The sequence below is a fragment of the Dioscorea cayenensis genome, chromosome 18, assembly GCF_009730915.1.
Source record: "Dioscorea cayenensis subsp. rotundata cultivar TDr96_F1 chromosome 18, TDr96_F1_v2_PseudoChromosome.rev07_lg8_w22 25.fasta, whole genome shotgun sequence".
Classification (NCBI taxonomy): domain Eukaryota; kingdom Viridiplantae; phylum Streptophyta; class Magnoliopsida; order Dioscoreales; family Dioscoreaceae; genus Dioscorea; species Dioscorea cayenensis.
Genome location: NC_052488.1, coordinates 13,622,392 through 13,694,480, shown reverse-complemented (window position 1 = coordinate 13,694,480; position 72,089 = coordinate 13,622,392). Strand labels below are relative to the sequence as shown.

Genomic DNA, 72,089 nt, shown 5'->3' with positions numbered 1-72,089 from the left:
ACAAGTATTGTTATATCAAAACATATACAAACACATATAAGAAGGAACTAAAAAGCAACTTATGCTATTATTATTACTTTCAGGAATTTCATAAAATATATTACCATAATTTATTTACTACGATTTTCAATTTCATCAAACTCATCATCTTCATCATTACGTTCTGATTCAAATATAGTATCATCTTCAATCATGGTGTCTTCATCATCAATTTCAATCAATTCCCCACTTGGATCATTTATAGATTGTTCTTTATCGTCAACATTGATTTGTATAGATGAAATTTCCATTTCATCTCGCTGAAAAGGTTCTTCAAATGATGTCCATGTCTTTAGTTGAACTTGTTTAGGAAGCTCTACAACATATCTAGCTTTTACTTTGAACACTGCCCACTAATCGGCCTTGCCATGTTTTAAACTAGGATATGTTGCATAATTAACTTGAATTTCTTGGGAGGCAAGAACAAAGGGTTGATATTTGTTGTAGAACTGCTTATGATTGGCATCCATGAGTTTATCTTGTTGATGACATTTTGTACCCACCTTTGGTGTTGGATCAAACCAATCACATTTAAACAAGATAATTTGCTTAATTGGTAATCCCAGGTACTCCAAACATAAAACCTCAACTAATTGTCCATAATAGTCATTTTTATCTGTAGTATAATTTGTGCCCTTGACACATACACCACTATTCATTGTTGCACTATTTGAGCAATGAGTTTTTGTGTGAAATTTGTAGCCATTTACTATGCACCCATTATAAGACTTATAGCTTCTTAATGGACCTTTTAATAAGTCCTTCAAGAATTGGTTGGAAATTCTTTTGGAAGGATCATGAGCAAACTGGTGAAACCATGCTAGAAATTCATGTGCTATTTTTTCATCAATATGTTTGTCATCAATGTGCTGATTCTCCGCAATTAACTCATCAACGTAGATCCTAATACATTGAAATAGAATCTTATATTAGTATATAGTCAGAGGTGAACTACGTAATCTTCTTAATAATTAATAAGTAGCGATACTTGGTGAATGGTTGCACTTCTGGACAATTTAATAAGATGGCCATTTGTGCTGCAAAATATACATCTTCATTAAGATATTTAATTTTCTCCTTTTCCCAATGGTCTACCGGGACTTGTGAAAATTGATAAGTTGCCAAAATGTTCTTCTGCATCTTCTCCACCATCATCATTATGGGGTGCCTTTCGATGACTTTTCCTTACATGTGGTTGAAAATAATGTGAGCAAAATGATGTTGCTTCATCAACTAAGTAAGCATTGCATATGGAGCCTTCAACTCTTGCTTTATTTATCATATTCTTTTTCAGTTTATGAGATATCTACAAATATACATATCTAATGAGTCAATTTATATGATTTAATTAAAGAGTGCACAACAAAAACTTATAGGTTTTACGTCTCAAATGGATACGTTCATTGATATTGTACTAGACCCGCAATCTATGCTTCATAAACCAAATGCACCGGAAGATGCTCTATTAAATCAAAAAATCTTGGGGGAAATATACGCTCTAGTGTACAGATAGTTAGAGGAATTTCTTCATTAAGCCTTAACATGTTTTCTTTTTGGAGTACAGTTAATGTGAGCTCTCTAAAAAAATTACTCATTTCTGTTAATGCCTGCCAAACACTTGGTGGAAGCAATTCCTGGAATTCTATTGGGAGTAATTACTGCATGAAGACGTGACAATCATGGTTTTTCATACCAAAACACTTTAGCTTTCGTATATCAACACATCGGCCTATGTTCGACACATATCCATCTAGGAATTTAAGATTGTGAAACCATTCACAATGCACAATTTTTTATTGCCTATCAAGAGTGTAGCAGGTTTTTGGATATTTTCCGATAGCATCATCTTTTGCGAAGGCATGCCGACAATAGAATTCCTTCAAATCTTCCCTAGATTTAGTATTATCTTTACTCCTCCCTTCCACATTCACAAAAGTGTTGAATATATTATCAAATACATTTTTTCAATGTGCATAATATCAAGATTATGTCAAATAAGATTTGTCAGCCAATAAGCTAACTCCCAAAAATTGCTCTGTTATCTCCAATCACTGATCCTAGCAATGCGACTATTAATCTCACGTGCACTAAAATCTACAACACTTCTTAGGCCCAAATCTTCCATTTCTTTCAAGATCTCATCACCAAAAGGAATAGTAGGAGCTATCTTTGTTACTGTTCTATTTTTCCGAAAAGCTATTTTGCTTCTTCTGAACGGATGATTATGAGGTAAGAAGGGACATCCCCTCGTATTGGCGCACTCTTTGTCGGTCCTTATATTACCCGTTTAGTCCACCATCTGGACAATCTTCAGGGGGCAAACCGGATGAGAGTGGTAGGAAGTGTGGCTACTATGTCCCTCGAGACGCCGTGTTCGATGAGGATGGTTCACAGAGTTCAAACCGTCCGAGGGACCGAGTACCGAGTCAAGGCAACTGATGATCCGCATGCTGCTAACACCGTTACCCCAGCCCCTCCATCACTGCCCATCTATTCTTGCCAGCGATCACAATCACCACCCCACGCTCCTTTCCACCATCACGAACAGATCTTTTTTCCATCATTCAAAACTGAAAAATAGGACACATTCCAATAAAACAGACTATTAGTGTTTCAATTGAAAAATATGAGAAATTTTGAAAATAAAATATATGATTATTGTTTGTGGAAATTGCCAAAAACACACTCTAAATTTGCAATATGTACAAATTGTCCCTCTAAATTTGATTATCCATAAAAAAACCCCTCCTTTTGAATGCAATGAATTTGAAACCCCTAAAGCATTCAATGGAGTTAGTTTTGAATTTTTTGGACGAAATTATCCCTTGCATGGGAAGTTGTGGCAAGTGAGGCCTGGTTTGACCATAAAGCCTTTTGCTGTAATAATTTTTCCTCTTTAAGAGGAAGTAGTTTTTTTTCTTGGTTAATCCCCAAAGAACACCATTATTGACACTGCTTTCCTTTTTCTCTCTTCATTTCTTCAGCTTTTCCTTTTCAAAAGTTGTCGTTGCCTGGACATCTTCTATAGGATTGGACCATTGCCTCGAAGGAAAACTCCAGCTCAACTCTTCGACATTTCATTAGTTTGCGCTCCAAGGTATTGAGGCGAGGTGGACGCCGTTGAAGATGTTGTATTGTTTACCTTTGGTTTTGATATTCTGTGGGTTTATTTCTGATTTAATTTGTAAAGTATTCTTTGCAAGATCAACCATTATGTCCGCACTCGTGGTAGTGAACTGAGTTTTTTAAATGGTTAGCGGCTACAAAACATTGTCCGACATTCAATGATAAAACTTTAAATTGATCTAACGAGTAAGGAAGGCCTACTAAACCTTCAGATGGCCTTGAGGTGGAACGGATACGCTCGTAGAATCCGAATATCTACTAAAACCATTTCTGTTTAAACAGAAACTGGATAAATTTAAACAGAGACATAACATTTTAAATAGTAACTTGATAAATTTAAACGGAAACATTTCTGTTTAAACAAAAAAATGTATAATTTTAAAAGAAAACATGGACATGATAAGGATAGCTGAGAAAAAACATAAGTTTTAAATGGAATTTGGGATAATTAATCAATAATTAACTTGTACAACTATGTTTCTATTTAAATATCATCGTTTCATTTAAATTTGTGTTTATTTATGGAAACGATTTTCACAAATAACGAGCAAAATGTACAATAATATGCGATAGTTTGTGGCAAACGTATGTAACGAATATAAGTTATCCTCTATGCTTAGTTGGCAACAATTTCTTTGCAAGATCTACTATTATGTCCGCACTCGTGGTAGTGAAGTGAGTTATTTAAATAGTTAACGCTTACAAAACGTTGTCCGACATGTAATGATAAAACTTTAAATTGATCTAACGAGTAAGGAAGGCCTACTAAACCTTCAGGTGGCCTTGAGGTGGAACGGATACGCTCGTAGAATCTGAATATCTACTAAATTCATTTCTGTTTAAACAGAAACTGGATAAATTTAAATAGAAACTTGATAAATTTAAACGGAAACATTTCTGTTTAAACAAAAACTGTATAATTTTAAAAGAAAACATGGACATGATAAGGATAGCTGAGAAAAAAACATAAGTTTTAAGCGGAATTTGGGATAATTAATCAATAATTAACTTGTACAACTATGTTTCTATTTAAATATCATCGTTTCATTTAAATTTGTGTTTATTTATGGAAACGATTTTCACGAATAACAAGCAAAATGTACAATAATATGCGATAGTTTGTGGCAAACATATGTAACGAATATAAATTGTCCTCTATGCTTAGTTGGCGACAATTTCTTTGCAAGATCTACTATTATGTCCGCACTCGTGGTAGTGAAGTGAGTTTTTTAAATGGTTAACGCCTACAAAACGTTGTCCGACATTCAATGATAAAACTTTAAATTGATCTAACAAGTAAGGAAGGCCTACTAAACCTTCAGGTGGCCTTGAGGTGGAACGGATACGCTCGTAGAATCCGAATATCTACTAAATTCATTTCTGTTTAAACAGAAACTAGATAAATTTAAACAGAGACATAACATTTTAAACAGAAACTTGATAAATTTAAACGGAAACATTTCTGTTTAAACAAAAAACTGTATAATTTTAAAAGAAAACGTGGACATGATAAGGATAGCTGAGAAAAAACATAAGTTTTAAGCGTAATTTGGTATAATTAATCAATAATTAACTTGTACAACTATGTTTCTATTTAAATATCATCGTTTCATTTAAATTTGCATTTATTTATGGAAACGATTTTCACGAATAACGAGCTAAATGTATAATAATATGCGATAGTTTGTGGCGAACGTATATAACGAATATAAGTTGTCCTCTATGCTTAGTTGGCGACAATTTCTTTGCAAGATCTACTATTATGTCCGCACTCGTGGTAATGAAGTGAGTTTTTTAAATGGTTAACGCCTACAAAACGTTGTCCGACATGCAATGATAAAATTTTAAATTGGTCTAACGAGTAAGGAAGGCCTACAAAACCTTCAGGTGGCCTTGAGGTGGAACGGATACGCTCGTAGAATCCGAATATCTACTAAAATCATTTCTATTTAAACAGAAACTGGATAAATTTAAACAGAGACATAACATTTTAAATAGAAACTTGATAAATTTAAACGGAAACATTTCTGTTTAAACAAAAAACTGTATAATTTTAAAAGAAAACATGGACATGATAAGGATAGCTGAAAAAAAACATAAGTTTTAAGCGGAATTTGGGATAATTAATCAATAATTAACTTGTACAACTATGTTTCTATTTAAATATCATCGTTTTATTTAAATTTGTGTTAATTATGGAAACGATTTTCACAAATAACGAGCAAAATGTACAATAATATGCGATAATTTGTGGCAAACGTATGTAACGAATATAAGTTATCCTCTATGCTTAGTTGGCGATAATTTCTTTGCAAGATCTACTATTATGTCCGCACTCATAGTAGTGAAGTTAGTTTTTTAAATGGTTAGCGGCTACAAAACATTGTCCGACATTCAATAATAAAACTTTAAATTGATCTAACAAGTAAGGAAGGCCTACTAAACATTCAGGTGGCCTTGAGATGGAACGGATACGCTCGTACAATCCGAATATCTACTAAAAAATCATTTTACGTTTTAAAATGTAAACTGGATAAATTTAAAGCAGAGACATAACATTTTAAACGAAACTTGATAAATTTAAACGAAACATTTTCATTTAAACAAAAAAGCATGATAATTTTAAAAGAAAACGTGGACATGATAAGGATAGGTGAGAAAAAAACATAAGTTTTAAAAGCGAAATTTGGTATAATTAATCAATAATTAACTTGTACAACTATGTTTCTATTTAAATATCATCGTTTCATTTAAATTTGCGTTTATTTATGGAAACGATTTTCACGAATAACGAGCTAAATGTACAATAATATGCGATAGTTCGTGGCAAACGTATGTAACGAATATAAGTTGTCCTCTATGCTTAGTTGGCGACAATTTTTTTGCAAGATCTACTATTATGTCCGCACTCGTGGTAATAAAGTGAGTTTTTTAAATGGTTAACGCCTACAAAACGTTGTCCGACATGCAATGATAAAACTTTAAATTGGTCTAACGAGTAAGAAAGGCCTCCTAAACCTTCAGGTGGCCTTGAGGTGGAACGGATACGCTCGTAGAATCCGAATATCTACTAAAACCATTTCTGTTTAAACAGAAACTGGATAAATTTAAACAGAGACATAACATTTTAAACAGTAACTTGATAAATTTAAACGGAAACATTTCTGTTTAAATAAAAAACTGTATAATTTTAAACGGAAACATGGACATGACATGGTGAAAAATCTTCCAAAGTTTGTTTTAAAAAAAATGTATAAATGTTAGACTTGATGTGATTGGACGGTTTTTTTCCCACCATTTTTCAGGGCAATGATGGAATTTCACAACATGGACCCAGTCCAAATGACCTACAAGGGGTAAAAAGGAAGTGAAATGATAAAGGAATGGTTGTCTGGTGTATTCAAAACTTATAAGGGTTGTTTGGGTAGTTTTAAACAGTGTATGGGGTAAATAGTAATTTTCCCTTATTGTTTTGATTCAAAAATAGTAGATATTGCAAAAAGAAAACATAAGATTAGGATTTTGATTAAAAAATAGGAGGCATTCCAAAAAAACCATTAAAAATTGTGGATTCCAACAAAAGCATAGGATTAGAGTTTAATGAAAAAATATAAGACATACCGCAAAGATAACATCCAATAAGGGTTTTGAATAAAAACAGGAGGCATTCCCAAAATAAAACATAGGATTAGGGTTTTGATACAAAAAAAGAAGACATTTTGATAAAGAAAACAGAGGATTAGGGTTTTGGTTCAAACACAAAAAATAGGAGGCATTCCAAAAAAAAAACATAGGATTCATGTTTTTATTGAAAAATAGGAGACATTCTTAAAGAAAACATTAGATTAAGTTTTTTATTAAAACTCAAAAAATAGGAGACATTCCGAAAAGAAAACAGATGATTAGGGTTTTCATTAATTAAATTTGAGACATTACAGAAAAAACAACATTTTACTAGGGTTTTGATTGAAAAATAGAAGACATTCCAAAAAGAAAACATAGGATTAGAGTTTTGATTCAAAACACGAAAGTAGGAGACATTCCGAAAAGAAAAAACATAGGATATGGGTTTTGATTCAAAAATAGCGGTAATTCCAAAAAGAAAATCTAGGATTAGGGTTTTTATTGAAAAATATGAACATTCCGAAAGGAAAATATAGTATTTGGGTATTCATTAAAAAATAGAAGGCATTGTGAAAAGAAAACATAGGATTAGGGTTTTGACTCAAAACTAAAAAATAAGAGACATTATGAAAAGAAAACATATTATTATGGTTTTGATTCAAAACCATAAATTTAAGATATTCCGAAAAAAAAACATAGGATTAGTGTTTTGATTGAAAAATACAAGACGTTCTGAAAAGAAAACATAGTATTAATGTTTTAATCGAAAAATAGAAGACATTCTAAAAAGAAAACATAGAATTGTAGTTTTCATTGAAAAATAAGAGACATTCCAAAAAAATCATAGGATTAGAGTTTTGATTTAAAACTGAAAAATTGTAGACATTTCTAAATGAAAACAATGGATTAGTTGTTTGATTGAAATAAATGAGAAATTTTGAAAGAAAAAAGTATGATTATGGTTTTGATTCAAAAATAAAAGACATTCTGAAAAGAAAATATAAAATTAGGTTTTTGATTCAAAACCGAAAAATAGGAGACATTCCAAAATGTCAACATAGGATTAGGGTTTTGATTCAAAAATAGAATAAATTCCAAAAAGAAAACATACTATTGGGGTATTCATTCGAACATACAAGGCATTTTGAAAATAAAACACATGATTAGGTTTTTTATTGTAAACTAAATAATCAGAGACATTAGGAAAAAAACATAGGAGTAGGGTTTTATTGAAAAATAGGAGACAATCCCAAAAGAAAACATAGCATTAGTGTTTTTATTGTGAAATTGGAGACATTCTGAAAGAAAACATAGAACTAGGTTTTTAATTGAAAGCCAAAAAATATGAGACATTCCAAAAACAAATCATGAGATTTGGCTTTTGATTTAAAAAAGAAAAAGAAACTTTCTGAAAAAAACATAGGATTATGGTTTTGATTAAAAAATAGCATACATTACGAGAAGAAAATATAGGATTAGGGTTTTGATGTAAAAAAAGAAGACATTGCGAAAAAAAAAGATAGGAATAGGGTTTTTGACTGAAAACCGAAAAATAGAAGCCATTACGACAAGAAAACATAGGATTAGGGTTTTGATTAAAAAATTAGAGACATTCTAAATAGAAAACACACTATTACGGTTTTGATTGAAAATTTTGAGACATTATGAAAACAAAACATTGGATTAGGGTTTTGATTCAAAATAGATGAATAGGAGATATTTCGTAAAGAAAACATAGGATTAGATTTTTGTTTAAAAAATGTTGGACATTCCAAAAAGAAACCATAGGATTAGAATTTTGATTCAAAACCAATAAAAAGGAGACATTCCAAAAAGGAGACATTACGAAAAGAAAACATAAGATTAGGGTTGTCATTCAAAAATACTTCACATTCTAAAAATAACACATAGGGTTAAGGTTTTGATTCTACTGCGAAAAATATGAGACGTTCCAAAAAGAAAACATAGGATTAGGGCTTTGATTAAAAAATAAGAGACATTCCGAAAAAAAAACACTTAGGATTAGGATTTTAATTAAAAAATAGGAGGCATTCCGGAAAGAAACTATTCTATTAGGATTTTGATTAAAAAATTGAAAAATAGGAGGCATTCCAAAGAAAACATAGTATTAGAGTTTTGATTTGAAAATAGGAGGCATTACCAAAGGAAGACATTGGATTAGGGTTTTGATTCGAAACTGAAAAATAGAAGAAGTTCCAAAAAGAAACAATAGGATTAGGGTTTTAATTGAAAAATTGGATACATTCCAAAAAGCAAACATAGGTTCAAAACATAAAAAAATAGAATACATCAGAAAAGAAAACATAGGATTAGTGTTTTGATTCAAAACCGAAAAATAGGAGACATTATGAAAAGAAAACATAGGATTAAGGTTTTGATTAAAAAAAAAATAGGAGATATTTCAAAAAAAAACATAGCATTTTGGTTTTGATTCAAAAACATAAAATATTAGATATTCTGAAAGGAAGACATAGGATTAGGGTTTTGATTCAAAACCGATAAATAGTAGACGTTCCGAAAAGAAAACATAGGATTATATTTTTAATTCAAAACCAAAAAATAGGACATTTTGAAATAAAAATACAAGCTCTAAACCGAAAATAAGAGACATTATAAAAATAAAACATAGCATTTGGGTTTTAATTCAAAACTGAAAAATAGGAGACATTCCGAAAAGATAATATATGATTAGGGTTTCAATTCAAAATTTGAAGACACTCTGAAAAGAAAACTTAGGACTATGCTTTTGATTGAAAAGCGAAAATTAGTAGAAATTGCGAAAACAAAATATAAGATTATGGTTTTGATAAAAAAAAATAGACATTCAAAAAAGAAAACATAGGGATTATGGTTATGATTTAAAACCAAAAAAAAAGGAGACATTCTGAAAAGAAAACATAGGATTAGGGTTTGATTCAAAAATATAAGATATTCCAAAAAGAAAAAATAGGATTTGGAAGATTCAAAAATAGGAGACGTTCTGAAAAGAAAACATTGGACTAAAATATTAAGTCCTTAAAGAAAGCATAGAATTAGAGTTTTGTTTGAAAAATCAGAAAATAGGAGACATTCCAAAAAAACATAGGATTAGGGTTTTGATTGAAAAATAGAGACATTCTGAAAGGAAGACATAGCATTATATTTTTTATTCAAATATATGAGACATTCAGAAACTAAAAAACATTGAATTAGAATTTTGATTCAAAAATAGGAGACATTCCGAAAAAATACATTGGATTAGCATTTTGATTCAAAATCAAAACATATGAGACATTCTGAAAATAAAACAAAGTATTAGGGTTTTGATTCGAAAATGAAAAATAGGAGACATTCCACAAAGAAAACATAGCATTTGGGTTTTGATTCAAAGCCAAAAAAAAGAGACATTCCTGACTGAAAACAGAGCATTTGGGATTTGATTCAAAACCGAAAAATAGGAGATATTCCAAAAAGAAAACTTAGGATTACAGTTTTTATTCAAAAATAGAAGACATTCTGAAAATAAAACTTACGATTATGTTTTTGATTATAAAGAGAAAATTAAGAGACATTCTAAAAATAAAACATAGGATTAGGGTCTTGATTGAAAAATAGTAGACATTGCGAAAAAAAACAATAGGATTAGGATTTTGATTAAAAAAAAATAAAAAACATTCTAAAAAAAACTTAGGATTATGTTTTTTATTGAAAAGTGAAAATTAGGAGACATTATGAAAAGAAAACATAGGATTAGGGTTTTGATTGAAAAATATTAGACATCCCGAAAAAAAAACATAGGATAAGGTTTTTGATTAAAAAATAGGAGATATTCTAAAAAAAACATAGAATTTGGGTTTTGATTCAAAACCAAAAAATAGGAGACATTCCAAAAAGAAAACAAAGTATTAGGCTTTTGATTAAAAAGTAGGAGACATTTCAAAGAGAAACATAAGATTAGGGTTTTGATTTAAAAATGGAAGTCATTCTGAAAAGAAAACTTAGCATTAGGTTTTTTATTGAAACCCGAAAATTAGGAGGCATTCCAAAAAACATATAGGATTAGGGTTTTAATTTAAAAATATGAGACATTCTGAAAAAAACCTACGATTAATATTTTGACTAAAAAATAGGAGACATTCTGAAAAAAAAAATCATATGATTAGGGTTTTGATCCAAAAATAGGAGACATTTTATTTATTGGTTTTGAATCAAAACCCTAATCCTATGTCTTCCTTTAGAAATGTCTCCAATTTTTCGGTTTTGAATCAAACCCCAAAAGCTATATTTTCTTTTCAGAATGTCTAATATTTTTCTTTTTTGAATTAGAACACTAATCCTATGTTTATTTTAAGTGTATCATATTTTTGAATCAAATCCCTAATCCTATGTTTTCTTTTCGGAATATCTCCTATTTTTTCTGTTTTCAACCAAATCCCTAATCCTATGTTTTCTTTTCGGAATCTCTCCTCTTTTTTTAATCAAAACTCTAATCCTATGTTTTCTTTTTATAATGTCTCCTAATTTTCACTATTCAATCAAAAACATAATCCTAAGTTTCCTTTTCAGAATATCATCTATTTTTGAATCAAAACCCCAATCCTATGTTTTCTTTTAGGAATGACTTCTATTTTTTCAGTTTTGAATCAAAACCCAAATGCTATGTTTGCTTTTCATAATATCTCCTATATTCGATTTTAAACCTATGTTTTCTTTTCTGTATGTCTCTTATTTTTCAATGAAAAGCTTAATCCTATATTTTCTTTTCGGAACGTCTTCTATTTTTCAGTTTTGAATCAAAACCCTAATCCTATGTCTTCCTTTCGTAATGTCTTCAATTTTTAAATCAAAACCCTAATCCTATATTTTCTTTTTTGAATGCCTCCTATTTTTTAATTTTTTAATCTAAACCCTAATTGAATCGTATCTTTTTAGAATGTCTCCTATTTTTTAATAAAAACTCTAATCCTATGTTTTCTTTTTGAAATGTCTTCAGTTTTTTTAAATTAGAATCAAAACCCTAATCCTATGTTTTTTTTCAGAATGTCTCATATTTTTTAATGAAACCCTTAATACTATGTTTTCTTCTCGTAATGTCTCCTATTTTCTAATCAAAACCCTAATCCTATATTTTCTATTCAATATGTCACCTATTTATTGGTTTTGAATCAAAATTCTAATCCTATTGTTTCTTTTTGGAATATTTTCTATTTTTGAATCAAAGCCCTTATCATATGTTTTCTTTTCGGAATATTTCCTATTCATTGGTTTTGAATCAAAACCCTAATTTAATGTTTTCTTTTAATAATATCTCAAAATTTTCAATTAAAACCCTAATGATATGTTTTATTTACAGAATATCTCCTATTTTTGGATCAAAACCCTAATACTATGTTTTCTTTTTAGAATATCTCATATTTTATAATGAAAATAGTAATCCTATATTTTTTTCAGAATGTCTACTATTTTTCAATCAAAACTCCAATCCTATGTTTTCTTTTTGGATTTCTCATCTCCAATCCCTGAGATGAGAAAAGAGGCACCCAAGTGAAGCTCAACATACACAACAAAATACAAGAAGCAAAACTAAAAATATGGAAAGTAAATGCATAAAAGAATCAAATCAAAATGTCAGTTTAGCAGGGGACTGCCCTTGCTAACTAAATCAAATACAAGTCTAACAATAAAGGAAAGAAAGTACAAATCCTGAATATAAAAACATAAACATTGAAAGCTGCACAAATCAAGATGGAGCAAGGCCATTTGGTGAATCTGGTGTGGCTACTCAAACAACAAATTGGGTTCCGATGTCCCCCTATCCAGAGGGTGAAAGGCAAGGTCAAGAAGATGATGCTGCACAATGGTCTGCAATACGCTGCAAACTCCATCCTAGCCACTAAATAGAAAGGGTTTCGTGCAGGAATGAAAGATCATCTCACTAAGAATGCTCGATAAATGTGGATGATGGTACGTGCTCTAGCGTGGATGATGATGGCATGGGGAGGCCCAATTTTTTTGCAAATTGCGGAAAATGATAGGGTTATATCCACCCACAACAGTCAATCTATCCACATTCCCTAACATACCCATCCCTCGAAAGAGTCAGGTAATGTAAGTATCGGTGAAAATAGTGCTTGCTCTGGGGTCAGTTTCCTGATCGTGAAACACCGTGGTGAGGACAAACCCCATGTGATAGGGGACATTGTCGGCCATGCATAGGAGGTAGTGGAATTTGTGTTAATTAATGACCCCTATACTATCACTCCTTCTAGTAACTGTACCACTAACTAATGCATAAATAACTCTGAGCGTAGGTGACCCGAGAGATGATGCCTTGGAAATGATAGGCGTGAAGCAAGAGCAGGCTATGCTTAATCTCTTCCAACGATGCTCTTGTGGCTCACCAAGAGGTGGATATGAGTAGAGCCGGCGATATTCAACAGTGGTGATGTACTCTTCATCCTTGAGACCCATGGAAAGAGTGAACTCCGTGTAACTCAAATGATACTCGTTCCAATGGAGTTGGAAGTTGACATCATTTTGTTCTTCCTAAACATCATGACCTGTTATTCAGTCAAACATAGCGAGAACCTCCAAGGTTAGCTCATAGTAACTAGCTAATGAATAATGAGAACATTTCTCCAGAATCCCACATCCAACCATCGCTCCACATCCCCAACCAAATGGAAAGCTCGCAAGGCATCCCAATAATGGTTCATAACTTTCTGGATCGATGTGTAGATAATCTGATAAATCCCTTGTGCTGATTAGATGAACCAAATCTTAGGTCCAAAGCTAGTACAGTGGCCATCCACTTAGACATTCTCTATAAAAGGTACAAACCTTGAATTAGATAGACTTTCAGAAACCAAAGACAAGCATGAACTATGTAAAGGGTAAGGTTATCGAACCACAGGGATTGGACTTCTAGTACTAATTTCTCTTCTAATGTCTAGTAGATCAAGAATTGGTTGGTAGAACGAATCACTAAGCAAGAGAAAAAAAGATAAGGATGAAACTATCATACAGACTTGGATCGAGTTTTTAATAACAAGAGAGCAATGCCTTGGGATGATTCGTATGTGCTATAGTGTACTTACTTGCTTCTAATGTCTACCAGGTACATCCTAAGATCCTTGCAGGTGCTCTAAAACATTGTTGCATCTACGGCTATCAAATACTCCAAGTTCTACAAGTGTAACTTATGTGTTTCATAAACACCAAGTTTTGCAATTATGCATGACAATTACAACTACAGTAATCCATACACGCCAAGTTTTACATAAACATCTGCGCAAATCAAGCATGCCAAGTTACATAAACACATGAATAAACACAGGAACATATCAGAACTCCATAGACCTTAAAAACAAGTAGTTAAAGTAAAGTAAGCAACGTAGGTCAACATCCCGGGGTTCTATGCTCATGAATTCATACAACTGAGAAGAATGAAGGAATGCATTAAGGAGAGAAATCATGACTTCCCCCTTTTACAAGATCTTCTTAATTGAGCTTCTCAAGCTTCATGGATGAGATAACTCCACTTCTCTTATGCCTCTAACTCGACATTGATCAAGTTAGATGGTGTCGTGAAGCTTGATCATCATCCTCATCAGTCCCCTGCGAGTGGAGAAGAAAACCTTCGAACCAAAGATGATATAAAACACTTGATCTGGGAGTTAAAAAAGGAACTGTTGGGTTCAACATGATCTAAAAATAGTCGTGCTCAGACTGTGCCTTTAGTGGGACTTCTAAGTGAATCAGCTAAGTGTTAGCCAAAGAAAATAACAGGGAGAGCACAACCATACTCTGCCCATGCTTCGCTTGAGTAGGACCTTGCAAGGATCAAGCTGGTCATGCTTCACCTATGAGTAAAGGATGCTTTAATTTAGAGAAAATCACAAGGAGGAAGCATGACCGTGCTTGGCTTGGAAGCACACCCATGCTTGATCAGCTACTCAGGCATATTTAGACAGTGATAATCACGGGGTAAGAGCACGACTGTTTTACCCATGCTTAGCTTGGACACTTAGAAAAACTCTGCATTATGTGCTTGTTTTGTCCTCGATTTCACTAGTAATTGCTTTGAATCCTAAATTCCTACACCATGAACAAATATAGCCAGAATAGCATCGAATATATCCAAAACGTGATAAAAACAAGCAAAAGAAAGAATTGGGAGTAAGTAAAACACGATATGAATTGCACTCATCACTTATCCTTGTGCATTTTATTAGAAATCTCATGAGAATATTTTACATTGACCTATAATAGTAAAAATGTAATTTTTTTTCTCATAATTTGTTTTTATGAAAATAACATTGGCCTCTGTGCTTTAATCGAATGGCTCTATCTCTTACTACCTCTTTCTCCTCTTGGACTCCACATCTCAGTTCTTACTGATCTCGGCTATCAAATTATGTAATTAAATAGTAACTACAAGGTTATCAAGCCCAAAAGCTGAAAGATTTTTTTTTAACAATGAAATTTGTGAAAAATCACTTGTGTAAGCAAATGGAAAATTTTTTTTGTTTACATGTAGAAAAAGATATAGTTTATAATATTAGTAATAAAAAGATCCTATTACGTCTTTAAATTATGAAAAAATGTTTAGAACCATGATAGTATATTAGTTTTACTAGAAAAAAAAAAACTTTTGATTCATTTGCGTCCATTATATATTGTTTATATGTAATATTAGTTTGCCCCCATTGAATAAAATTCCTAGATCCATTTCTAATTATTATAAATAAACTTCTTACTAATTAACTTAATGAATGAGAATTATCTAATATGATAATTATTACACAAACTTATATGCTTACTAATTAATGCCTTACAAAAGTGTAAGCTATTTAAAGATTATGAGAAATCCAAATGACCATAATGCCTCTAGTGCTGAAGTTAGTGAACTAAATTAATGAGGGGTAATTTTAAAAAACTTTTAAATGAAGGCAAGCAATCTAAGCCCACCTAATTAATCTCCAGAATAACTTTGCTAAGAGGTATGGCATCACATATTTAGCATTGACTCACCCAAAATTACAGTAAAAGAATCATGATTTGACAAAATGTACCTAAGATCGAAGTTCTTTGCTGTGTAATTCATAAATTGGCTAGGAGATTCAAGCTCTTTCAATATGAAATTCTGAAAAAAAAAATCCTGGACTTTTTAATATGAATGTTTTTTTTTCCTTTGTTGCCAAAAGTATCTTATCCTACAATGTTTCTTTTGTTGTACACATAGTGTAATCCCAAGTTTTTAAACTTCTAGATAAGTTTATTGCACCAAATGTATGTATCTATGTTTTATATTAAATGAAATTTCATATATAATATCACTTGATAATGTTAAGATTTTATTGTTATGATATTGCCTCCAGCCTTGTTTAATGACTATGTTTTGATGGTGATGGGGTTCTAACCCGCCTACTACATTAGGGTGTCCTCATGGTCCCGCCTTTAGAGGCAACGTGGTGGACCCGGATCATGTTTTCCTTTTGGATGTGTGGACAATTTCCCGAATGGGCGTTAATGCATTGAGATACGAGGTCACCACACGAGTCACAGTGGGCTAATGTCAAGGTGATGAGAGCCTTGGTTGCTTTGGACACCATCGTGGACATGACAAGGGTCATAGAGTTTTTAGGCTATTACAAATCAATAATGAATGTTTTTCTCCTTTTTCAGTATTTTAAAAAAAAATATTTTCGAGATATGGTTGGATTTCCGAAGTGTTCGAAAAGCCTCTTCCGTTGAGATATTCATAAGTATACTTTATTATATGATTTTAAAAAATAATAATTATTATTATTATTATTATTATTATTGTTATTATCATTATTATTTCAAATTTGCAGATTCATGTGAGTACTCTTTTGGTGCTACGTCTTTCCCATTCAATGAGTAACCTTACTCACCCATTCACCATTTTTCCAGGCTTTAGCAGGTAGTGAAGACATGATCGGACTAGAGCTTGGCAATCCTTTGCTTCTCCCTTGAATCTTTGATGTATGTTTTCTCACTTGATCATGATACATTCTATAAGACTGTCGATCCACTAGTGAATTATGTTTTGATGTATGTTCTATTTTTGAAAGTTATGTTTAGCCTTTGACCATTTTTTTATAACCCTATATCTTTCTTTGTTGAACTATGTCATATACTCTATTATTGATATCTTTGGTTCTTAGCCTCTAGTGATATACTTCATTACCATGTCATTGATAATAGGTAGAATACCCTATTTAGTCCCTCTAATATAGTCAGTATGCCCCTTTAGTCCCTCTAATATGATTTGTCCATAGGAGGTCCCTCTATTTTAATTTTTGAGAAATGTAAGTCCTCATAAGGATCTCCTAGGGACAAATTATATTAGCAAGAGGGACTTATATTTCTCAAAAATTAAAATACGGGGACCTCGCAGGGACAAATCATATTAGAGGGACCAAATGGCTAGACTGACTATATAAGAGGGACCAAATGGCCAGACTGACTATATTAGAGGGACTAAATAGGGTATTCTACCTTGATAATATGTAATTGTAAGCTTTGAGACAGTCTAAGATGTGGTGGTGTGTATCCCTTCTTGGGTTGTCACCACATTTGTTGCGAACCCAGCCTGCTGGTCGAAGAGTGACATCAAAGTCTCCACCAATGTTATTCTCACCACTAGCTTCATCCACATCTTGCCAAACACCTTTGCTAACCTAACTTCTCCTTGTTTGAAGGACATCCCTTGGCACAACTTCCCCTTCAATGGCTTCACCCCCATGGTCTCTGCCATTGGGACTCTAATGTTGGGCATCGTCTTTTCTAGGCACTACACTAGTCTAGTGTTAAGAGTGCGGTGTTCGTGAGGGATGAGATGAAGACAATAAAGGAAGACACTGTGGCTGGAGATGTGCACACTCCCATCCACACCACTTACAGTCATTCCCATAATCTCGCCTTCTCCGATCACCTCTCCTCTGACCTTATTCACTGCCCAATTATCTCTCAAGTTTCTTTTTGTTTTTAATCATAATTGACTAAAACCAGCATCATTTTTAAGCTGATTAATTAAGTCTTAATTTATAGCAATCATTAATGGTTGTGGCTTCACCCCCATGGTCTCTGCCATTGGGACTCTAATGTTGGGCATCGTTTTTTTCTAGTCACTGCACTAGTCTAGTGTTAAGAGTGCGGTGTTCGTGAGGGATGAGATGAAGACAATAAAGGAAGACACCATGGCTGGAGATGTGCACACTCCCATGCACGCCACTTAAGGTCATTCCCATAATCTTGCCTTCTCCGATCACCTCTCCTTTGACCTTATTCACTGCCCAATTATCTCTCAAGTTTCTTTTTATTTTTAATCATAATTGACTAAAACCAACATCATTTTTAAGCTGATTAATTAAGTCTTAATTTATAGCAATCATTAATGGTGGTTGATCAAGTGTTTCACTAGGTGTTGGAGATGGGCATTGTTGTGCTAAATGAGATGAAGGTTGACGTAATTTTTATATTTGTTATTATTTTTTGTTTTTAAAATAATACTTTTATTTTATTAAAAGCAAATTCAATGTAAGTAAACAGGAAATCTAATTCTCGTTAGACATAGGGACTCAATGTGCCCAAATTTAAAAATAGGGGGAGAAAAAACTTAAATTATATTTTGCAACTAAAAAGGATAATTCAAAAATATAGAGGGGTATTTTAATGATCCTACCTATTTTAAATATGAAATGAGACTTGTTTCAAGTAATATATTTTGTGGATTTTATTTAAAATTTAACTTATTATTTAATATATATATATATATATTATAATTTATATTTTTATTAATAAAATCATGTATGACTTAATTCAATAACTATCAAATCTATACACCCTTGAACTTAAGCCTCCACTAGTTCATAAGCCTTGAACTTTAGCCTTCACTGGTTCTTATCAGGGCTTACGAACCAGTGAAGGCTAAAGTTCAAGGGTGTATAGATTTGACAGTCATTGAATTAAGTCATACTGGACTTTATTGGAGATAAATAAGGTTTTTTTCTAATTTATTTTCCTTATTTTTTAAAGATTTTCTTCACCATCCTAAGAAAATCTAAGGGGCGTTTTGTATGTGTGAATTTGATTTTGTAGGGCAGTGGTGAAGTTATATAAATTAGAAAAAAAAAATTATTTATCTCCAATAAAATCTTTAAAAAAATAATGAAAATAATTTAAAAAAAAAGATAAACTTAATTATTCCTAATAAGAATCTAAATAAAATAATTAAATAATTTTAAAATAAAACATGTATTGATTATCCATATGTCATTTGGATGGTTGATTTTTGCTATAGAATTTACCTAAAACCTAATGGCCATTGAATCGTTTGGCCATCCCAAACCTTTTGCTTGTGGATAATTTTTTTTTATTTGTTCAAATACAAGAAATTATTTTATCATGTAAGTTTTTTATTCTTTAATTTGTGTTGGTAATTGAAAGCATGTGATTTTCTTATATGTATTATTAATTTTTTTTATTTTTTATTCACAAATTATAATAGGTCTAAGAGATCAACCATTGATGCATATTTCACAAAAAAGAAGGCCGATCATCATCCATCCCTAAAGTTGAAACTCCTTCTTTCCCTAATCTTGAAACCCCATCACCTATATATTCCTAACTTCAAAATTCCAAGTTTGGAAGTTTATCATAGAAAGATTCAAAAAACTAACTCTAGAGAGATTGATAATACATTGCTAGAAAGAGATCCAGGATTACATCCTCCTATTTGCGAATATCCCGTTAATCAACAAGATAAGATTCATCGCTCTTATCTTCACCTTGAAGCTTTCAATATCCCCTTGAAAACTACCCCTCTCTTGTTCAGATAAGCATGCTCGACGTTTTTGCTCTTCTTGGTTGGATAAGTTTGGACCATGGTTAGAATATTCTCCAACCAAAGATGCTACTTTTTGCTTGCATTGTTATCTTTTTTTAGAGGTGATCATCCGAACAAGTTTGTTGTGGGAGGTTTTCGAAATTGAAAAAAGTTTAATTATGGAGAGAATTGTTCTTTCTTGCGTCATATGGGGAAATATCCTAATTCATCACATAATGTTGCAGTTTAATCGTGTGATGATTTAATGAATCAATTTCATCATATTGAAAAGCTTATTGAAAAACATATTGTTGAATAGATTATACCTAATCGGTTGAGATTAAAGGTCTCAATTGATGTTATATGATGGCTTACATTTCAGGGATGTGCTTTTAGAGGTCATGATGAAATTGTGGATTCAATTTATCATGGTAATTTTATTGAGATGATAAAATTTTTAGTAACTTATAATCAAGAAATTGCAACAGTTGTATTAGAAAAAGCTCCTCAAAATGCTTGATATACCTCACCACAAATTCAGAAAGAAATTCTTCATGTTTTTTTTCTCTAAAAGTAAAACATGCAATACATGAAGAAATTAGGGATGCAAAATTTTGTCTCATTATAGATGAAGCATGTGATGAATCAAGAAAAGAACAAATGGCTATTATTTTTAGATTTGTGGATAAAAATGGTTTCATACATGAACATTTTTTTGTGATGTTCATGTACAAGATACTACTGCTCATTCTTTGAAAGATGCAATATTTGGTGTGCTTTCTCATCATGACTTAAATATTCAAAATATTCGAGGACAAGGATATGATGGAGCTAATAACATAAGGGGTGAATGGAACAGTTTGCAAGCTTTGATTTGTAATGAAAGCTGGTGTCAATCCCGCAAGCGTACAAGGTCGCAAGTAATACCTTGTGTAAAACACAAGGATAGTATTCCTCCGGGTTAAGGATCTACTATTACTCCTTCGCTGTCTACTTCCTAACCTAACTCTTAAGTAAAGGTTTCTACTTAACTAGTTATGGAAAAACAAATAAAGTGCCACTACAGAGTGAAGGCTAAAGCAAGAGATTACAAACACAACAATGATAAGCAAAAGGCCACGGATATAGATCCCCTTAGGGGGTCATCATGAAACAAGGATAAGAAACAAAAGAATAAAGGTTGTCTGGACCTAGGGATTTCTAAATTAGGTCAATTCCAATCTCTTGGTGATTGAACACTAATCCCATACGAGTGTTGATTGGAATTTCTTCCCGATCAACCATCCTATGATTTCATTAAGAATGAGGAAATCCCAAAATAAGAGTAAACACAACCTATGTTTACTCTTAAAGGTCGGAGGGGTACCGGCACCTGATCTCTCAGTGTGTTAGCACAAACAGCCCCTTCTAATCCATTCAAGATCTAGTCTACATGAACAAGTTACATCAACATAAACAACTCATAAAAGAACTATGGATCTCTCCACATGTAATTTTAGCATGAAAGCACAATGGATTAAATTACAAATCAAACCAAAGCAATAGAATTAAATACCAATCATCCAAAATACATGATGAACCCCCTCCCCCAAGGTTCACCGACATCCGGTAGCCTTGGGGCTCTAGTGTGCCATCAAACAAGTATAAACAACAATGTAAACCAAAACACAAGAAGAAGTCATAAGTGATACTCCCTAGATGAAATGATGATGAAGATGGAGTAGATCAGGCCAAATAACGCTTCCCCTAATCGAAGACGGCTTCCTAGTCCTAAGAACTCCTCTATTTCCAAGGTGGTGGATCTCCCCTTCGAAATGTAGTGCTTTGGAACCTCAAAAGCCCTTGAAATTGCATCAAAAAATCATTGTCGTTTCTAGGTTTCCTTCTTTCTTCCGGTAGCCAAGAGCACCTCTTTAAGCACTAGAAGACATCTTAAATACTCCCCCCAGGCCATACGGGCCTGTATGGAGGCCGTATGGAGACTGTACATAGCTAAAATGATCAAATCCTAATATATACCGGGGTCTATGCTGGGGGTATATGGGTCTAATAAGGACCCATATGGAGGTCATATGACTTAGGCCAAAGTTTTTGTCTCGAAAAATCTCCATCTGATACAGTAGACTGCTACCATGAATCTGCTACAAAAAATTCTACTACAGCGCTGCATCCCCAGGGTTTTCTACTTACTTTGCTCTAATCGTGTCCTCTATGGCTTCTTTATGCCCTACAAAGCAAACAATAAGCGATTAAGCAAAAAATGGACATCAAATATAATAAAATACATGCTAACTGTATAAAATACATATAAAAATAAATACATTTAGACACTTATCGAATACCCATATGCTTATTATATCCAATGCTTTGCACATCTTCTCCAACTTGCTCTTGTTGCATCATGTCGTGAAGCAAATCTTGTTCATCAATTTTTTGAGAAGTTGGGGTTCATTATTAATGGTGTCACTTCTTCTAGTAAGCATAATGATGAACTAAGGGATGCTCAAGATGTTGAAATTGTAGAAATGCTTGCCATGAATGAGTTAAAGTCTAGAAAAGGCCTTAACCAAACTTGCACACTGCAGCGAGCTGGAGATACTCATTGAAGTTCATACTTTAAATCCATCTCCAATTTGATTAAAATATTTAATGCAACTTGCCATGCACTTGATAATATTTCTAGTAAAGGCAGAACTTCTTGTCAACGTGGTGATGCTGATTATGCAGATATATCAATGAAGTCTTTTGATTTTGTTTTTGTGTTGCATCTTATGAAGAAACTTATGGGAATCGCAGAATTCTTTGTCAAGCTTTGTTGTATGAATCTCAAGATATCTTGAACACATTACACCTGTCTCAAATACAAAAGAGTTAATTCAAAACCTAAGAGAAACTGGATGGGAAGCTTTCCTATTAGATGTAAAATCTTTTTTGTGTTGAGCATGATATTGACATTCCTGATATGGATGCTACTTTTGCTGCACGGAAAGGTCGAGCATGAAATCAACCATATGATTTTTCAATAGGACAGTATTACTGAGTTGGGTTGTTTTATGCTACAATTGGTTGTCAATTACAAGAGCTTAACAGCAGGTTTAATGAACATACTCTAGAGTTGCTTTCTCTTAGTTTAGCTCTTGACCCAAGAGATTGCTATAAGTCATTTAATATTGACAATATTTATAAGCTTGCAAAGAAGTTCTATTCTCAAGATTCTAGTGAGCAAGAGATAATTCTATTAATGGGCCGTTTGGATTGCTGAATAGGAATGAGAAGAGGGGGAATGAAAAGAAAGGAGGAATGAGAATAAGAATAAGGGGAAAGGGGAGGATAATGAAGAAGGTGTTTGGTTGGAAAGAATGAGAGTTGGGAGTAGGAAAAAGTAAGAGAGAAATATGATGAAAATTACATTTATACCCTTTCTTGTAAATAAAATCATTTGTATAAAATAATGAATTATGTTTAATAATAAATATTTAACATTATTTATTATTAAATATTTAGAATATAATTATTTACTTTAATTTATTATAATTAAATAATAAAACTTACTATAATTATTTCACATATTTAATTAATTATTTTAATTAAAATAATTAAAATAATAGTTAAAAAATAATAATGATGTTTAAATTATTTTATTCTGTTAATCAATATGTAAATATATTATTATAATTAAATTTTTAAAGTAATAATTTTTTATTAACATATAATTAATTAACAAAAATAAAAAAAATTACTTATAAAATAATTTAAATATCATTATTTTTTAATTATTATTTATTTGAAATTAATATAATTAAATCAATTAATTGATTATATTAATTTCAAATATTAATTAAATGTAAAGAGAGGGGTAATATGGGTATTACACACTATTACCCCTCTCATGAATCCCATTACCCCCAAGGGAATCCCCTTGATGTGATGATCCAACCATCCCATCAAAGCAACGGGACTCCCATTACCCTGACCCAAACATGGGAGTGGGATGCATGGGTGCCTGTGATTCCCACTCCCAATGATCCAATCCAGAATCCCAACGCCTTAAGACTTGAGTTGCACTATTTCGAAGTTGATGTTTTGAAAAATGCAGAATTAAAAAATTTATCTACTATTTTTGAAATATGTTAGGGGTTAACAAGAACTAGAAAATCACGCATTTATCCTTTGATTAATATATTAATTAGACTTGTTCTTACCTTACCTGTTTCTACAACAACCACAGAGAGAGCATTCTCAGCCATAAAGATTATCAAGACTAGACTTTGGAACAAAATGGAAGAGTAATTTTTAAATGATTGCTTGATTGTTTACATTGAAAAAGAACTTGCTACTAAATTTAGTTATGATTCAATTTTAAATTATTTCAATAGCATGAAAGCAACTTCAATGAATTAAATTAGTTTGTGTGAAAATTGAATACTATTTTTTTAATTATTCAGCCCCCCTAAAAAATTTTTTTGCCTCCGCACTGTTGTAGGGAAAGTAAAATGTGTGAAACACTTTCACTAATTTGGTATCTATATTAACCATGCAAAGTTAGCGGTTCCCTTGTAATCAGTTTCCCTTTAACCACGAAAGGGAAAGGTGTGAAACATATTGCAAGATGAACTATGAAAGTTCTAGAAATTCAAATTTCCAAGCCTTTTTTTTTCTCCGCCTCCTTTCCTACTTTCATTTTTCATGTCTCCTTTTTTTCTTTCATCTTTCTTCTCTTTGTCTGACTTTAAAATTTATTTGTCTAGGCTTTGTTTTGCTTTTGAATTTGAATTATGATTTTCTACCCATACATCAAACTATTTAAGATGTGACTATTTTTTATTGTTATTACAAGCTTTATTAGGCTATAAGCACTTGAAATTGTTTTACTTGTTGAGTTTTTTTTTTTTTAATTAAGGTTCATATTGATTTACTCAGATTATTAAACTTTAATTACTCGAGAGGAAGTTGTGCTAACATCACAAGAACATGACATATTGAAAATTGACAAGACAGAGCATCAAGAACTAATGAAATTAAACAATAAATAATGAAAGAAAACAAAAGCCATGTAATTTAAAAACTTGGATCAAGGGCAAATTTCAAAATTAAATCTTTGCAGGGAATATGTGTTCATGCCAAATGGTAAACTTAACTTTGCATGTATTTTAATTATAACTTTGAATTTAAGCATAACAAACATTATAAAATCTTTACAAGAAAAATTTTAAGTATCACTTCCATCTCCAATAGAGGACCCAAATCCAAAATTTGGGGTCAAATTTAAGTGTAGGTTACTCCAAGCCACACCCAAATTTGACCCCAAATTTGGAGTTTGATATAGGATGACCCAAATTTAGGGTCACACTATTGTGACCCCAAATTTGGAATCCCACATAAATATTAATTACACCATCCCAAATCAATGTAAGTCAAATTTGACTTGTAACACCTAATTACACCGGCCCACAACAGGCCCTTAAGAAAGGCTAGATAGATAAGCCTCCCATGACCCAGGCTTGCTATTTATATTTTGCCCTTTACTTTTATATGCAATCGTTAAAATTATAACCGACAGTGACAACAGTTGCCATCAAATCAAATTACCAAGGAACAAACTTAAGCTGGGGCTTAATAAAAAGATCGATTAATAAAAAGAAAATTTACAATACAGCAGCGGTTGATGACAATGACAAAATATGATACAAGGGACACATTTCATTTTAGATGATAGATAAATTCTTTCGGTGACCTATGATGGCCAAATTTAGCCTCAAACAACAGCAGTGTTTTACCTCCAGCAGTCTCTGTTCACATTTCTATATTTTGACATTTGACCATTCCACTCTTTACCCCATGTTTTTTGCTGTTCAAGAAACAGCAAGTATATTGATGCTAGCAGGTTGTGATGCTCTTCGCTTGAAGATGTCATTTTGATCCAAGCTTGAGCAACAGAATGGGCAAAAAGTATTTACAGACAGACAAATTGGTATGACACGGACAATGCAGAAAAGCCGCGTATTTTACAATTTCCTGTTGGATTTAAACTGAGCACTGAACTTACACTTGATGGAAACTTCTATGACCAGATTGACATGGGACACTTCCATTGTACTATACATCCAGAATCTCCTGCTCTCTGTTGCCCTATGATCTCTCTTTCTCTGTGCTTCCTGCTGCAGGTGCCCTATGCCTAGATGTTTGGCCACTTGACAGAGACTTCTGCAATGGCTTCAGAGCAGCCATGATGTCTGAAAATGAGGGCCGCAACTTTGGATTTCTATAGCATGTTCAGAATAGCAGGAGATTAGGGGATGATACTCTTAGCATTTTGAGGCGCCCAAACATGCATAGGACTTATGTTTCATGTTTTATATGTATGCTAGAGAAAAGAAATTTATAATATAGGCAGTATTTTTCCATAAAACTCATAACTAATGACAAAATTTACCAATGACAAAAGAAAGCTTCTTAAAACTAAATAATAGTTTGTCATTTGCATCCCGCTGCACCTTATATGGGTGATCTTTTACTTCAGGAATTACCGATATGGCAGCACAACAGTGTTTGTAGCTGCAACATCAATGGCGGCAGGAAAGGTGTTGAAACAGTGGCTGAGCCCAGTAGAGAGCAGAAATAATTGTCTTAAAATTGGTTTGCCTACCCTAGATTGTAACTAACGCTGTCAAAACATTTAGATGTGAGTTCAAAAATTTGTATACCCTATCCAGATGAAATTCAGGTTTCTACATTGCAATAATGGACTCAATTCATTTGAGACTTCATTACATTAACTTGCATTTCTCAGGCAACTTGTTAATTTGATTAATACCTAAGTCATGCATAATGTTTCAGGTCAATATAAACTTATGAATAATGAAAACATGCCACATATTAACAGAGCCGGATAGCACAATACCCATATTTAAGCAATGGAAACAAAAGCAGAATGATGTTAATAGGTATTACATCCAAAGGCTAATACATCGCGCACTATAAAATCAAAAGGAATTAAGAAATTACAATATAAACCATATCATTATCAACTACAATGCATGATGGTTCAAAATAGATTGGATGAAGAAAGAAATGGCTTTGAATGCTACCATATGAGGGTTTAGACAAGTGAATACAGTCAATCTTAAGGAATATAGCAATGATGAAACATAGCACCGGCATGTTAGGTATAATGAAACATCTAAAAGGTTCATGAAGAATACGTACGTTTGCCAGCACTTAATTATTATATCTGCTATGGCAGGATCCATGTCATCTGGAATATCAAGATGACGGTATTGAAATCCGACAGCACCAACAACTTGCATTGGATTCATTCCCCCCCACGGCTGTTGTAACGTACACAGCTCCCATAATATGACTCCAAAGCTGAAGACATCACACCTAATTGCAAGAAATGCAAGAATATAAGCAGGGAGATTAGAAAAATTTAATGAACAATTTGTAAATTCTATTTCCAACAAATAGATTTTATGACATGCTTTTCATCCGAAGGCTCATTTCTTAGAACTTCAGGTGCCATCCACTCAGCCTGAAAGGAAAAGCAGCATGTAAGCTGTCATGATAATTCACAAGTAACGGACTCAAACAAGTAAAAGGTATAGCTTACATAATGCATAATCAAAATCAGTCAAAAGGGGTCAAGAAGAAAAAGTAAATGAAGAAAAAAGCAAACGAGGAAATTATCGCCATAATTTGAGCTAACTTCAAATAGTCAATTGATAGAAAGAAATGAGCAAGGAAATTTAATAGCCAAAATTGTCAAGGCAGCTAGGGACAATTAGGGGAAGAACCTATCTCCCCATGAACTTAACTGAACTGCTTAATGATCTTGGTAAGAGTAAAACATACAGAAAAATATTAATACATTATTTCTATGATCCTTCAGCAATGTTGCATACGAATATTTATCAAACAAAATCAAGAAAACACAAAACCCACTACAAAAACTAAAATTAGTCAATAATCTACAAATGCATGCAAAGCTAAACGCTTTATTAATCTTGACATTTTGTTCATGATACCAAGGTCAAAAAGAATAATCAAAATTTTACGATGTGCCAATTTTATTTGACAAGAAAATATTGATCCAAAATTCTCTATGTTTCTCATCCAATTTCCATTACCCACATCATCAGCAAGATTACCAAAGTCCCCCAAGGCTAATCTTTCAAATTTTATTTACAGGTAGGTGTTGTTGTGTAAGTTATACAACCGTTTTAGCTTGAGTTTGGATTAGTTCCAGGATTTCAGTTTGGCGCCATTGAGCTAAGATACACTAGATTGTTACACTCTCGATGGACAAGTTTATAGCTATCCTTTTTTTCTTTTTCTGGTCCTTCATCTCTAGTATGTTATGAGACTCTATAATCTCTACATGGACATTTTTAGCTTTGATTAGCCCACTTGTATTTCTCATGATTCTCTTCATCTTAAAATTTGTTAAATTCTTGGTCCGCATTTGTCACTGAATTGCAGTGTGAAATTTTTTTCATTCCACCATAACATTTCTTTGAATGGTCCACATGCTATATATTCACATATGTTAATGCAATCTAAACAAACAAACAAACTATTGAAAGAAAAAGGTTTTTAGATATGAGAGCCAGAAGAATAGTTTCTCTGAGAACAACTGAGGCACAACCCTCTTTAAATAAGAGAAGATCTAGAGTTTTATAGGCTTAGCACAAGAGACATTATTACTCTTACATTCTGAACATATATTATTACTCTAACACCAAAAGGAACTCTTAACAGCTATCATCATACAATGGGACAGATCATCCCAAATGCGGGTTGAATCATCTTCCGTTCTCCAATAGCATTATCTACCAATACATCTTTAATTTGTTTGAACTTTTCTTTTCATCTGCCATTCCATCAATAGTTGTCATGCTTTTTCTCCATGCAATATCTCTTTCATATCCTAGAATAGACATCTAGCACCAATCATTGGTGAGCAGCTACACTCTCACACTCTCACACTCAAATGTAAAATACTTTCATACCATATATACTTGCAAGAAGGAAAAAGAAGTCCACTTGACACCATTTTGCTAAAACTAGATATAGTTAAAAGTTGAAACCAAATCAAACACTAATATAAAATTTAAAACTGTCTCATGCATCAATTTTTTTCTCCAATTGTCCTAATATAATACATTGGAATATTCTAATATCAAAAGTACCTCACATGAAACGAGGGCATTCATCTGATGTCATATATGCCAGTTTACCCAAGAATCATCAGTGATTCTACAGATAGACTATCACGTTGCTAAGGGATTTCTAGAGCTCAACTTTTTTCCTTCTAACAGCTAAAAACCAAGTGTTAGAGTTATGTTATAGTTTAGATTGGTTAATGGGTCATATTGGGCCCATACCACAAAACCCTAATATTTCTCTATATATACCCTTGTACTTTTTTTCCTAACTCTAATATACAAGGTATTGTTCTATTTTCACATAGTACCAGAGCACTGGGTTAAACCCTAGCCGCTGCCACTGCCGCCACTCCAAACTCTAGCCTCCCACCCACCGCCGCTACCGCCCTCCGCCACCCATCTCTCGTCATTCCCGTTGTTTTACGGGAACTTGGTGATGATCCTCAGCTCTCACCAGTGATGCCCTTGTCTTGTTGTTGAAGGACTTATCTCTTCGTCGTCATATCTTCGTCTCATGCTTCTTTAGTTAAGAATCTCCCTTGTACCTCCGCAAAAGTTAAATGGGAGAAACTATGTTTTTTGGGCACAGAGTTTTGAGCAGTTCCTTATAGCTCATAAGAAATCATGATACCTCATGGCATATCTATTGAACTCTAAGGATACCAAGTATGTTGATTGGCTTGCTGAGGATGCTGCAGTTCGCTCATAGTTGGCCAGTAGTATGGAGCCGGACATTGCCCTAAGTGTGGTGATGTTGACCACTGCAAAGACAATTTGGGAGATGTGCAAATTGATATATGTAAATGAAAACATCTCCCGCATTTTTGAGTTATATTTTACAACTTGTCAAGGTGATCGTACCGCCTCTCAATTCTTCACTCACATCCGCAGCCTATTGGATGAGCTAGATATTTACCAGCCGTTAATTCTTGATCTGGCATGAAGTTGCGATCATCACATATCTTTTCGGACTCTCTTGAGGTGCAAAACCAGGTGAAGTATTCTAAGTTCTAATAGAATGCCTGATCTTGCTGTTGTTTATGCTCAAGTGCTTCGCCTGCCTTCCAAATCCACATCTTCATCTCCCGTTGTGTCCTCTAATCAGTCCATCTTCTTATCTTCTCATGGGCGTGGCAAAAGCTCCTCTCTTGGCGGTCGAGGAACCAACTGTGGTGATTCTCAAGATAGGTTTGTGTGTACTTTCTGTCGATGGACGGGTCACACTGAAGATCATTGTTGGGATAAACATGGTCGCCAGTCAATGGCCAATGCGAGTACAAAGGTGACCGATCCGTCACCCACTTCTAGTGTTGAACAGTTAGTCACTACCTCTCAAATTGACTTTGAGAGGTTCCAATAGCTACAAGGCAGAGCTTCTCATGCCATAGAATTTTCTCATTTTTCCTCAGGGAATGCCTTTGTTGCTTCCAAGGACAGTTCCTGGATTATTAACTCCAAGGCCTCCTCTCACATGACAAGTACAAAACTTTTTCTTCAAAATCTTTCTCCACCTGTGTTTCGTTCTGTGGCAGTTGTTGATGGATGATCGTGCTCGGTGTTCGGAGAGGGAGTTGTGCAAGCTTCCTCTCAGCTTAGACTAAGTGATGTTCTTTTCGTACCTGACTTTTTTGTAAACTTGCTATTCGTTCCGTGATCACCAAACATTTGAATTGTAGCGTGACTTTTTTCCCTTTTCACTGCATTTTTCAAGATCTGCAGACGGGGAAGAGAATTGGTTTGGAGTGTATTGTGGTGACGGCGTGTATACGTTGGTGCGTAATGATATTCCTCGTGGTTTGACAGCGCTTCTATTTTTTACTCCGAGTCATCACTCACATGGCACTGCAGATTGGGTCATCTTCCTTTTAGTTGTCTTCAGCAGACTTAACCATGGATTCGGGTCAAGTCATTTCAATGTAAATCATGTCAGTTGGGAAAGCATCAATGTGCTACCTTTAGATGTTCTACTCTACTATCTAGTCAGTCGTTATTTGATCTAATTCATTGTGATGTTCAAGGACTTTCTAAGGTCGCGTCTATTTCTAATCATCGTTACTATGTTGTGTTTGTTGATAATTTTTCCCGAATGTCATGGGCATATTTGTTAAAAAACCATCAGTCTATTGCTGATGTCCTTAAAACATTCATTTTGGAAATACAAAATTAATTTTCTACTATTCTCAAATGTCTTCGCACAGATAATGCTCTATAATTTATAGCTTCTAGTGTAAATTCTTTGCGTGCGTCCTTTGGGATTATTCATCAAACCACCTGTCCACATACCTCCCAGCAGAATTGGGTTGCTGAAGGAAAGCATCGTCACATCTTGAATGTTGCGCGCACTCTCTTGGTGGAGCATAATGTTCCTATGTATTTGTGGGCAGATGTTATGTTAACTGTAGTATATCTTATTAAGTGTATGCCTTCTGAACCCCTGGGGAAAAGAGCCCTCTACGTCGTATTCAACCTAATACAGAGTTATTTCACTTGTCCCCTCGTGTTTTCAGTTGTGTTGATTTTGTTCAGGATTTAACTCCTGGTTTGGATAAATTGTATCCGCATGCACTTAAATGTGTCTTTGTTGGATATTCCCGTACCAAACGTGGTTATCGTTTGTATCACCCGACTAGTCAAAAGTACTATGTGTCCATGGATGTCACATTTTGAGTCTCAATCATTTTTTCCTATCTCGGTCTCTTATGATATGTTGACTACGTCGTCTAATCTTATTCTCCCTATTCCTGTTTCAGTCCCTCCCTCCACTTATACCTATACCTAGTGTAACGCCTCCTCCGGTGGATACAAATGAAGGTTGTTTTGGACAGATTTATCATCGCCGCCAACATGTCCCACCGCCAAATCCGCTTCGTCCGGTGGTCTCCCCAGACCATGCAGGTCCGTCTCTTGATCTTTCCATTGCTCTTTGCAAAAGCATTCGTCCTTGTACCAAACACCCGATCTCACTTTTTGTTTTTTATGACAATCTTCACCCGTCTTTCCGCACCTTTGCTCTTTCTGTCTGTTAAGTCAATCCCCAAGAACTATCAGGATGCGCATCTGATTCCACAATGGCAGACGGCAATGGATAAGAAAATGGAAGCCTTGAGATCTCATGGTACATTGGAGCTCGTGCCTCGTCCTACTAATGCATGTGTCATCACTTGCGATGGTTTCCTGTCAAACACAAAGCCGATGGTACAGTTTATCACTACAAAGCCCTGTTAGTGGCTCATGGTTTTACTCAGACTTATGGTGTCATTATGCTGAGACTTTTTCACCGATTGCTCGTCTAAATTTCATTCGCATTCTACTATCGGTAGCTATGAATCGATCGTGGGCACTCTGTCAACTCGATGTGAAGAATGCCTTCCTCTATAGAGACTTAGTTGAGACGGTGTTTAGGAGCAACCTCCGAGATATGTTGCTCTGGAGAAAAATCTAGTCTGTCAACTTAAGAAAATGATCTATGGTCTAAAATAAAGTACTCGTGCAATGTTTGAAAAGTTTAGTGTAATTGCAGTTGTAAATTGTTTTCCCAGGTGCAATGTGGATCACTCTGTGTTCTGTTTTATAACACTTCATCTGGATTTGTTGTACTTGCAGCATATGTCGACATCTTGCTGACGAGTAGCGATAGTCAGAGCATTCATAGAACTAAGGAGCATTTGATAAAGCATTTCGTTACACGAGACATGGGACGGCCCAAATACTTCGTTGGTATTGAATTTGATGAAGCTCTCACAACATATGTGTTGAACTTACTTAAGGAAACTAGTTTATTTGGTTGTAAACCAGATAGTACACCTGTTGAGCAGTAATCACCCTTCTGGGAGACATCTTCTCTATCTCTCAAAGATCCGGGTCAATACAGGCGTCTGATTGGCAAACTCATATATCTAACAGTTAATCGTCTTGATATATCTTACGCAGTTGGACTCTTGAGTCAATTTATGCATGAGCCACAAGAAGTTCTCTGGCAGGATGCTCTGAGGGTTCTTACATATGTTCAAGGAGCTCCCGGCAAAGGTCTTCTCTATAAGAATCATGGTCACCTAGACGTTGCAGCCTATTTTGACTCGGGTTATGCTAGCGATAGAGAAGACAGAAAGGCTACGTTGGGCTTCTGTACATATGTCGGTGGAAACTTAGTTACTTAGCGAAGCAAGAAACAAAATGTGTTTTTGGGATCAAGTGTGAAGTAGATAACTGATCAATGGCACAGACAGCTTGTGAGATGGTTTAGGTGCAGTCTCTTCTATCTGAGTTAGTATTCTCCATCAGAATACCTATGCAGATGTTGTGTAATAAACAGGCAACCATCTTCATAGTAAATAATCCAACATTCCATAAGCATACCAAGCATGTGGAGGTTGATTATCACTATGGTCGTGATATGATACTGAAGGGAATCATCTTTATGCCATACACCCAGTCGTCTGAGCAACTGGCGGATATCTTCACCAAGGGTTTAAATATTAAAATCTTTCGTAATCTATGCAACAAGCTGAGCATGGTTGATATATATGCTCCAGCTTGGGAGAGAGTGTTATTATGTTATAGTTTAGATTGGTTAATGGACCATATTAGGCCCATACCACAAACCCTAATATTTCTCTATATATACCCTTGTACTCTTTTCCTAACTCTAATATATAAACTATTTTTCTATTTTCACACTAAGATACAACCAACCTACTGCCACAAAATCTTGTTTACCGTACTCCCAATTGACAAGCATTTCAGAATTTTAAAAATGCAAATTCCTCTTTGGGACACCATTATATGAAATAAAACTAAAATCTTATGCAGAAAACCTTTTTTGCATTGTTTCACAAGCCATTCATAAGAATATAAGGCAACTCAATTGACTTCTTCCATCGTTTCACATTAATAAAGCAAGACTATAAAATGGCATTGAGGATTGAAAAATAAAATTCTCATACAGCATGCATTCTACAAAGTATAAATTTTACCATATACAAGTAAAATAGATTTGACGTAACAAGATGATAAATGAATATTCAAACAATTGATAAATCTAAATCAGTGTATGATAACAATCCGATGCAATGCAAGTGAAACTTACCGTTCCAGCAGTTGACCTTGATGAGAGGAATGTGCTGTGTTTCATTCGAGATAAACCAAAATCACAAACCTAAAATCAAAAATAGTACATAACAGATGAAATTAATGCTAAACACAGGAAGAATAACATGCTATGAGTATGCAAAATTCAAGAAACTCTAATTCCTACCTTTACAACCCAGCTTTTGTCTACAAGAAGGTTAGGTGACTTCAGATCACGGTGAACAATCATAGGAGTGCAATTGTGCAAGTAATTCATTCCACGAGCCTACCATTGAAGGAAAATTTTTAAAAACATTTTGAAGATAAATAATCTTTGGTAAGGAACATATGAAAATTAAATTTGTATTATAACAAATAAACAATAGAAAAACAAATTTTGGTGAATTTATTTCAACTGTACCACATCAAGGGCCATCTTTAAACGGCGCCTTTCATCTAGCTGATTGTTGGGTCGGTGAATCAAGCGAAATAAACTGCCCCTGCAACAAATAGCACGCTTCTGGTTATTACAAAGTCAACTAATAGCCACTGTGGAAAATTGTAACCAAGAATGCATTTCTACAAAAACAATATGGCACTCTGATAGCAATAATCAAATAAATGTTCTACAAATGGATTATATGTCACTTGCTCAAACATTTCCAAAAGAATGACTCAACACATCAATAAATAAAGCTACATAATATGGAAAATACCTTGTGCAATGCAACCTATGCAATAAGGGACCAAAAGCACACTTGGATCATTGAATCCTAAATGATTCTCAAGTATCCAATGGGAATTTTGAGAAATCCAAACTAAATGTTTTATCTCTCTATATATCTGTCCCCATTTTCTTCCTACCTGTTTGACCACCTCCTACTTCATTGCTGCCTTCAATGTCCTTCTCCACCATCCTACATTCTCTTTCTGCCGCATTGACCCCTTGATTACTCAGATACAACTCAATACCTACTTCACTCCTTATGCACCTCACCAACCCTATATCTAAAACATTACCCCATTCACTACTTCAAACACTTTTATAGCAACAGCATTTCGGGAAAATATTTAATAATCACAAGTCCTCACCAATATTTTCACTGCTTAACAAATCAATACCAAATGCTTAATAATGTTTAAATCAAATAACCCTACAAACAGAAAATGAATATCTCATATTGCCCCTTGATATTATGTCACGAGGAGTAGACTTTTAACTCTATGAACAAAATTGGCAAAGTTATATTTTAAATCTTAATCATCTTTCAAGTTATATTGCAGGTGCTATTTTGATTATCAATGGACACTTCCCTTGTGTTATAATCAGAAAATGCAACCGACAGGAGTAGACTGCTACTAATGTTATAATGTTATAGCTTATTTTACTATAGTTTCACAATGCATTTCGAATCCAAATTTCCTCAAAATTCTGGTGGCAAAATGTGAAACTAAAGCAAGATAAAAGCATGTGTTCCTGCCAAAATTTTGCAATACAATTTATCTTACAACCATTAACATTTTGTGTCCTCCATTAAGTTACTTCAATTTAGGCAGAACTTTTGTGCTAGAATTATTTCAATATAACATAATTCAATGAAGTTTCCAGCAATTTCTTACACTATAAATGTGATAACTTATAATACCATTCTCATCTACACCGAAGGAGATATAATAAACAGGGATATAACAAAAAACCAGACATGAGTCGAAATAATTTGAACAAATAATTATTCTTGAGGTAGGAGACACTAAAATAAAGGAAAGAAACAAATTAAATATTACAGAATTTGCACATCTGTAAGAAAGAAAAAAATACCTCGGAAGAAATTCTGTCACGATTGAAAGATTAGGAACTCGAGTTACAGCTCCCATGAAGAGAACAACATTTGGATGCCGTAGTTTTTTCATTATCCGGACCTTGTGAAAAAAATAACATAACTATGAATTCAATCTCATTCCATAATAGATACAGGAAAAGTAACATCATGTGCAATATGCAAGAAACACCATAAATTGTAGCCATAATAAAATAATCACTATCTTGCAGCATAAATGAAAAAAACTATTTTAAACAAACAAAAAAAAATTTTAATAAAATGGTGAAGACTAATAATACTGAAGAAATATAGCACAAAACCAATTATAAAAGAATCGCAAAGCAAATAAAACAAGCTATAGAAACAACAAAAGATTTTTGTAGCTAGTCAATATTCGAGATAAATTTTGCCAAGTTTAAGAAGGTTGATTGACAATCTTGATTACCATTGATTCACCTGATTCATTGAAGCCGCCACGTGTTCCTTCCTAAGTTTATATTTGTCATGTATACACGCAGATACCAGTAGAAGATTTATCACATACCTGGTAGAATATTTGTTATATATACCAAATAGTTTTTAATCTTTTCATCATACCCTTTTAAATCTTTTAAAATCTCCATATAGAAAATTTTACTGGGATGTTTATTATTACTAAAAGTATAATATGTAATTTTATTTGATGTCCTTTATTCTAAGATATTTTTTAATTTTAATATCTTCAATTTTTTTTTTAATTTCTAGATATTTTAGATGAATTTTTCCTCTGATCAACAGCAAATTCATACCACTACTCCACAGTTCCACATGCATGTTCCCATAAGAAAAATGTTATATTCAGGTTCTACATAAAAAATAAAAATTTTAAAAAGAAGTAATGGTTTCCTTTCTCTTTAAATCCCAATACCTTTGAAAGATGAACTGATCACACAAATGATCAAGATGCATTACTAACAAAATATAGAGAACCTTTTATTTCCTGCAAGTTCTTCTCAAGTGCTTATTTGATGACAATGAATAACCATAGAGAGATCACATAATTATGATTCAAATGCAAGACACATACAGTTGCAACATATACATCTGAGCTGAAAAATAATAAAGAAGGCATCTAATGATAGTATAACTTGTCCATAGAATTTGCTTTACATAATAGGGTTTAAACCCATAGTGGACCCTGAAGTTTGGGCATTGTTCATTTTGGCCACTGAAAAAGTTCATTTTGACCCTGGACTATACAAATTTGCTCATTTTGGCCCCCATCATCCAGCATGGCAGAAGATGTGTCCTAACACATGGCAAATTTGTGAGTCCATGTTGGACAAAGGAACCAAAACGAACAACCCCTATTCAGGGCTAGGGCATCACTTTAGTCCGACATAATGAGCACAGTGAATAGCAGTATTACCTCACTCTTAAATTCTTCCAAGGCATCACCAGAAAGATCTTGATGCAGAAACTTTTTAATTGCAACTTCCTAATCAGGTATAGAAACAGACGATAAGTTCAAGTGAGAAAATCATGCATTGGAAAATCTATAGAAAAGCAATAGAATTATGAAACTAAACAATAGAAATCAGATATCAAAAAACCCGATTGGCATGCATCAACACTTCAAACCAACGCCAAAGGAAACTGCTTCGGAGTTCTGGCAAATAAAAGTTGCTAAAAAAATCTAGCAACCTAAAGTATCAGTCTTACTTATTATTTTGTATGCAATTTGCCGATTTGCCTATCAGATTTCAAAAACTATAGAGGAAAAATGGTTAAATTTTCATGAAAGATGATATAACTATATAAGACAGTTAGCTTGAAATCAACTCTTCATGGTTTATTTAGATTCTTTACAAATGGAACTTTGGCCGTAAGGCAATCATGCTATAAAATCTAAAGATCAGCCAGACACGGTAAAACTATCCTTGCATCTTTGTTTTCGAGAGTTGGAGTTTATACAGTCTAGCACAAACCTCCAATAACAGAAGTTAAAGAATAATATGATTTCCAAAGAATGAAACCTAAATGTAATGATTAATTGATACGGGAATAAGTGCTGACCAGGGGTGTAGGGAAATTGAAAATGTTGATGAGAGGACAGGTATTGGAAAAACAAAGAAGGTCCAAAGGAATCTAGGGAATTCAAAGATATCATTTAGGCCTTACAAGATAATCATCTTTTAAAGCAACTCATGGTGAAACAGGGTTGACATGAGCGATGAGTCACATTACCTTGTGAGAAATGTTCATGAACCTTTGTCAGGTAAAGAGCTACTTCTAATCATACAGAGAATTCTTTGAAGATTCTAAAAGAATGAAAGAGGTTTACATGAGCACATGATTCTATATATTATTTCAAGACAAGCATGTTTTCATCTTACTAGAAAAATTACACTAATAAGAAACCCTAAATTAGTCAGAACTAAACAAAATGTTGGCCACATTTTTTTAACCACCATATGTAGGCGGACTGTTAGAGAAAGAAACATCAATGCAGGGATAGGTGTGAGACATGTGGAATTAAATTTAGGAGAAACAATTGCCTAACAGAAATATCCACTGATGAGAGATTCGATGACCATAGATTGAGTGACATTGAATAGGAATTAAGTCCGCCGCATATGTTAAAAAGATTTTCATCTCCAAAACTGAACATGAAAAATCAAGCACTTCATTTGATCGAAAAAATAACTCACCGTTCCATGCCACTCTCCACGGTATACCTCTCCAAAGGACCCTGTTGAGAAAAAGAATCTCACACATGTGAAAAAACATGATTTAATCAAATCATGCTTGTTGTAAGTAAATACAATAAATGATATCATAAGTAAATACAATAAATGATATCAGATAGTTTTCAGGAAAGAGATAGTGCCTCAAGCACACCAAATATGCAGAATAATATAGATCATACCCAATCCTATACGTTCTCCCAAAACAAGGTCCTCCCACTGTATCTCACAATCTGCAACTTCATCAAGTGCAATATCAGATCTTACGCTATCATTTCCAGTTGATCTATCAGAGCTTCTTTCTGTCTCTTGATGGATTTCACTAATATCATGCTCCTGCTCAAGAGTACAATCATCTGGGTGATCACTTCCTACTTGCATGTTGCCTGTCGTATCAATTTGGCTTTTCAAGCTAATATGTAAATTATATGAAGAACCTGAATGCTCATATTGCCTGCTGACAGCAGCAGTTGTGGCTACCACTGCTGCGGCAGTAGCAGTGGCTGCAGCAGCAACAGGAACTTCCATTTTAATATCAGAGCTTGATTTAGCTGCAGCAACAACCATCGAAGATGCAACTACAGCCGCTGTTGCAGCAGCGGCAGCAACAGGCATGTTCTTTATGAACTGCAATGTAGCCCCCTGTGACTGCACTCCAGGAGTTTCAGATTGGGATGAACAAGGAAAACCAGCTGCTTCTGCAGGAACAAGAGAACGAGAAAGCTCCAAACCCTCAATAGGCTTAAGGGGTTCAGGCTTGGTCCTTGAAGAAGGCACCTTTCGCTGCATATTCTGACGTGGAAGGGGAGGTAAAAATGTTCCAGGGCTACCTTCATATGGGGTTTTACTCCTCTTTTCATTATTCATCTTTCTCATTTCGTCTTTATCTTCAGAGATGTTAATGTCAGACACAGTAGGATCAGGCTCTTCACTATAAATTTCAGTAAACAAGTTAGGTGGTGCCACAACACCACTTTCAAGCAATACATCATGAAGCTTCTGAGCTAACTGTGGGTTTTCCTTAGCCGCTTCAATCATATATTGTGAAACATCCTTTACTTTCATACGGCGTACAGCTGGAGAACTAGCACCCTCAGTCCAAGAAGGAGATCTTGCAAGAACATGTGGTCGATTTGATCCCATTGATTGCTCTGGAGATTGGTCATCATTAGGAAGAATTATAACTTCGCTGGAAGATTCAGGGCATAAAGAATTTAATTCTAGACTCTCTTGATTCTTCAACGCACCAGAACCAACCCCTTCATTATCCATATCATTCAGAGTTCTGGCCATGGCCTTCTTACCAAGTGGCTCATTCTCAGTGTAACAACCCAGAGAACTTGCAACACTGCTGTTAGAGGAGGCCATACGTGGACTCATCACATTTTTAAAAACAGAATTAACAAGAAAGAAAGTTTCTTCAAAATCTTTCACCAGTCCTGCACCATCTGAAGGGATAAGAGTACCAGGAGCTGCCATGAGATCAACAATGTATTCCCTGCCATTGATGCTAATCAAATTCTAGAATTTCCTCAAAACACTGTATCAATACAAATCGTGAGATAAATGTCTTTTAATGCATAATAACATTTACATGAATATCACTATAAACAATGAAGAAACTTTCTAGAGAAGTTACCAAATTTAATGTGCATTATAGGATTCAGATAGAAATTCTCGGTGTTAAAGATGTCTATATGTAACTAGGCTATTAAATTTAGAACAGCTGTAAAACAAGATCTTAAAATAGTCATAAAAAAGTAGAAAAGGCTTACTTCCCATCACTAAACTTTACAATGTTTACAGCACCATCTTCTGAGCCAGTAAACTGCTGCCCTTTTAATAATTGGCAAGGGATTCCCACCCCATCTGCCAAAACCTACAAAAACATTTGAAATTTTGAATTGATGCTTGAGACATCCAATTTCATAATGATTGCAAATGCTAAACCTAGACAGATTGACATATTGATTGTTTCATAGAGACATTTATTTAAAAACTATTTTTGCAAATACAAACCTTGTAATGGAATTTCAACACCCTGTATTGGAAACCAACACATTGTATATTGTTAATGGAAATAAAATGGAAACTGTTGAACAAAGAAATAATTAAGTAATAACGTCATCCAAGGGTACTAGGTGAGGGCCAAATAAAATTAAAGAATTTCATCTAGGACTACACATATAGAGCCTACCTTCCAGAGGGGGCATTATCAGAGATTTATCCCCAAACAGCCCACTAAATCTGGTTTGACCTGCAGATAGATAGCTCATATTATCTAATCAGCTTAGATTTTTTCATCAAAACCAGATTTCCCTGGAATTCTCTCCAGACAGACTAGTGAGAAATATAAGTACAAAACTCCAAACAAATCCTACAAGGAAAACATGCTTGGTCCAAGGGTTCAATTTGAATTATTGTATGGCTCAGACCTGATACAACTCATTGATCTATTTACTGACTCATGTTTGACACAGCTCATTGATCTAAAAAGTAAAGGCCATTATATGGGGTTATGGACTACAAACTACAACAAATTTTGAAATGAAAGATTTTAGTTGCGTGGAGCACAAATCATGCCCGCCATGGTAGCCTCTTTGATGGCCCAATTTGCCAATTAACCAAACTACACTAAATACAAGAAAAATAGGGCATTGAATAATTTGAAACCACACTTTTTTCCCTGCAAGGATGGCTAAACCAAGTTGTGTAAACTTACCAACAAGTAATGCAATGCTAGGTTTTCAATTAGTTGAGAATATCCTTACAAATGTATATAAAGTTAGTAAAGGTTTCATTGTATATATGTGACTCTGACAAACATTCTAGGTGCTTAAAAGAATATATAGTTATCTAAGGTTTCATTTGATACATACGTGAGTTTTCTAAATTATAATTGATTTCCAACAAAGAATCAAAAAAAGAAAGCCAAGGATACAAGAGAATACAGTTTCCCCATAAAACTTCAGCACCATCAGATTATTTTGTAGATCTCAGAGAAAGAAAGAAACAAAGAAAAGTTCCATGGCTATATCTTGAACTTTTTCTCACATTCAGAAAATCTCAAACATCTTATTTTTGTTCAGGATCAGGAATATAGATCTTGGTAAACCAGATTTAGAGCCTTGTAATAAAAAGCAAAATAATTGACCACAATTGCACTTGCAAAAGTAATACTAAATAAATTTTAACATAACAAATTCAAAAAAAATTGTAAATGACGCAATGGAAAGATTTTAAATGGAGTTAAAGCCTTCAATGGCTATCAATCAATATATTTTCTACAGTATGATAAATTTAGCAGGTTATGTTTATTTGGCAATGTGCTAAGATAGGCACTTACCTTGAACAACAAAGCACGATGGCGAGCTAAACCAACAGACAAGTGGCCAAGGGGCAAAACCATGTTTCCTGTTCTTGCCCTTAGAAAGTTACTTAGCTTCATCCATAACACCAGCAAGCTATCAGGATCACAAACTGTGCCACCCATATAGTCAGAAACCAAAACAGCAAGTTTACGGACCAAATCACTGCCAGCGTAACCCAGTGATTCTGGCTTTGCCTCTGAAGCCAATTCTAGGGCCCTCTGTTCAAGTTTTAAAAGGTCAGTATCAGTTGGCCTATTCACTATAACAGCATCCCAACTGACATCACTAGCTACCGGCATTCCTTGTAGATCAATAAGTGAAGGCATCTTCAACAAACTAGAATCGGCCAAAATGCCATAGAGATCATAGAAACCATCCAAGATCTTATCATCATAGCTAAGGGCATTGTAATTCTGTGAAGCACAAAGAAACCTATTGCATGAGACAAGTCAAGAAGAAAATTAATACACAACAAGAGACACAAATCTAGGATATTACAAATGAAAGATGTCTTTTATGTCTAATTGTCTAACTTTAAAAGGAGTATCATATGATATACACTTGAGCACCAAAAAGAAAGAAAAGCAATGTACAAATTAAAAATTAAAAAATTAAAAAATAAAATAAAAAAGGGATAACCAAATAGTATGAAATGAGTGAATAAGTAGATTAATAAGTAATAAACAGAAATGGTACATAGAACTGCCAAAAAATTCTAGGTTGAGACAGACATGGTTATGGTTCTTCAGAATGTTTAACAATCTATCAAATTGAATGCTGGCAAAGCACTAATTATAAGTGCTCAAAGCATCATCGTATAGCATCTGACAAAGAGTAGCCTCATGTACACTAATATGAAATTGTGCTTACGTCAAAGAAGTATCACTTTGCTGATTGTGAAAAAATATGTTTTAGGAAACTAAAGACATTTGAAGAACAGTTCATATCCATTGAGGTTGAACATAAATTTGTTTATGTAGTTGAACATGTAAACTAACATAGTCACTTCACAATTTCTTCCTTGCATAAACAACTGGTGACGGAACACCTACCTACCCCCAAGGTTATGTTCATGCTTATAGTGGCATATGTGAGACTGCAACATTTGTCACAGCATCTATACAATTACTTACTTTGGTAGGGGTAAGTGTGCAAAAATCCCCAAACTGAACATTCCAATGAAGTATCTATTTAGATAAACCAAAGTAAAAAAACGAAACAATTGTCGAAAAATATAATAGTATTTCTAAATGCGATTTAATTCATCCATGATTATCCTTTTGTTTTAGAATACCGACTCAAAATTCATGCATGGGACATGGACTGATGGACTCATTACACATGCATGCTTTTCATCATATAAAACAAAAGCCTTCAAGATGTTTTTGCATTAAGAATGTGAAAGAACATAAATACAAAAGGGATGCCTATATTTCTATGCTATCACGAAAAGATTTTGAAATTTGAGCAGGTTGATTTTCCAAAACTCTAGAAACATCATTTAAGGTTTTACATGATTAATAATTCTATTTCTATAACATTAGATGCACAGTACAGGTTATCAAAACAGATTTTCTCTGGAATGAAGCTGAAAGCAATAAAAGTATAACACTCCTTTTACTCCTGCTTTATAAAGTTCAGCCTGTACAATGATCTATTCAGTAAAAGTTGTTTCATACATATGTCTTATCCTGCATGAGATCAATGGCATGACATGCAAAAAACAACACAAAAGTATGCACTTATGTTTTGGAGGCCCATCATACATTGTTGATGGCACAAAATTGAGTTAGCATTTCTTTACAGGGCATGAAGTCAACACTAGATTGCATTTCAAATGTTTGTTTAGCTTCAAGCTTAAGAGATTCAGAGTAATGTACATGATTGTTCATGATTTTTATTGGAAAATAAAGCAGGCAATGAACAAGAAATAAAACATAATCAAAACAAAAACGCAACACACTAAGCAGCGGCAACAACGAAAACATAAAATGCAATAACAGCAGAGTATGAAACAAATAGTGCATATGAAATTATGGAAACAATAACGAGAAAGGGATAATGCGAATGACCAACCCAATATCTGTAAGCAAGAACTTCAGCAGGATTGCTCACAGAAGGGCACGGGCCAAGGCTGATCTGCTTAACAGCCTCAATCTGCACGGCCTCAGGATCCTCCCTCGCGCTCAGCTCAAGGGCAAGCTGTATCTGGTGCTCCTCCTCCAAGTCTGGGTCCACCGCCTCCTTCGCCTCAAGCTCCCGGCCCAGGCCCTGCCGCTCAATCAACTCCCTCCTCTCCTCCCTACCACCACTAACCACAGAGGAGGAAGACGACGCAGAAGGCGGACCAGAAGAAGAAGCTGGCTTGCTAGCAACGGAGTTCAGCCAGCTCGATAGGCTAGACAAGGGCTTCTGCTCCACCAGTGGGGCACTACAAGCGCTACTTCTGATTCTGCTCCCCCTCGACGGCGGCGACCCATCGGCATCATCCGATTGTCCCCGCACGATGTGAAGCTTCTTGAGGATGTTCCTCATCTCCTCGTTGACAAATTCGCCCAAATTCCACCAACCATAAGAATTACAATCTCGCTTCCTCTTCAACGGCGATCACCCCGGACAGAGAGGGATCGGAGCTGGGTTCTGGGAGCGTTGCCGACGGGGATCATAGACAAGGCCCGGAAGAAGGAGAAGAGTGAGAATCAGATAGAGCGAGAGAGAAAGCGAGAGCGCGATGAAATCGTCGACGAAGGTTTGACGAAGGGGACGGAAAAGGGAGGCGGCTGCGAGAGGCCCACTTTTAGCCACCACCTAGTCTTTCTTGTCGCTGTTCGCCATTGGGAGGTTTTGGTTGTGCCTGTTTTGCCATCTCAACCGTTCATCCTAACTTCTGCTTTTTTATTGCTTCCAAATTCCCATACTGCCCTTTGTAAATGGCAGTTGAAACCAGTGGCCATTTTGAACCGGATTTATGGAACTGAACCAGAACCGTAATCGTCCTAAAATAAGAATTCGAACCTTTATACAATATTTGGTTCCCGTTTCAGAATTTGAAAACCTTTGAACCGACGGTTCAACCAGCGGTTTAACCAAATTATAATGTTACATGTTGGTTATTCACTTATTTGGTAATTTTGGTTAGACTTAGACAAACTTATTTGTGATATAGGGTCATATTGATATGGGTCATATGGCTATGGTTCCAGATTCAACAGGTTGTGATATGGGTCATTAGCAATTGATTAGGTTTGACCAGTTAAACCAAATTACATATGCATTATGCAACTTAATATAATTAAGTTTAAGCCCTTTTTTTTATTTCTTCTCCTATTATACTTTTATTGTAAAATAATTTTTTAATTAATACTTTTATTTTTTTTATAAAATATCTTGTTAAATTAATTATTGTATTTTTGTGTTCATTTTAAACTGTATGAACCGTGGAACCGAATCGCCGGAACTGGAACAGAACAAAAACTTGCCTAGACAATTAAATTCCGGTTCAAGGTTTTTTTTAACCGGAACCGTCGGTTCTTGAACCGTGCCCATGTCATTGTAAGAAAGTTTTTTTTATTTTTTATTTTTTCCTTATTTAAACTAGGTATAATACCCGAATTGGTCCCTCTACTTTTCTCTCTCTTCCCTTTTGGTCCCTCTACTCAGAAATACTCAGAAGTAGTCCCTCTACTATTGAAAATGTTTCTACTTAGCCCTTTTCTACTCTAAAATACGTCAATTATTAGCTGAATTTTCAAAAATAGAGGGACTAGATGGGAAGAGATTAAGAATAGAGGGACAAAATTTGGTCATTTTCTAGAGTAGAGGGATTAATGGGGCGCATTTCTGAGTAGAGGGACCAAAAGAAAAGAGAGAGAAAAGTAGAGGGACCAATTCGGGTATTATACCTTTAAACTATTAATCCGTTTTTCAACCCATTGTCTATGGCGGCTCTTAACATGAAATTGGATTTTTTACATATATACCCTTAAATATGCTCTTAACTAATATACTTGTTTATATAGATTTTTTTATAAAAAAAATGATATTAAAAAATGTTTTATATCTCTTAAAATATGTAAAAATTATCTAAAATTCCCTATAAGTTTCTTAATTTCCCAATTAGTCTCTATGAAAATTCAATATTTCAGACAATCCCTGAATTTTCTAGATAGGTTTTCATTGGTTTCTCCGCAATTTTCTTCTTGTCTAATACATGAAATATATTTCTGAGACGAACACAAAATAAATAAATTATCTTTTCTCCTTGTCACATCTGGTAATAAATGTTGTTGTAGAGCTTTAATATTTATGAAACCTTTCAAGTAGCTTTTTACCATATTTTTTTAATTTTGTTCTATTTGTTACCTTGATTTTAAAGATGTGATAAAGTTGTAAACAAAGCTATTCTAATCTGTTATCCGTCTCAACTTTTGGGCAGTAGTGTGAAAAAGTTTCCATCATCAGAAGAGTTATGGGTATACATGTTTTGTTTTTATATGTGTCTCACGTTTAACTTTACCTATAAATGTTTTGAAAAAATCATGGAGTTGTTTGCTTTTACTTCTTAATGGAGACCTTCTTCAATGTTGCGAAATATAAAGGAGAAGGACATGTCCTACAATTTACTGTACTGAGCTTTTAGGAAACGATGCTCGATAAGGTATGCATGTGTTAGCCATAGATATCTCTCGAGGAAGTATAAAGTTTGTGATGTTAGACTTATATAGCGAGAAATTACTAAAATGCCCTTTTACTGAATTATGATAATAACTCAATAACTTAATACATTACTCACATGCCTTAGTTAACAAATAAATAATATTTGTCACTATTGTTATTTTTATAATTTAATGTATTATTATTATTATTATTATTATTATTATTATTATTATTATTATGAGGGTTATTATTATTGTTGTTGTTATTTTTTTTGTTGTTCTCATTATTATTATTATTATTATTATTATTATTATTATTATTATTATTATTATTAATACATTATGATAATAAATATTCAACTAATAATTTCTACAATGGAGGAACAATATTGTTAATTACTAGTACAATAAAAATCACATTAAATAACATCTTACAAGTAAATTGCATATTTTACCATAATAACAACAACAATATTAATATGCTCTAACAACTACAACAACCAATACAACAATTAATAACCAGAATACAAATGGTTTTTTAACACTCACAATAGCCATAACAATATTTTTACAAACATTCCAAAATCAACTTGTACCTTGATTGGAGAGTTGATTCCGAATAGTGTTTCTAACTCTAATCATTTGTTCGGTGTCTTCATTGGTTGGTTGTTGCCATGAACTTTCACCATCATCCTCAAAGCCCAATTCTCTTTCTTGGAATTGGTTAATGTCTTCAAGGCCCTCAAGAGCATCTAAATCATTGTTTCCCATTCTTCGAATATAATTATGTAGAGCAAAACATGCCCATATAATTTGAAATTGTACCTTCATTGTGTAAGTGGTCATATTTGGTAGGATCCTCCATCTCGCCTTACAAACCCCAAATGTTCTTTCAATAACACTCCTCAGACTAGAGTGATGATAGTTGAATACTTCATTAGGGGACCTAAAAGCACGAGACATCTTAAATTGTGGAATGTGATACCTTGCACTTTTATATGGGCCTAGAAACCCTTTCATGGTAGGATATCCAGAATCCACAAGGTAATATTTTCCTACAAAAAAATATAACCAAAAGATATAATTAAAAAAATATGAAAGTAGAAGTAGAAATTAAAATTTATTTTTAGTTAATTACTGAACCTTCGGTGGTTGAGGAAACTTCATAAATGGATTTCGTAAAACATCAAGTAGAATACGTGTCGTGTCGCGATCCCTCCCAACCAATAAGTGCATATGTAAAACACATATTGAAGTCACATACAGCTAAAATATTGGTTGATGTGTACCCTTTCCTATTCATGAACAGGGATTTGTTTTGTCGTGGGGACATGAATTGCCACATGTGTTCCATCAATTGCTCCAATGCAATCTTTGAAGTAAGGCCAATATCGATCATCACCATGGATGAAATTCCTGTCTACTGGTCTAATGATATCATTTCCAAGTTTGTGGACAGCTTTCAACACTCGATGAAACTGTCGATGCACTGTCTCTCCAGAATGTTGAAACCTCTCTTCAACGTTTCTACAAGTAACTCCTTGTCCAATTGTGTATAAGAATATTAGTACTGCTTCTTCAGCTGTGACATTTCTCGTATGTTGTAGACCATACTTTTGAGTAAGCTCAGTCACCAAACACCTAAATACAGACTTTTGCATACGGAATTGCTCAAAAAATCGATTTGCAGATCCATTCAGTATCTCATTTACCCACATGTGACCAGTCAAGGAAGATGTTCTTTTCTCATTCTTTAACATTAACTTCATATATTGATATTGTACAACGCTCGCACTGTGCATATATCCTTCCAAGTAATTCACGTGAAACATCCAAATTGCTATCTTCATCTTCTGAATCAGATATCCTCTCATTCAATTCTGTATCTGAGTCGGACACAAAATCCATTGTCTAGTTATACCTACATAAACCATAAGAAATGATAAATACGATAAACATACAAGGCAAACATGTAACAAAAAAAATTCAACAAATCTTAAGCCATAAGAAACAAGTTTAACACAACAAATGTTTCCAACAAATATTCAACAAATCCAAAGCCATAAGAAACAAGTTTAACACAACAAATTATAAATAAGCATGAGAACTAAGTTCAATTTCAAAGCAACAACTTCAACACAACAAATCCAAAGCCACAAGAAACAAGTTTAACACAACAAATTATAAATAAGCATGAGAACTAAGTTCAAGTTCAAAGCAACAACTTCAACTTCAACATAACGAACAAGTGCAAACATATATAAGGATAAATGCACTATTGTTGAAGTTAAAATCGGTCGATGTTGTCCATATTGAATGTGTTCAACCAGCCTTTAGCAAGTGATGGATCCCTATTCATTAGGTGCACGAAGGTCTCTCTATAAGTTTTCCTTGCAAACATCCTGACCATGAGGTAGTATTCTGGGCTCCCTCGTTCAACCTCGGGTATCATGTCCAACAAATCCACGCATTTGCCAATACTGTAGAGATCCTCGTCTTCAGCTTTTGAACTAGATGAACGGGACATATTATCCATCCCAGAGATAAGACGATCGAATGATTCTTGTAATTTGTCCGTTGCACTTTTTCTTTCTTTTCGTGATGTTTTTCGTCTCTTCTTATCTTGTGTTGTGCTAGTTTCAGGCCTTGGGGTATCATTACATTGTTCAGGAGTTGCATCACCAATGTGAAAGTTGTATGCATCTATTTCTCTTTCATTCATCTCATTATGAACATCATGATTAGAAACTTCATTGTCAGTAGATGGGTCTGCATATGACACCATTGCCATGTACTCTGTCGCTACAACATCTTTGAAACAAATCTCCATCATGTCTAGGAATTTTGAACCCTCATTTCGCCATTTCAAATATTCTGAGTTTTCCTGTTGCAAACAATGTAATAAAACAAAGACAATTTATTTTAATTACTTCAAGATAATAATAACATAAGAATTAGATGAATAAATAATTTTTGTAAGCTCACTTGTCTTTTTCTTTCCCACCATTCATCGCTTGCCACAATTGTCCTCTTAATAGGGTCCCAGCAAAGACACATGCTGGTGCTCCACTAGCTTTGCCCACATTGAGAATTCTTTCTTTAGTATGTCCCATTTATTTTTTAATTGCTTGTAGTTATAACTCACCCCTGTTCTCAAAAGAAAATTTTTGCCATGATATTTTTTTCCATCCTTCTTTTTGTGACGTGGGTGTGTGGCCTATTACCGACTTGAACCTCCTCAACACATATCTTCGATGTCGATTCGAGTCTTTATGTCATCCCATCTAGCTTTTGGAATAGTTTCAGATACAACTGCATTTCCATCACTTACATCTATCCCACCTGCTGCTCTTTTGGGTGCTAGTTTTGAGGCCATTTTTAAGAGAATATGATTATGAATTTGTGCCCTTATACACCACACTAGAATTCTTGACTATAAAAATGATTCCTAAAAAGAAAAACAAATAGTCATGATACTTGTTTATCTTCTACAGAGCATATACCAATTAAACATTTTCAATATAATAAAACCTTCAAATGATGTCAGCTTGTTTTAACTTAATGGACTTCTTTGCTCACATTGAATTAACAACCATAGTAGATGCCCAAAAAAACATGTTGTATATTCAATCAAACAGCTTGCTAGGATGACTTAAGAATGTTACTCTATGGAAGATGTCTTGTAAATAAATATATTCTTGTCATTACTATGCATATATTTTGCTAGTATTATGTCTTGTAAATAGTATTTATAAGGTGTCATTAACAACAACCATAAATAGAATGATATGCTTCTCCTTTTAATTGTCCTTTGAGACATGAAAAGCTATTAAAAAGAAAAAAACACTATTAGGTGGCTGATTTTTCAAAGTAATCAAAGCTGATACACTAAGCATGTCAAAAACAATCAAGAAAACCTTTTTCTGAAGAGAGAGAGAGAGATCAATGATTAAAACGTACTAATTAATTACATGGTTTAAGATATATTTTTGTCAACTAAACATGATGGGTTGGCTAGCTATATGACAACTCTTGTATACCTTGAAAGTAATAAACAAATCATTCATCTTGTATATATATCATTGAACATTAATTAATATGTCATAAATTAAGCAGAGCAATGAAAATTAATGAACCAGTCTTTGAAACCAAACATGGTTATGTATGTAAAGAGATCCAATGATTAGAATACACTGACTTGCACACCTCCAACGAAATATAAAAAAAAAATTGTGCAACTCCCACCACTTTAAATTAGTATGGTCTCTTTTGTATCTTTTGTATGGTCAATGAACTACAGGTCACTTATAGGAAACCTTGAAAGTTATGTTAAACTAATCATTCAACTTCAAATCGACCACTTAATTAATTGCATAATGAAATGGTGATAGCTTCTAGATAAAATATAACTTAAATTTGGATTATTCTAACAACTAGTAGCTTAATTTTGTTTAAAAAATTTCAAATCAATCTATCACCACTAACTGGTTTTTGTTGGATAGTGGAATAAAAGATGGTGAGTGATAAATGAGAGGATTGACATCCAAATCACCTTCAAACTTAGATTTAATTAACCAACTTTTAGCATAGCTATGACGAATGGTGACAATAATTATTTCTTTTCCCATTGCATTCATACAAAATTGTCATCATTTCATCATTTCAAAATAAAAGGAGTTTCTCTCTTTTTCATGCCATTCATAGATTTTATAATAACAGCTTACTAATATACACTGGTATGCAAACAAAAAATATACAAAGTATGTCTTATGTCTTATATAGCAATTAAAACCCAGGCCCTGAATTGTAGAGATTTAAACAATTAAAACTTAGGCAGTCAATTATACAAACTCAATATCAGAGAACCAACATACCACTTGGCTGCTAAGCAATTAAAGAACCAACATGGAAAATATCATCAAGAAGTCACAAGAAGCATGACTAGCACCTCAATATCAGACCAATAAACACTAGAAAATCATCAAATCTCCATGATGTTCTCCGTAAACACATCCAAACTCAACTAGAGAGAGAGAGAGAGAGAGAGAGAGAGAGAGAGAGGAATCCATCATTTTCAACCAAGAATAGCAAATATAATAACAAAGGTACAAGCTTTGGATGGATACCTTGGAAAACAACCCACCAATTCGAAGATGAGATGGCGACGATCGGCAGCTCGGAGAGATGGTGATGGATCTGCTGGTTTGGAGATGGGGATGATAGAAGTTAGGGTTAGAAAAGCATGTAATTTTTGAGATTGGTTAAGGGCATTTTAGTAATTGCACTTAACCAACTAACTTATCAAAAACAGCTTATTTCATAAGTTGCTCTCTTGCAGCTTATAAAATAAGTTGTATTTTGGCTTATTTTTACAGCTTGAGCTTATTCAAAAAAGCCCATCCAAACACAATATTAAACCTCATAAGCACTTAACTTATAAAATAAGTGCTTTTGGATCAGCAATAAGCTGATCCAAACAACACCTAAGTCCGTTGGAGTGCGTTCAAGTCATTTTTTACAAGTGTGGTTGAGTATGCGCGTGCACACTCACCTTCTTGGCTTGGATCAAAGGCCAGGCTACGTGCTCATGCGCGTTGGGCAGATGTCCGGGCTGCCAAGTAGGCCGATGAGACCTTGTGCTTAGGCACTCCCCTGCTGGCGGCATGTGCCTACAAGGCGGCTGCACGGGGTACCATGACTTATTTTAAGCCCTTTTTAGGCTTTTGTTATGTTTTCTTCTCCCCCTCTCTTCTCCTCTCTTCCTCTCATCCTTTGTTGTTCTTTGGAGCAAGAAGAGAGCCTTAGTTGGCCCTTGTTCTTTCAAGTTAGACCTTGAGATCCATCCATCTCCTTGGGTCTAGAGGTTTACATCTTTCTCCTCTTTGTTCCCCTTGTGCTTGGTTGAATGGGTGATCTAGGGTTAGGATTGTGAGTTTGATTCTTGTTCTCCTTCTTGCTGGTTGTTGTTAGAACTCGAGCGGATGGTTTTCATTATTGATCTTCAAAGATCAAGTGTAGCATTGAACCATTTTTTGCTGGAGTTCATGGTAAGACTTCCTTGTTTTTCTTGTTTCCTTGGTTTGAAATGAAGCCAAACACATCTAGAAACTCTTTGGAAACCTTGAAACTCAGTTTTAAGCCAACCCTAGGTCTTGTTAGTGTTGCATTACATTGTTAAGCTTAGGGTTTCTTTTATGATTTCCCTTGCTTAATTCTTGCTTTTTTGGGGTGTGTGTGTGTGTGGTTGTGTTTTGGTTAGGTGATGAGTGCTCTGCTCAAGACAATGAGTCGGCGAAGGAATAGCGCACCTTGGGTTTCATCGCCTAAGTTATGAGTGGGTTACGTAATTGCATAATTCTATTAGAATATTAACTATAAATCATTATTTGTTTTATTTGAGAGTTTTCCATGGTTTTATCATATTGAATCAATGCTTTGATTAGTTCAGAAATGAATTTTAATGCTATTGAATTATGTGCAAAACTCTTGCTTTTTGATGAAAATACTTATGACTATGTTGGTATATTAGTTTGAAATGAAGTTTTAAACTTTGTACACATTTTATACTTGTTGAATTGATTTATATGGAAATGATGTTCATTTCAGACTTATGTGACATGACTTATGTGGATTGTCCTGGACAAAGATCATGTGACATGACTTAAGTGGATTGTATTATCAATATACCTACCGGGTGGTTTTGATGGTAATGTGGTTGTAACCTGCCTGCTGTAGTAAGGGGTCGCTACAGGCCAGCCTTTAAAGGTAGTGTGGAGGACCCATTTTATTTATCCACCTCAGCTCAGATGGCGTGTAGAGCCCTGACTGGATGTGCACTGGGAGTGCAGAGTCAACACACAGACCCCAGTGGGACAATGTCAAGGACATGAGGGTCTTGACGACTCTGAACTTAGCCATGGCCACGCCTAGAGTTTAGAGAGTTTTCTAGAACACTAATCACTTGATTAAGATGTAAATCTGGTATTTGAAAAAGATTCATGTTTGCTTGTGATGAACTCTTTGAGATGTGATCTCTCGTTTTAATCTTGAAAAGAAAATGGGTTTGATAACGACTTTATGTTGAAATGTTTAAAATTTGTATTATGTTCAAGTATGATTCTCGAATGTGAAACACTGATTTAAGCCAAATGAATCCTTTATGATAGTTATAGATTTCATTTACATATATATATGTTGTTATACACAGGCTGAATTATGCAAAGCTATATGTATTATTGTAAAAGTTGGGTTATTGGCAGTTCATCGACTTGATTTTTATATTCTCTTAGAATTGTGTTAACCCATTCATTGAGTGACTCTAGTTACTCACCCTCTCCCTCCCTTTCAAGTATTAGCTCATGGTGTTGTGACAACGCAGAGTGCTAAGCATCCATCTACCTATCTTCATATTTCCATTCTTATTATGTATGGTCCTACTGAAACATGTTGCATTGTATAAGGACATGGATCCACTAGTGTGCTTGATACTCTATATGCATGATTTGTAAGTTGTCTATTCTTATTGAGAACCTTGTTGTATTTGTAACCAATATATTTCTTGAATTATATTATTAGGTTTTAGTTTTGTTGCTTCCTTTGTGCTATTAATGTACTCCATACCTTGTATATTTTACATGTGTAATTTTGGTTCAGGATTGTGAAAATCCAAAGTTTTGTTAGCGTTATGGTGACTTGAGGGTGGAGTCACATGGGTGTCCCTTCTCAGGTTATCGCGGCTGTTAAATGTGCCGGTCTCGTAGGCTAGGGTATGACACAGTTGAATGGTTTGGTACACTATAACACGGCAAGTATACTGGTCATCATGTAATACCTTGTGCGTGAGCACTAGAGTCGTATTCCTTAGGGAATAACGAGAAACTCCAATTACTCCCTTTTCGCTTAATCAGTAGCCTAACATCAATGGTGTTTCTTAATTTTACTTCTACAAATTAATTAATAAAATATAATTGAAGATCATGAAGTGCAATTGGAATGGGTTGGGAAGCCTGTATTGGAATCCCTTCAACAATTACTTGTGGGAAAGATGTGACAATTGTGACATAGATAATATTGGTCAAGTCTATACACTTTGGGGGTATAGATAGATATATGTTAATTGAATGAAGATTGTGAATGCCATATTAACCATAATGAGCTTATGGGAAATGAAGGAGGTAGATCATATATGTTTTGGTGAATTATATTACCAACTAATTAAGCCAATGCATAGTTTTGTAACATGATGTTATTGATGAAGAATAATCAGCATGTATGTTACTGGGAAATCTTTTATGTGGATGATGGTAGCACTGGTGTAACACTATGTGTGGATTATGGGAAATCTAATTACCTTTGTATTGTAGAATTAATAATGTTTTGAGGTATGGTATTATGATTAAAGTACACAAAGATTTGATAGTAGTTTGAGGAAATAATTAGTATATGAGATGTATGATAGTGAATATAGATGAAGTTGAGTGGGATTCATGACCTAGACATGCAATGAAGTAGATGGAAACAAAGCCTAAAGTGAATCAATGTCTTCCCACATAGTGCCCTTCTCAAAAAAGCCCACCCACTTCACAAGAGCCTGAACCCTAGCTATATTACCCTTTTTTATAGATGTGGCGGTCTAATATTTTCACCAGTTCACGCAACACTTGCCCATAAGGACCTACTGGGGGCAGGGATGGATTCAACATCTCTTGAGCTCCCAATTTCTGTTTGAGCAAAGAGACATGAAATGTAGGATGGATTGAGCTGCCTGGCTGAAGAGCAAGTGTATATGCAACCTTTCCAACTAGAGCCAATAGTTGAAAAGGGCCAAAGAAGTGAGGAGCTAATTTTTGGTTGAGTCTTGTAGATGTTGATGTTTGGTGATAAGGGTGGAGCTTTAGATAAATCTAGTCTGTTTATATAAAAAAATAATAATGATAAATTAATTAAATGTAGCTCCTAATTTAAACAAAATATTCAAAATATCCAAAATACACAAATCTCAAGACCAGTCGAGAGCACCGATCTCAAGATGGTCTAAAATACTCAAATCTCATGATCAGCCGAGGGCACCGATCTCAAGGCGATCCAAAATATCCAAAATATTCAAATATCAAGACCAGTCGAGAGCACCGATCTCAAGACGGTCTAAAATACTCAAATCTTAGGATCAGCCGAGAGCACCGATCTCGAGGCGATCCAAAATACTAAAATCTCAGATCAGCCGAGAGCACCAATCTCGAGGCGGTCTAAAATATTCAAATTTCAGGATTAGTTGAGAGCACCGATCTCGAGGTGATCCAAAATATTCCAAAATACACAAATCTCAAGACCAGCCGAGTGCACAGATCTTAAGGCGCTCTAAAATACTCAAATTTCAGGATCAACCAAGAGCGCATATCTCGAGGTGACCCAAAATATTTAAAATACACAAATCTCAAGATCAGCCGAAAGCACAAATCTCAAGGCAGTCTAAAATACACAATCCAAAGATCAACCTAAAGCACAGATCTCAAGGCGATCTAAATCCCAAAATCAGCTATGAATACAAATCACGAGCAAATATATATATATATAAACAATTTACATAATAAAAAAAAAAATAATAATAATAATAAATAAATAATAATAAGATAAAGATAAAATAAAATAAAATAAAGTAAATCAAATAGTATAAAAAAATATATAGTAAGATAAATTAAAATAAAATAAATCAACTCAAACAATATATATATGTAATTAAAATGAATAAAATCTGATAATAAATACATAAAAAAAAATCAAACCAAATCAAGATAAGATAAAATAATAATAATAATAATAATAATAATAATAATAATAATAATAATAATAATTCAATCAATCAATCGAATGAATAAAAAAATTTAATGATAATAATTAATAATAATATTGAAATTAGTCAAATCAGATCAAAGAATAATAATAATAATAAAATAAAACATATAAATATATGATATACATATGTATATATATATATATAATTAAAATAATAACATAATAAAAAAAAGTAATCAGATAATAATAATAATAATAATAGTGATAACAAAATAAATAAATAAATAAATAGATAATAATATAAATATATATATATATATATATAAATAAATAAATAAAAAAAAATAAAAAAAATCAACTGAGATAAAGATCATGTAAAAAAAATCATCGGTAAAAAAATTATATATATACATATTTAGTTCAGATAAATTTAATATAAATAATCATGTAAAAAAAATAAAATATTATTAATTAAAAAAAATGAATTGATAAATGAATTTAAAAAAAAAATTTGTTGGGCGTGGATGGTGCTCGTCGTGGTTCTCCACGATCAATGTAACTGTTCACGTACTATTGACCACAACGAGGTTTGGGATGTCTTTAAAAAGGCAACCAATCGAACCAAGGAAAAAAAAAGCAAGAGCGAAGTAGGAAGAACGAACGAGAGAAAGAAACAAGAAGAAGACGGTGAAAAAAAAAAGACGAAGGAAAACGAAAGGAAGAAGACGAAGGAACAGAGAGAAAGAAAAGAGGAACGAACCAGAGCGAAGGAGAAAGAACAAAGGAGAGAAAGAAAGAAGCGAAGGAGAAGAAAGAAAAAAGAAGGTGCTCTCTCTACTAAATGTATATATATATATAAAGGTCATTGCATTCGCAGTACACCGGCTCGTCAGTTGCCTTGCCGCCATCGGCTCGCTCGATGCCATTCATCGTCACGGATGCCATCGTTCATCGTTGTCTGCCGCTCGATGCCGCTGTCGCTACTACTACTATATGATGTCGTCGCTGCAGTTGCGTCTCCCAATCACCGTAGATGGACAAAGAAACGAGAATCAAGGTTATCTTGCCGTCACAAGTAGTCGTTGATGGTGATGCGCATGTGGAAGGCCATCATGTTACTAGCCGTTAATAAGCCACTCGATTGGTGGATATTCCGACAAGCTATGCTAGTTCCAATGGTGCAACCAACTCTCACCGGACGTGGAACGCCGCCTATTCACCCTTGATGAGGACATCATCATCATCCTCTCTCATGCTCGGTTTGGTGTCCGATGGGTGACAATCGCATGACTGCTCTCTGGCCGAACTGACGACGGCGCCGGCGAGATGATGACACACCTGTTTCCGAAGCCCCCAGAGAAAATATCGTTGGAGAGTGTGAAGAATGCCACCGTGAAACGCGTGGAATTCACAAAGATGTATGGGAGAATGAGCTTTTAAAAGAGAATGACACCGGTGAAGAAGAGAATGTTGCGCCACTTGAGAGCGAAGGAGGAAGAACGAACGAAAGAAAGAAACAAGAAGAAGACGGTGAAAAAAAAAGACGAAGGAAAAGGAAAGGAAGAAGGCGAAGGATTAGAGAGAAATAAAAGAGAAGCGAACCAGAGCGAAGGAGAAAGAACAAAGGAGAGAAAGAAAGAAGCGAAGGAGAAGAAAGAAAAAAGAAGGTGCTCTCTCTACTAAATGTATATATATATATAAGGCTGTTGCATTTGCGTACGCCGCTGCTGTCCGTTGCCTTGCCGCTATCGCTGCTACCTGATGCCGTTACTGTCGCGGATGCTATCATTGCAGTTGCTGCTCTTGCTTCGTGATGTCGTTGCTGTCACTACTACTATATGATGCCGTCGCTGCTGTTGAGTCTCCCAATCACCGTAGATGGACAAAGAAACGAGAATCAAGGTTATCTTGCCGTCACAAGTAGTCGTTGATGGTGATGCGCATGGCTGGCTGGAGTAAGGAAGATGGAAATGCTACACCGGAAGGCCATCATGTTACTAGCTGTTAATAAGCCACTCGATTGGTGGATATTCCGACAAGCTATGCCGGTTCCAATGGTGCAACCAACTCTCACCGGACGTGGAGCACCGCCTATTCACCCCTGATGAGGACATCATCGTCGTCCTCTCTCATGCTCGGTTTGGTGTTCGATGGGTGACGATCGCATGACTGCTCTTTGGCCGAACTGACGACGGCGCCGGCGAGATGATGACACACCTGTTTCCGAAGTCCCCAGAGAAAACATCGTTGGAGAGTGTGAAGAACGCCATCGTGAAACACGTGGAATTCACAAAGATGTATGGGAGAATAAGCTTTTAAAAGAGAATGACACTGGTGAAGAAGAGAATGCTCGCGCCACTTGCTGTTAGTTCAGTTCTTCCTGTTGTCCACTCTGCTTAAGTCCGAGGCGGGAAAAGCGAAGAAATGAAGAAGCAACGGAAATCTCTATGCCGACAACCAAGATGGGGATGATGGATTCAGTTTTCTTTGTTGGAAGGAATAAGATCCTTGCCTGTATAAACGCCACCCTTCAACTCAATTTAATTATCCAAAGTCAAAGAGTCATTATCAGAGTCTGTACACTACTGCCAAGCCTCATGTGTAAAAAAAATTGGAACCAGAAGTGATGAAGTCCCTCCTTCATGCATGGGTGCAACTGCTGCAATATCAAGCATACCAACAAGTGGAATTGGAGGATACGAATTTGGAAGTGAAAGAATGAGGCAAAACATTCCAAAATCTATATCTTGGGGTGCAATCATGCTAGTTGAGGTGCATGAAGAATAAAATATGATGAAAAGCATACTAATGAAGCCAGCATCAGTTGTGTGGGTTAGTTCCTGTTAAAGTCATGCTAATGTGGAGCTTAACGAGTTGCAACTAAACAGATCGATGGATCATATACACTGTTATATGGTGTTGGATGAGTGTGAGGAAATAACACTACATGATGTGAATATTGAGAAGGCTGAATAAGAAGATGACAGTGATCAAGATCTCATGAAATTTCAAAAGAAAGTGATGATGAGGATAATGATGGTGATGGTGATAATTTGCAAATACTGATGAACATGAACAATGGGCATGTCCATATACAATCTTCTCATATGCCACTACTATTCGGTTTAGATGATATTTACCATATGAAGGAGCATAAAGATGTGAAGATTATGATTATTGATGTCACTTTTAATTTCTGTTAAGATTTTCAATACTTGGCATTTAAAACAAGACTGCTTGGAGGAATATCATTGGAATTAATGAATTTTATAAAGAAATTTAGTTTGCCAAGTAACGATTAAGTTTACAGAAAGCTCTTTTATAGCAGTTTGCCAAGTAACCATTAAGTTTACAGAAAGCTCTTTTATGTATGCAAGCATGTACACACTACCATCCGCATGAAGTTATTACACTTTATGAAAAGTTAATGCTCAGAAAGTGTTATCTTTACCCTCATTTAATCTTTAATACCTTGGAGAACATCTTCATGTTTCTTGGATTTTCATTCTATTCATGGATCTAAATTCTTGTTAAAAAAAAGGGGGCCCACCATGAAAGAGATACAAATGGAATTTTCAAAATGAGATGCATGTATGCATGCATGCTCACGTACCTAAGAGGCCTGTCCCACCTAAAAAATAAAAAAAAATCATCATGTAATGATTTGCATGCATTGTCACGTGCATTGTTTATTTAGTTACAAGAAGCGGGTCTGGCCTTTTAAGCTTGGATGTTAATTTGATACATAGCATTTTACAAGGTATAAATATGTGGTTAATGAAAACTCGATAAAATATTCATTCTGAAGCCATGATAAACATGTTCACACGAATCACACCGAAGCAATTATGAAGTAACGTTTAAACATGTTCATACCGAAGCAATGTCAAGAATGCACATTGCGGGGCAGTGACAAATTCTTTTAAAAAGTATACAAATTTCAAGACGGTAATGAGATATATTTCAAATCAGTAAGGCATGTAACATGGCGATAAGGCACAGGCAGCGGCAATGATATATATATATATATATATTATATGTTCATGTATAAAGAATGTGATGAATATATATATACTAAAAAATAAGATTTATAATCCGCAAATTTTCTTGACTTTACTTGTACTTAAGCCCTTAATGGGAGGTTCCTAAGACTTCAGTCTAAGGTAATTAATAATGGAGGCTTGCCTCTATCAAGAAATGGAAGAGCCTACAAAGATAAAAAATAAATAAAATAAAATAACATTTGTGATTCGATATATCGCCTGGTGTCCCTTCACCGACATGACGCCACGGCATTGGTTGATTCTTTCTGTTTGGCCATCAGACTATGGATGGTAGGAGGTACTATATTCTAGCTTGGTACCCAATTTGGTGAAGAGTTGATGCCATAATTAACTAAGAAAGAGGTTGTACCTGTCACTAATAATACTCTTGTCCATCCCATGAAGATGATGCGCCTGATCCATGAAGAGAGTAGCTAGATCTTGGGGAGTAAATGGATGCTTCAAAGATAAAAAATGTGCCATTTTGCCATATTGTTGGTTTTCCCTCCAAGCAAGGCAGTCCATCAATAAAATCAATGGAAATATTCACCCATGATCGCTCTGGTATATCTAATGGCTGTAACAATCCAGGATAAGGAATTATTTCACTTTTACAAGTCTGACACACTTGACATTCAGTAATTAGAGTCTTAACATCTTGAATCATATTAGACCAACAAAAGGTATGTTGAATTTTCTTTAGAGTGGTGGTGATAGCTGAGTGACCTCCCCATGCGTTATGAAATTCTAAAATAATTTTAGGTCTTAACTCCGTTAGGCCAACATAGAATTTGCCATTGATCTTGAGCACTTCATCGCTAAGTGAGATGTGATTATCCTCTGATGATTGGATTGTAGCTCTACCTATTAATTCCGCATCTTTAGAATTCCTTTCATAACTGGCCCCAATTTCAAGCATCCACTTGGGTTTGACACAAGAAAGTGCACACACTGGTAGTTCTTCCTTTTTGGAGAGATAAGGCGTCAACCACAACATTGGATGACCCTTTCTTATATTGAATTTCAAATTCAAATCCCATCAGTTTACTTAACCACTTTTGTTGCATGATGGTAGACAACCTTTGTTCCACAAAAAAAATATTAAACTTTGATGATTGTGGGCTCCTTCTTTCTCACCCGGCCTTTAATTAGGATTAGACCAGATAAAAAATAAAGGATCACAAATCAAATTTTAATATTTTGATAGACTTCAAGGGATTGTGGGTTCATGACTTCCATTAGGGGCAAGCCCCTAATGTTAATTACCCTGGACATTGTCTCAAGAACCTCCTATTAAGAAATAAGTGTGAATAAGGAAACAAATTATGACAAATAAATTTTATCCATTTCAATAAACATGAATTCATTGACTTCATTGAGAGTACAAAGGGATTTGAAATCTGATAATCTTGACTCAACAATAATTGTAGCATTTCATCTCCTTCTGACTATTTCACCGAAAAGTGCGCTTTGCCTTTTGTTGACTTTTGGTATTTGTCTACGGTTGAAATATGCATCTTTGAACATGATTTAGAAACTTGTGAAGTTATGTCTTAGATATTTGAATTTACATCTTGGACTTAATTTGGAACTTGATTTGAATTTTCATAAGCTTCGCCTTTTATGCTTGCGAAGCTCCCTTCTTGACTTGTAAAACTCTTTGGGTTTTTTACTTCTGATGTCTTGAGACTACTAAGTTCAATTGTCGATTTATATGGATTTCAAATATTGACTTGTGAAACTCTTTGGGTCTTCGACTTTCAATGTCTTGAGACCACTGAGCTCAATTGTCGATTTATATAAATTTTTAAATATTGACTTGTGAAACTCTTTGGGTCTTCGACTTTTGATGTCTTGAACCGGTGAGCTCAATTATCGATTTATATAGATTTTCAAATATTGACTTGTGAAACTCTATGGGTCTTCGACTTTTACTGCCTTGAGACCGTTGAGCTCAATTGTCGATTTATATAGATTTTCAAGTATTGACTCTTTTCATATTTTGAGTCTTACTTGGCTGCTTTGGCTTTGGATTTTAGACAACCATATATATGTTTTTATCACATCATATATATATATATATATATTTGAACATAACCACTGTATATGCCTCGCCACCGCGTTGCGTGCCTCATTGCCGTCTTGAAATAAATATTTCTTGACCGCCTTAAAAATTTTTTTATAATTTTGATGCCATTTTGAAATGAATAAGTCAGTGCTGTCTGTGCCTTATCGCTGCATTGCATGCTTTGCTATCACTTTAAAATATATATCCCATTGCTGCCTTGAGATAAATTTAGCCACCACCTCGAGATAAGCGTCGTTTCTTTGAGATTAGCATTTATTATTTTTTTAGTTGCATCAGGATAAATCTTCTCCATTTATACAATGCATATTTCTTTGCTATCTGCTTGCTTGTGTATCATTTATAGATCTTTTATTCATTTAGTTTAATCCACACTTATCATAGTGGGTTCTATTTATTTATTTACTTTAGAGTGCACATGAGTTTCTTCTCATTATTTTATTATTTATGCGGGTGAGTATATAGCATGCTTTCTTATTTTTTCTATTTTTTATTTTTTTGCCATGCACATATGCATGCTTCTCATAATTCATTTTTTTAAATGGTGGGCCCATGTGCTTCTCATGTTTTATTTTTTTTTATTTTTTTATTTTTTATTTTTTTGCCATGCACGTATGCATGCTTCTCATCATTCATTTTATTTATTTATTTATTTATTTATTTATTTGCATGTCATGAGACTATAGCATACTTTTCATCATTTTCATATTTTTTTAACACACCATATTAATATGGCCCATGTTAATCTCATACAAACTTGATTGTATTCATGCGCATATATATATATATATATATATTTCAAAATCAAACATGAATATTTTAGGTTTGTGTTCATCAGCATGCATGCTTGTTAATTGTTCTTCTTGGGTGTTGACCATCATGTTGAGTGCCTTGACTATGCATATATATATATATATATATATATATGCACAACACCACGTTCTCAATTCTCCTATATATGCATGCATGGACAATGGCAGGGGCCCCATATTCCTTTGAAATTTTTTTATGCAAAATCATGTGGCTCATGCATGCATGGGCCATCTAAATTATGACTTTTACATTTGTTCTTCACAGCTTTGAGATTGAATTGGATATCTGACGCAACAATTTCACATGGCTTGAACTTGAGAAATCTTAAGTTAGTAGATCATGGAGGAAAAGTTCGGTTGACATGTAACTCAGAAACATGAGCAAAGGATCCAAAGCTTTCTTGGATCAACCGGATTCAACTCAGTACCAATACTGTGTATGGTAATGAACAACTCTTCAATTAGCTTCAAAAGTGAGGAGGTCAAACATTATTTTAGCTTTTGCTTTTCCTATTTCTGGCGGAATTTGTAGAAATCTTCAAGGTATGCCATGCATACAGTAGGATGTGTTAGTCCGTTTCTCCTGCTTTTGCTTTCCATGTATATTAAAGCATTTAATTTGAATGAATTTGAGAAGTTCTGAATGGAACTTAACCAAACTGCAGGATAAAGAGAACACTGTAAATTCTTAAAATTCTTATATATGAAGCTGATTGTGTATTTTCAGGTAAATGTTTAAATATTTGTTTCATATCATCCTCAAAGTTTTGATCCAATATTTGATCAGCTTCATCAATCATAAGACACTATAAATTCTTACATATGAAGCCCTTGGTCTTTTGAAGATAATTAAGAATTCTTCCAGGTGTGACTATTAATTAATTCATAGCCTTAATCTTTCTACTATTGTTTTTTAGGTGCTTTACCCACAACTAATGCCATACTTTGTGAGTGGTGTTTGAGATGGTCTTTTGCCACATCATTATGATAACTCCTGTCCCATTAAGATGAGAAAATTTGACATTATAAAGCAATTCCAGAGCAAGAATAACATCTTTATTCTCCAAAAGCTGTGGAATAGCTCTAGCTTGGATTTAAGTCATCATGAAGGGCTGAGAGGACATGATCGAAGACACATTCCTGGACATGATCTTCTGTTTCTTCGCGTTAGTGGAATCACGATCTTCTTCGCTTCCATTAGCCTCTTCATCTTTGAATACCTTCTGGTCCTTCTTAGACTCGTGCTGCTCTCTCTCTTCTTATTGCTGCTCTTCATCTTGTTGTTTTGGTGGTTGCTCTTCTTCGATTTGACAGCTTGGGTTACTCTTTCACATCCTGGACCTCGTCTTCTTCCTCTTGCTAGACTCCATGGTAGTGGGGCACATTAGAAGGAGTAGACTTGGCCCAAGCTACCAAAACATAGATATAAATGAGCCTGGGTCGAGTTCCCTATGCTTCTTCTTGTGTAGAGCTCCCGGTGGGGGTGCAATGTAGTCTTTGGATAATCTGCTAACTCTACATGACACCATATTTGAAGTGCAAATGGATATAATGCTTGATGAAATGCTTATAGTCCAGTAACTTCTTTTTTGCACCAAGAATAGTCTCCTAAGATCACGTAGAAGGTGACCTGACGGAGGCTTAGACTTGGAGAAGGCCTTTTCGAATTCCATAGTGACAAACTTGATGAACTCGCTCTTCTAGCTTTCCATACAAAGAGAGCAGAGACTCGTCGTTGAAACTGTCGTTAGTGGCAACTACTTTAACAGTCCGTCACATGGGGAAGGATGGAAAACCCTTAGCCGCAAGTTGGGATTCACTGGGAAATCCACTGGGAATCCTGGAGAGCAATCTAGAAATTGAGGATGTGGATGAAGATGTTGATCATTCTCCATGGTTGGATGGTGGACCAGGCATTGGGGATCTCATCGCGCTCCATCCTTTTGGATCACATCCCTCATCACGATCTTCGGCGAGTTATCACCAACAAGCACCAGGTTCCTCTTGCTTCCTCTCGATAATATATCTTTTTTTGTAACACTTTGTCAGTATTCCCGACGTCAATGCCGGTGCTAACAATAGGATTGAGGTGATTCGGGCATGGTTGGTGAAGCTTAGCATTCATGTATAGATTCCTCTTCTGTCTTCTATCAACTTTCTCACTTCTTCTTCTTCCTCTTCTTCTTCTTCTTCTTTTTTTTTCTTCTTCTTCTTCTTCTTTCTTCTTTAGATTTTCAAAGAGGGGGTGGATCTTTCTTCTTTTCATGCCAAGACGATTATACTTATCATCAAACCACCTCCTCCCATGGTAATCTGGCTGCAAGCTACCAAGCCGTGAGAAGGTCGACTGCCACGGCGGTAGAGGTGGATAAGCCATCAATCTGAGGTGGCAGGTGAGCCGGTCAACAGTGACGGAGTATGGGTATCATCGGAGACGTAGGAGGATCTGGGTGAAACCCTAGTTCTCAGTCCAAGGACGGGTGTAAGAGCAACATGATGGGGCCGAGCAACAGGCAACATGATGACGGACGGCATAAAGCGGCGATAGCGATACCAGCAACAGCATCCGGTAGCGGTATCGACAACAAGAGATTCTCTCTTTTTTTATTTAGTTTTTTAATATATATATATATATATATTGTAGAGGAGAGAAAGACCTTTTTTTTCAGTTCATCCCGCTCCTTTGTGGTTCTTTTTTTCTGATCTTCTTTTTCTCTCTCCTTTTTTTCTTCTTTTTTTCCCATCTTCTTCTTTTTCTTTTTGGTTGGCAGCGATTTTGGTGACAGCGCCATCCTTGACAAGCAGCAATGGCGGCAGCTTGTGACGATGGTAACAATCGGCAGTGATGGTGACCAGGCAGTAAAGGCAGCAGCAAAAAGTGATTTTTTTATATTAGATATATGGAAATATGGGGGAGAGAATGTCAACATCTTCTCTTTCTTCTTTCTTCCCTTTCTCTCTAAACTCTTTTTTTTCTTCTCAATTCTTCTTTTTTTTTTCTCTAAATTCTTTCTCCCTTTTAAAAGATTTATTTGATCTTATCCTTTCCATCGAAACCCCTCCCGTAAGATCATAACCCATTAACCTCTATGTGGACCAAGTCAAGAGACAAGGATAAAATCAAATTTTAAAATTTAAAATATGAAATCTTTTTTTTGAAATTTAATTAATAAAATTTCAAGAGGATAAAATCAAAATTTAAAATTTTAATTAAATTTTCAAAATTTAATTAAATTAATAAAATTCAATCTGCCTCAGGATATGTGTTTTGGAGCCCTAGGATTTGCATTTTCTCAAGTTGCCTCGAGATCTGTTCTCAGGCTATATGAAATTTAGGAGTGCCTCAGGATGCGTATTTGGGCCATTCCGAGATTTGAAATTGCCTTGAGATAGGTGTTCTTAAGGGCGATCTTGTAATTTGCATTTTGCCTCGAGATATATTCTCAAAGGCAATTTTGTAATTTGCATTTTACCTCGAGATATGTTCTCAAGCGCAATTTTGTAATTTGCATTTTTTTTTGTTTGTATCGAAATTTGTATTCTAGTCCAAGACAACCCAAATAATTTATTTTAAAGGAAAAATCCAAAATCAATTAAGATTAGGACATTTAAATTTTAATTCTAAATATATCCACGATTAAGATATATTTGAATTAAATTAGGGTTTGGGTTCTATTAGGACATTGGGTTCTATTAAGACATATGTTATATTATTTATATATAAACAATGATATGTCTTTACAATGAATTTGCGACCCAACAAATAAGGTCTCTACTTGTTAATAATTTGCACAATTTCCGTAAGTTCTCACTCCTAGTTAGCTAGTGATTGACTTATATAAGCCAATTAACACACACCTTGCGTGTGTCGGTAAGTGCATTGGTCACTCAAGTAATAAAGTGTACCCAATAGGTCATGTAGTGAAATCCATAGGGAATAGTAGTATTAGTAATAGTTACTTTTAAGTTTTTTAGTCAAATGATCAAGAGTATGATGTGATGAACTAATTCATGAAAAGATAAATGTCACGAACAAGCAAGAGTAAAATAAGCGGATGTCTCAGTCAATGAAAAATGAGGTATTCGGGTAATGCTCCCCCTTATATTCAAATGTTAAGCACAAGATTCACAAAGTGTTCCTATACTGAGTTAGTTAAGTCGTGGAAATCCAAAGATAATCGGAACCTACCTCCAAATCACCAATACTAGTCCCCTACAAGATCCCAGTGGAGAAATCTTTCAGTCTCAACACCTCACACCACATATAACCGCATAGCACTCTTGGGATTCTAAAGGATGTATTTGATTCCTAAGAATAGACCTATCCCTACTTCTTAGTGAAAGATCCCTAATCCCCTACGATGTCCTAGCAGAGAACTTTCTCAACACCTCACATCACATATGGTTGCTTAAAGCTTAGGGAATACGGAGATTGAATACACCAATCGGATGGGAAAGGGGACGCTCCACTATCTCATAACTCACCTTATCAACCCTCTTCAATCTTGAGGTTTTAACCCTAATGGAGACCTCTCTCTCACCAAAGTGAATAAATCAATGCAAACCAATCAATCAATAGATCAATTAAGCAAGAAAGCATTAAGAACACAAGATTGAAACTCAACTAAACTCGGATTAAAAGGAAAACACAATGTAAAATAATACAAAGAATAAAATCCTAGGATTCACATGCCCAAATACCCTCTAGGTTTTAGCTCTCCATGGAGCAAGTTACAAAACAAGTGATAGAATGAAAATCTGTAAAAGCCATAGAAATAAACCCCCTTGAATTCGTGATGATGGCCTTAATGGGTGGCTTCAACATCTTGATGGATTCTTCTCTGATGCTAGGGTCACTGATGGCATCCTTGGTGCTATAATGGAGGAGAAAATGATCAAAGTTGGTGAAAAATCATCCCCAAAGTTGCAAAGACCTCATTACCAAACCCTAGCTATCTTGCCTCTCAAAAACAGTAAAAAAGTCCCATAAAAATCGGACAAAATGGCCTTTTATAATAAAAAACTCATGCTTGTCATGTACTGCCACAAGCCCATGTTGGTTACAAATTTTTCCACACCACAGTGTGGAAATTTCACACTGTGTGAATTGTAATTTGTTACAATAACTTACTACAGTGATTTTATGACCGATGCTTCCAAAACTCTTCTTCTAAGGCCACACAGCCGAGCACAAGCCCCTGTGGTAGATCATGTGGCTTCTTGTTGACTAAACACCATTGGGAGGACTCTTGAGGTCTTTACACAAGCCAGGACATGAGGATGCGGCTACCTTTGTGCCCTTCCAACTCACAAATTGACTTGAACTTTTCAAAAGTTGGCACACATCCCATGTGTATAAGCACCGCTTATGTCTTAATCCTTATATCATGCAAAAATCTCCCAAATTGTGCCTTCATGACCTATCTTTACTTCCTTTTCTCTCTAGAAGCCTTCACAACCTTATATGTACAAAAGAACACCAAATATAATTTATGAGACATAAAACATGATAGAAATGATACTCAATGCATGTAAAACATATAAAGAAATATTTTCACTCAAGCATTTATCACCAATGGCAAGCTAGCTTGCATCAATACTACCCCCAAACCAATCCTGCTTCTGTCAGTCTCAATAACAAAAGGCTTAGTAAAATCTAGGAGACCTAGAATAGGAGAGTTGAACTGATGGCCTGCTTCAAAAGTTCAAATGATTGCTGAGCGCTGTCATCTAATAAAAACTTGTCTTTCTTTAGCATCAAAGGCTTGCTAAGATCCCCATATCCTTTCACAAACTTCCTATAATACCCTATAAGGTCCAAGAACCCTCTCAAACCTTTTATGCTTTTGGGAGTTGGCCAATCTAACATCACATGAACTTTAGATTTATCAGCTAAGACTCCATCTACGGATATGATATATCCCAAATACTCAATATGGCTCTAATTGAAGCTGCACTTGGACTCCTTAGTAAAAAGTTTATTATCCCTTAAGACTTGTAAAATCGTCTATAAATGCATAAGATGATCCTTCCAACATCGACTATAAGCCAGCATATCATCAAAGAAAACTAAAACAAATTTTCTTAGGAAAGATTGAAATATTGAGTTCACAAGTGCTTGAAAGGTTGTTGGGGTATTAGTCAAGCCGAATGGCATCACCTTGAACTCATAGTGGCCCATATGAGTTCTAAAAGCAGTTTTATGTATATCTTATGTTTGAACCTGAATTTGATGGTACCGAGATCTTAGATCCAATTTAGAATATAAAAGAGCTCCTATATAGCTCATCCAAGAGTTCATCAACTAAAGGTATATAAAACTTATCTTTTATAGTTAATCGGGTTAACACACTATGGTCAACATAAAAGCGCCATGATCCATCTTTCTTTTTGACTAACAGAACTAGTGAGGCAAAGGGACTATTGCACTCCTGTATCACCCCACTAACTAGTAGCTCCTTGACTATCCTTTCAATTTCTTACTTCTGAATGAATGGAAATCTGTAAGCTCTTAACTTAAACGGTTTTGCACCAAACCTTAATGGAATTTGAAGATCATAAGTCCGGGGAGGGGCTAAAACATTGGGTTCTATGAACACATCCAAAAACTACTGAAGAAGTGATATTAACTCTGGATCTTTAGACAAGTCACCAACACCATCAATTTTGATTGTTGCAATGAAGCCTACTGCTGCAATCTGTTGATGGTTACACTGTTGCAAATGGATAGCCAATATCCTGCTAACTTTAGGAATAGAGCTTGTGTTGTCTCCCTGTATCTTAATAGCCTCACCCTTGTAATCAAAGAATAGTGTTTTGGACTTGAAGTTGCATGCTACATCCGTCTTTTCCAACCAATCATAGCCCAACAGTGCATCAGAACCATCCACTGGGCCCACTTTCAAGTTCGTAGTGAAATCATAACCTTGGATGTTAAAGCGAAAATTCTTACACATTTTTTCTACTGGTTCATAATCCCCTTTATAGGAAACTGCAAGCACCTTAGTTGTTTGGTCCAGTTTAAACATCAATTTGTGGGTTGTGCTTCTATTAATAAAAGATTCAGCAGCTCCACAATCAATTAAGAAACTCATTTCCTTTCCCTTATGATTGCCTTTGAAAAAAACAACATTGGATATCAACATAGCATTGACTGGAAGAATTAACATCTCGGGGTCTTCCTCCTACACATCAAACTACTCATGCTCAGGATTCCTCCTCATTCTCCCCAGTAGCTATATAGTATAGTTACCTCTTATTACATTAGTGCCTTTGAAGAACTTCTCATCATAATGAAAACATAAGTTTTGTTCCTTCCTTCTTTAAAACTCAGGTTTATATTAAGCAAACTATTGGTCGCAGTAGGAAGCTTCTTCTCCAATGGTAGCATAGGTAGCAAAGAGGACAAAGAAAGGTTTGGTTTTGGATGAGGAAGAGAGCGCCATGCCCTCATTTTGGCCTTTTTGATAGCAGGATGAAACTCCGACTCTACTAGTTTGGCCACATTAAATACCTCACTAATGATATTTGTCCTAAACAATTTCACTATAACTTTCACCTCTTCCTTCAACCCACACGACAAGATTCTATCAAGTACTACTCTGTGAATCCTTTTCCATTGGCCTCCTCTGCATAAGGCAACAACTATTCATAATGATTATAGTAGTCCTCCACTGTGGTGTTGTGCCTAAGCTTAGAAAATTCACTAGCTAAGCTATCATTCTCCTCATCATAAAACCGATACAACAATTCAGTGAAAAATTGATCCCATGATACCCCTGGATGCTTCATAAAATAGGAGTTATACCATGATTTAGAATGGCCAGAGAAGTACATAGTTGCAAAGGGTACCTTAGCATTTTCACACACTGTACAAAGTGCAAAGAATCGATTGCATGTAGCCACCCGTTCCCTAGCATCATCACCATTGAACTTAGGAAATTCAAGTTGAGGAGCCCACAGTTGGAACATACCATTCTCCAGAATATTCCTGGATTCCATAAATGCCTCATGGCTTCCTAGAGAAAGTCCTTGATTAAGTCTAGACACTAATCGGAAAAGAGTTGGAGAAGATTCTCCAGCATTTTCTCAGTACCTCCAGTCCCTTTAACCCCTTTATAAGCTTCAGGTTTAGCTGTAAAGGAAGTCATCACCTGAAACAAATCTTCTAATCAACATTCCATTAGCTTTCGATCCTCTTGTTGTTGCAACTTGAGCTCTACAATCACCGCCTCCAAATCTTGATAACGGGTCTCGGTCACCATCGTGGTCGCAGGAAAGTCATCTCTGATACCAATTGTTAAGCTATCACACCTTACAAATAAAAATCAAGAAAATTCTGCAGGGTTTGAGAAGAGAATGGAAGACAAGGGAAACTTAGAGAGAGAGAGAGAGCTTCATTACCAAAATCCAAAACCCAGGGCCTTGGTAACCCACTCCTGCTTACATACTAACCTTGGCACATGACTCCCAAACACTATGCCAAAAGATTAGCAACCTAATTGAATTAAGCTAAACAAAATGACATATTAGCAACAAGATTAAGCTACACGGAAACACCAGAGACCCTTCTGCTTAGGGCATAATGGCTTCAATTTGAGCCTATAATCATCCACACAACATATATAATCTAAGAGTCAGACATAGGTTTTAAAAAAATAAAAATGATGAAATATGAGAAAATTATGGAATAAAACTTGTATCAAAGTTGCTGCCGTATTCAAGATTAAGTGAGGAAGAGAATGGATGCTTTCAATTGCTAGAAATGATCGTCGGAAAAATTATAAAGGAAAAGAAAGGTTCGACTGAATGAGAGAAAGAAAGAATAAGAAGAAAGAAAGAAGGAAATGAGAAATCAGGTTATGCTCCTAACTTTTTTTTTTCTTTTTTTTAAATGAGAAATGACTAATTT

The 72,089-nt window shown here is 34.7% G+C and overlaps 2 protein-coding genes across 4 annotated transcripts; both read right to left on the bottom strand.

The window, feature by feature from the left end:
- Window positions 1–25,249: 25,249 nt before the first annotated feature.
- On the bottom strand, window positions 25,250–44,636 carry LOC120281600 (probable serine/threonine-protein kinase SIS8). Of its 3 annotated transcripts, none has more exons than XM_039288279.1 (13): window positions 43,867–44,634; window positions 41,766–42,203; window positions 40,195–40,298; window positions 38,602–39,917; window positions 38,384–38,424; window positions 37,102–37,170; window positions 35,693–35,793; window positions 34,295–34,373; window positions 34,061–34,159; window positions 33,893–33,961; window positions 27,124–27,173; window positions 26,849–27,025; window positions 25,250–25,904 (listed from the first exon to the last, which is right to left on the bottom strand). In XM_039288279.1, exons 1-13 carry the CDS (start codon window positions 44,323–44,325, stop codon window positions 25,772–25,774), a joined length of 3,135 nt encoding a protein of 1,044 aa, XP_039144213.1. In that variant the 5' UTR covers window positions 44,326–44,634; the 3' UTR covers window positions 25,250–25,771. The 3 variants fall into 3 exon arrangements, with proteins under 3 accessions (XP_039144213.1, XP_039144215.1, XP_039144214.1); XM_039288281.1 differs by having other exon boundaries at window positions 41,766–42,222; window positions 43,867–43,998; XM_039288280.1 differs by lacking the exon at window positions 25,250–25,904 and having other exon boundaries at window positions 26,960–27,025; window positions 27,120–27,173; window positions 43,867–44,636.
- A 4,096-nt stretch (window positions 44,637–48,732) lies between these two features.
- Window positions 48,733–49,502, bottom strand: LOC120282813 (L10-interacting MYB domain-containing protein-like). The gene is made up of 2 exons (XM_039289658.1): window positions 49,431–49,502; window positions 48,733–49,329 (listed from the first exon to the last, which is right to left on the bottom strand). Exons 1-2 carry the CDS (start codon window positions 49,500–49,502, stop codon window positions 48,733–48,735), a joined length of 669 nt encoding a protein of 222 aa, XP_039145592.1.
- Between the last annotated feature and the right edge of the window lie 22,587 nt (window positions 49,503–72,089).

Bases quoted from the DNA above. Each gene is read 5' to 3' on its own strand.
- LOC120281600 (XM_039288279.1), bottom strand. From the start codon at position 44,325: ATGAGGAACATCCTCAAGAAGCTTCACATCGTGCGGGGACAATCGGAT. The intron at 42,204-43,866 runs GTTGGTCATTCG...TGTGCTTCACAG, and splicing joins TTCTTGCTTACAGATATTGG to AATTACAATGCCCTTAGCTA. The intron at 33,962-34,060 runs GTAGGAATTAGA...TTTTGATTTTAG, and splicing joins ACAAAAGCTGGGTTGTAAAG to GTTTGTGATTTTGGTTTATC.
- LOC120282813 (XM_039289658.1), bottom strand. From the start codon at position 49,502: ATGTGTCTTTGCTGGGACCCTATTAAGAGGACAATTGTGGCAAGCGAT. The intron at 49,330-49,430 runs GTGAGCTTACAA...TGTTTGCAACAG, and splicing joins GGTGGGAAAGAAAAAGACAA to GAAAACTCAGAATATTTGAA.